Raw genomic sequence first — 72,089 nt, forward strand, 5'->3', positions numbered from 1 at the left:
AAATGGACCAATTCAGCTGGCGGAGCCACACAGAGAATTCACCTGAGGGCAGCCTCATGCCCTGTTTGTGTCTCCATGGAGACAGGCCTCCTGAGTATGTACTTCTGTACAGACTGACAGTGGTCCAGCACGCTCGTCCTGATACTGATTTCCACACAATTTCCCTGACCAGATCAGTGGCAAAAGCTAGCCTGTGGTCAAGCCCTCTGCTGCAAACCAAACTGTTGTAGACAATTGCACGAAACCTTAGTGTATCCAATGCTTACAATAATTTCTTTCCATATTGCTCATTCATCTATTTTTTAAAGTTATTTCCTAGCTGCTACTAGGTGTTTAAGTTTTAAAGACATCAGCCAAGTAACCTAAAAGCTCGATAACATCTTATAGTAGGGTGCTTTGAGATATAAATACATCTACAGTATAGGGCATATCCATTTTGTATCCTGCATGGTTTCAAGCCTGAGGCAGTTGTTCTTAATGACAAGGCCTCTCTGTCATCTCTTCCACTCAGCTCCACTTCTCTTGCTCTCCTGGCCATAGGAACCAGATCAGAGGCTCAAGATGGCCTTTATCTAAGGTCTATTGGACGGTGTCAGCTTACAGGTCCCACTCTGTACACACGGCACATTATAAAAGTTTTGGTGATCAGAGCAGCTGTTGCTGGCACAGCTTTGATTTACCGTGGCTAAGAGGGGCCTTAATGGCTATAGAGGCAGACAGCCCTTAACCCTTTGATGTTCACTGAATAATGTAATATGATCAGGTAGACCCTTGGGAAAGCCGCATGTACATTTATGCACTAGCATAAGCAGTAGTACAGTAGTGCAAACGCTTTAGGAATACAATTACACAGTCTAAAAGCTCCTTAATAAGAGAGTGCCAACCTGTTACTGCCAAACAGTAGACTTAAAACAACATATGGGTTTGACTTGTGCCACTAGTCATGGCTTGTGACACACTTGTAAAGTCTGTACACGAACATATAAACACACACAAAAACACACATCTACACGCAGTTGCTTGCTGACAGGTGGTGCATACTCAAGGAAATACAAGCTTACCCAGCACAAACAGCCCCAGCAGGCTTAGCACTTCAGCAGAGAGCAACTGGAGTAACTATGCAGAAGCTAGCACTATTTAGACCATGCAGCATCCATCTCCAGGGTCAAAGGACATAAATTCTGTTAGCACCTTGACGAAATCAGTATCCTTTTTTTTTTTTTTTTTTTTTTTACAATATGTCCGACATCATAACTGGGCAAACAACATGGACTGTTCTGGCCAAAGGGTCACAAGATGGATTGAAAATCTAATGGCATATAGCACTGTAAAAATTAATAAATTAATAAAACTACATGTGCATACATGCACAATTTCACACTAACCGCACACATACTGAAGAGATATGCCACACACACACACACACACACACACACACACACACACACACACACACACACTTGTATGCACTAATCATTGCCGTAACAACTGAAATTTTCAGCCAAGCTACTGTTTTGAACCCCAACATAAAACTCCAGCCCGGGCCCCATTAACCCATCTAGGAATGATAGCTAAATTGTCCGCAAGCTCTATGAGGCCAGCCAGGATGTAATCAAAAACAGACGGAATAATCAACAAAAATGTTCTCTATTCTAGTAAGGCTGTCTCCCAAAAGCACATGAATTACATTGAAGCAGGCGCTGGGACTGTGAATGATGTTGGGCTACCAGCACCAGCCAAGTCGCTCTCTCTCAAAGCCAAGTGAGAGGATGCCAGGCACTTCCTGCTGTAAACAATCTACCCACAGACGGAGAAAGAGGGGAGGAAACCTCTGAATGACAAACAACAGGAGATGGAGGGAAGACCCAGTTGCTCAATGAAAATTTCTCCAGTGAACAAATGTGCTCAATTTGTCAGACAAGCTACGCTAGTCTGTTTGAGAGCAGTGTGTGTGTGTGTGTGTGCGTGCTTGTATGTGTGTGAGAGAGTGTGTGTCTTCGCCAGAACAAATGGCATCTCTTTCTGTAGATGTACAGAAAGAGAGTGCTCAGGGCTTATAGAGACAGACGTTGGATATACAGCTTGGCTGAGTTCACACTACATAATAAGGGCTCCCTCTCCTTTCTTTATCACTCTCTCCTCCCACACATACTGTAGTCCCCTCTATTCCAACTGCTGGCCTAAGCTGCTGTCTTCTAGCCAGTTTCATTAGCTATACGTGCCAGTACTGACCTCACATGTCGCTGTGAGTAGCTTTCATAGGGCTGACTTTAATCCACATTTGTTAATGTCGTTTCTGACAATCAGGTGAAAAAACTTGTTTACATTTGCACCAATAATGATGCCTAAGGTGCCATATGCAGAAACCTTATGGACAACACTGTTTTGGATACTTTTTGTTTAACATCTGGCCATTGTACTAACAATCCTACGAACAGATCTTGCTGCAATGCTAGAAAAAATATGCCCTCTGACCTTCTTAAAGGGATTCTAGGACTAAACTGAAGCTTTCAAATTACCACAGGAAGAGTACAGTATTGCCAGCCCAAAGTATTTATTCACTTGTGTGTAAATCACTCTCTTTTACAGTCTCTGCGTGTGGGAATGCAGTAAAACGTGAGAGAGGAGCAAGGCAATATGACGGATGCCTGGCTCTTGCAAAATGGCAGAGCTTCTATAAAACCTTTTGAGCAAACAGTTTCAACATGTGGAGATCTCATATGTTTTTGCATATCAATTACTAGGTACACATGTACATGCATTTACCAACCAAAAAGCACCACACACCCACACACAAACAAAGTGTTAGTGTTAGCATGCACGTTCACATCCACTTAGACGCTGGCTCACACACAAGCACATTTTTGCAGACAGATAGACATACCTGTCATTGTAATTCACACGATCATTCCCTTTATATAAAAGAGACAGGGAATTGTCAGAATGGCAGAAGCTGAGGCCTCATATTAGCCCTGCTGTCGGAGTCAGTGAGCAAAGGATGACATTAACATGAGCACCCCTGTCGCTTACAGCTTACCCTGTCTGCATCGAAACGAGTGCCCAGTCTGCACACAGTCAAACGGTTTCCACTAATCTGCAGTTTAATCATTGAGGGACTGCTTTTATTACTTACCTATTTACAAGCTGCTTTCTTTGAGAGTTGATTTTTTTCAATATTATATTGCATTGACAGCGATGTAACCTCTAATTAAGTTATACCACCTTCACTCTGCATGACCAGACTCCTGTCTTCACTCCTTGGTGAATGAGGAAGGGGGGGGGGGGGGGGTAGTGGCTTAACAAGTTTGGCTCACTCTAAAAACAAATGACAGCCTACAAAACAAATGTGGCATTACAACTGAGTATTAAAAGGCTTGACATTTACCAAGGCTCATTTATATGGCTGCCCATACTTAGCTCATTGGCAGCCCCTCATTACACTGGATAGAGCAGGAGTGAGAAGGCTGGAGCTAGGCTGGGTTGGGGCTGGGCAAACACAGTGGGGTGAGACGTTAACGGCCTGCGGGAGGATCGTCCTGTAGATGAGTGAACATCTGGATTAATGGGGTCAGTAAGCACCAAGCTGCTGAGGAAGGAGAATCCCAGCCAAGGCAGCCATTTTATAATTTTACTTTTACTGTGCGTCTCATGGACTGTTTTCCTCTGCTGGTTTTAGAAGGGCACAGTGGAAGAGTCCCGCAGGGGCAGAAGAGATCAAATAAAGGACATTATTGTACCTGCGTACTGTATATAGCACATGAGCAGTGAAATAGCAATACACTTATGGACTCTCTGCAACTTCAAGGGTACAAACCTAGAACAGAAACTACAATGGGTTTTAGGTTAATGTATAATAATATTAAAAGTTAAAAGGCATTGTAATACTGGTATATACTCACACCAGCCACTTGGGTACACCTAGCTGATACTGGATTGGCCCCCCTTTTGCCACGTCATAGATTCAAGGTGCTGGAAACATTCCTTAGAGTTTTGGTCCATATTGACATTGACATACTGAAAGCATCTTACAGTTAAGGCAGTTTTGTCAGCTGCACTCATGGTGCATTCATGATTCCTACACAACCCAAAGGTTGAATTGAATTGAGATCTGGTGACTGTGGAGGCCATTTAAGCAGAGTAAACACATTGTTATGTTCAAGAAATGAGTTTGAGATGATTTTAGCTTTTTGACTTGGTGCATTATCGTGCTGGAACCCAGCCGTTAGAAGATGAGCCATAAAGTGATGGACTTGGTCAGCAACAATACTTCTGGCGTTTAAACTATGCTCATTTGGCAATAAAGGAACCAAATTGTGCCAAAACAATATGCTCTATACCACTACACCACTAGCACCTGCTGCTGAAGCCGATCGGCACGTTCAGATCACCGTGTCTGCAGGGTCATTTGAGTAACTGTTGCCTAACTGTTGCCTTTTTATCAGCTCGAACAAGTCTGGCCATTCTACTCTGACCTCTATCAATATGCATTTTTACCCAGAGAACTTCAGTTCACTAGATATTTTCTATTTATCAGACCATTCTCTGTAAACCCAAGACATGGCTGTGCATAAACATCCCAGTACATCAGCAGTCTTTGAAATCCTCAGATCAGCCTCTTTGGGACCAACAACTATGCAACATTCAAAGTCAATTAAGCATAAAGCACCTATTTTCCCTATTCTGATGCTCTATTTAGGCTTCAGCAGATGCCACGTCTACATGGCTAAAAGCATTAAGGTGTTTCCAGTATCCATTAAGTTTATCTATACATGGCAAAAATAACAGGAACTGAACTAAATTAAATTGGTGATGGTGCAGAGAATAACTCTCTCTACATTAATATTAGTAGTCTCAGGGTTAATCAAGCTTTCAACTTATTTGACTGATAATTTAAATGTTTATATCTTCGTCTTTTGGGAGTTAGCTTTAATGGTTCAATCTGCTACTAGACAAACTTGAGTTCTCTGCACATGCTTTACAATGCAAGTTAAACACATAGGGTGCTGCCCCTTTAAATGGAGCTCGGAGTGCTTGGCAGGCTAATAGATGCACTCTAAAGGTGCTAATGGATGGCAACCTGAAAAATGGTCTTATCTGAAAAGGTCCAGGACAGTTATAAATGAAATAATCGTGCTGGGCACATTAATCCATGTTCATGCCCTAGGGGGAGACCTCAGCTCACTATTTGATCTGTGTGTGAGTGCATGTATACAGTATCTGTATGTGTGTGTGTTTGCAAGTAACAAAGCCCCTTTCATTCATAGTTTTTTCCTTTTTTTCCCTCCTTCAATTATGTTCTGTTAGACCCAACAGCAGAGGTTTTATTATTTTTAGTTACAGTATATTATTCCTTCTGACTTGCTTTTAACCAGGAACTCCATCAGGGGACCTGGGACAGAGGGAGAAGTGAGAAGTTGATACAAAGACAGGAAGACACCCAAGAGAGGGACCGAAAGGAAGAAAAATTAAGTCACAATATGCAAATGGCATAGACTCTGGATGACCTCAGTGCAGGATTTCTGAAGTTGCAGGCAACCTGCAAAGGAGTGGTTTGCTACTGAAGAACCCACCATCATAGATTCTTGGCCTATCAGTGAGATCACATACTGTTAACGGTTTCATGTACTTTTCAATTTTGTGTTTGCAATAACTACCAGGAGTGAACAGCTGATAAAAGATGTCAAAACCACTTTATCAGCAGTTTATTTTATCTCTAAATGCAATACAAACTGTAATTTGTAAAATTAATAATATTATAATATATACAAATATTATCAATTATTTGTCCCTATTTTAATAACATACTGATTCACAAAATTCAGGTGACTCCAGTCTGATAAATAAGTTAATGAACCAAAATTCTTTTACATAGCCTTAGAAAATTGATTTGATGCTCTTCACACAATCATGAATTAAATCAGTTTTTTCCTTTTTGTTCAACCAGCTAAGCAACGTCTTTCTTATACATCTCTTGACATATTACTAATTTCAACGTCTGACTCTGTGAACACTGCAACTCACACAAACCAGTCACAATTTATAGTCAATATTGCCATCTACTGGGCAGAATCAATTGCACCGGCCAAAAGAATTACCGTCATAATTATGCATATACTGTATTTACACTCACCGCCCACTTTTTTAAAGAAGTTCTTAAGTCAAAAGTTGGTCCAACATGTTACTAGCAATGTGTACCTAATAAAGTGGCTAATATATCATTCTTGCCACAGTTTCCATTAAAAAAAAAATCAAATGCTTTTCAAAACTGCAAACAATTGCAATTACAGAGTGTGTAAATAATTAAATAAGCAATGGCTGCTGTGACATACTGTACATTTACAGACAAACACATACATACAAAACTGGGTGTTTTCAAGACCAGACTTGAGATGGAAATGCACCTCAAAAGTAAAAAGATTCTCTTTTTAAGTAGACAGATTGATGTCCGTTCAAAATAAACTGGAAGGTAAAATGATAACTGCTTGTATAGTATGTTTGATCCCAACACCATGATTCCCATTTGAGATATAATTTTGGAACACCTTTGACATACAGCACAGTTTGCTTTGGAGGTAGTTCCTGGCACCAGCTTTAATCACATGAAGTAATCATTATTTTTAAATCACTTGTCATTACATGTGTATTTTCTCATTTGCTAGAACATTGCAGCACGTTCCAGAAATAATAACCATAATCTACTACTGTCTGGATTACTTGAAAAATCCAATCTGACTTTAAGACTTAATAATTTAAGACTTTTTAAAGGACCTGTGGCCACCATGTAAGTGTATCTGGCATTATTATTAATTTCTCAATTCTCACCATCTTGCTACAGGAATGAACAATAGACAGTACATATAGCATGAATGGATAGATGTGGGAATTTAGGGTCTCTACAACTATAGAGCTGAGCAATGTACTTCGGAAACTCCAAAAAAAAAAAGTATGACTGAAAATTAATCTGCACCTACTGTTTATTAATGAGAATGCGTCATATGCCTGCAATGTGTGCTGGTACAAGGCACTGCTGCCATCCAGTGATCACACACTGAAAGCACATTTAAAGTGATGTACAGTATACAGAATACCTGGATGATGTGGGGGGTTTTGCTTGACTTTATAATCACACAAGCAAGTGCAAGCCACCCAATTTTTTATTAAGGCTGATAACATTGACTATTTAAATTTTATTCTTGTATCATTTGCTGCTTTTCATTTGCACTTGATTTTAGGAAATACAATTTTTGACAGCTACATCAAATGCTGACAATTCTTAAAATAACAGCTTTTGAGTGACAATAAAAATGAATTAATCTCAAATGGACAGCCATTCAAAAACTTATAGAGCATTGGCAAAAAAATTGGGCAGAACTTTAACCTATTTCTCACGCTCCCTTTTATTGTTTCTGGAGTGTAAATGTTGTAACAGTTGGTTTTGGAAAGTTACTAAAATTATAGGATGCTGTCCCGATTCCCTGATCCTGTCTGATGAGATAGGTATGGGGGGCAGGTGGCTTTCCAAAGCACAGTCTGACAAGTTGTTCGGATAAAGCCTACTGCAAAACACCTGAGTTACCTCCATTCAACATGTAGAAATAATAGCCTAAGAATTTTTAAATATGGTTTGGATCGCACACTTTTGTAGATTTACTATTTACAATGTTCTCCTTGGCATTACCATCAACATCCACTGGTACCTTAGTAAAAGAGTTAATGCTCTTATAGAGGTTGATCTGTGGCATGCACTGTGGCAAAGGTCATGGGGGATGTAGTTGCTTCCTCTATTTTTATTGAGCTAATAAGGGGAGAGGAGAAGCGTCTGGAAGGATAAGTTGAATATCAAGCAATGTGAAAGGCAAATGGGCGATGCCTGGACATTCAAATGTGTGCTATTCAAATTCTTCTGAGCCAAGCTCACAGACTTAACAGATGTAAATATCTCTAAACACTTTAAGCAAACATTATGTCACTGTGTAGCTCCTCTGGACCTGTCTAAAGACAACTGGGGGTAACAACTTTCATAAAATAAACGGTTGCAATTTTGAGACCACATGCCTGTAGTGTACATTAACACTGGTCCAATGCAATGTGAAAGTTCTTTGTGAAAATTGTAGGGTAATCTTTACATTGAGTCTTACAAGCAGAATGCTTACTCATTTAAAAAAAACTCAGTTAATCAGAGGCAAAGTCTGTTTGAAAAGATACTCAAGGAAAAAACAGAAACAGTAGGGAGCAACGAAAAGCACCTTTGCTCTATGGACATTTTCCAATTAGGCTGTCGCTTACCAGCAGTTCAAAGACGGGATAATCCGGGGGCTGGATGGTATGGTTACTAGTAACATGGACCTAAATGTGAAAGTGAGATCAAATAGGGAGTCAGGTTGGTAAATGAGGATGAGAAATGAGTATATCAGTGTTAGTTACAGGGAAAGAAGAAAAGGTTGAGGGAGAAAGACAAGAGTAGAGTTGAGGCGGTAGATAGAGAAGAGATAGAGAATGCATTAGGCTGAGTGTGTGGTAGACAAGTGTACCAGAGGGAGGACAGGGCATTTGTGGTTGGTGCACTTGTGTGTGACGTCAGTGGCTTGTTGGATTGAGGTGCTGTGTCCTGCTGATTTTAATCCTAAGGAACAGAGAGCAAGTGCATGTACAAACCCTTTGAGGAAAGAGAGAAAGTGACAAGGGAAGGAAGGATACTTAACAATTCATCAAGGGAGACAAGAGGAGCCAATTTATTTGAGGGACAGAAAAAGGGAAAAATCCAGCACTTTAGTTTTGCTTTTCTGTCTCATGTCTGCTTTCCCTCTTTACCCTTTCCCTTGTTTGTCCTAAAGGTATTTACTCATAATCGTAACGTGTGTCCTGTCTAAGCATGCCAACAAACGGAATTAACAGGGCCCTGAAGCTGCAGTTTGGCCTCATCAACTATGAAAACCGCTACCTGACGGCTGAGGCCTTTGGCTTCAAGGTGAATGCGTCAGGCACCAGCATGAAGAAGAAACAGATCTGGACCTTGGAGCAGGATGAGCAAGATGGCCAGGTAGTGTTCCTCCGCAGCCACCTGGGACGCTACCTGGCCTCTGACAAAGATGGGAAGATCACATGTGGAGCAGAGAGGCCTGACCCTGACTGCCATTTCCTTATTGTAGCCCAGTCTGATGGTCGCTGGGCACTGCAATCAGAAACTTACATGCGTTACTTTGGAGGTTCAGCTGACTACCTGTCCTGTTTTTCCCAGGTTATTGGGGAACAAGAGCTGTGGGCTGTCCACTTGGCTTTACACCCTCAGGCCAGCCTGCTTAGTGTGGCACGTAAGCGCTATGCCCATCTCTCTGCTTCAGATGGAGAGATCTCAGTAGACAGCAACATTCCCTGGGGAGTGGATTCCCTGGTCACACTGGTATACCTTGATGGCAAGTACAGCCTGAAGACCTGTGACAACCGTTTCCTAAGCAATGACGGCAAACTGGTGAAAGAGAACACTAACACTACTTGTTTCACACTGGAACTGAAATCTGGCAAGTTGACCTTTAAGGACAGTGATGGGAAATATCTGACCCCAGTGGGTCCCACAGGAACGCTGCGCTCTGGCCGATGCTCCAAGCCTGGAAAAGATGAGCTGTTTGATCTGGAGGAGAGTCATCCACAAGTAGTTTTTCAAGCCGCCAATAAAAGATTTGTCTCGGTCAAGCAAGGTACAGTAATCTGAATATATCTTGAGAAAACTGTCCTTTTTGCTTGTGTGCAGGATTTTTTATTAACTACTGACAATATTTGTTTAATATTTTAAAAATGTTATAGTTTCATAGAGAACATTTATTTTAAAAGTAAGAAAGTATTCAACATGAAGCAATATAACGCTAGAAGAAGAAGTAAAGAGTGCAGACAATTTTCTCTCCAAATCTGAGTTTAATCTAAGAGATTTGCAAAGCTATTTGTAAACTGAACCCGGGCAGCAACACAGACTGTCATATTTTGCTGCTTTATTAGTGTAAGTAGTGAGATTAGTCAAGTCAGTTAAGCCTTAGCCTAAGAAGAACATGTGGCTTTGACATATAGAAATATGGTACATTCCAGGGAAGCTATACCACGGCTGGTAGTTGTAGGCATAACACGCAACTATGCAGACTTGAGATCACCTGGATTTTTCTAGTTGAATGTGAATGTGTAACATTTTACATTACCAGCTAATGAGAGGCAGGCCTGCTTATCTTGTCTGGATTCAGAGTGGTTGACAGCTATACTGTAAAGATAATTGTGGTAATGGGCTTTGTCATTTCCACTGTGTGTCCACTGAAGATTACACACTCTGCAAATGACTCCTATGCCCCACGGTTGTCAAGTAACATCAATGCATTTAAGACTTTGGAGGTACTCATTCTTTGCCAACATCGATCAGGTAAAGGTCTTTAAACTATTTTACTACAATAACACCAATAAGGAGCTACAGTCTCACATTAATGGACATTTTAGTTACAAGGTTTTTCTTTCCTTTATGATGTGATCTTCTTTCATACACAATAATGCAATTAAATAATGCCGGAGGACTGGAGAGCGAATTGTGTTTTACCATAGCATTTTTTTTTTACCAAAGCTTTAAATTTTAATATAGACAACTAACACTTCTGACAAATGTTGAAGGGCATATTTACAATTATAGTTGTAAAGTAACTTCATGGTGCACATCTAAAAGTAGAATATATAAAATAATTTATACATTACTCATCATTAGCCTTATGCACAATTGAAATCTGCATAGAAAATGTCCCTTTATTTCAACAACCTGGCAACCCATCTTCATAATATAGTGCAAAAAAATTAATTTGTAACTGCAGTGTCTGGCCTTGTGGCAGTTCAATGTTTTTTCAAGGAACAAGGCACTGAAAGCTGCTTAGTGAGCCCTGTGGTGCAGATTTGCATTTCACCACTCAGGGAATGACAGCAAGCAAACGAACAGGGAGGGTGGAGGGGTGACTGTCGAGGATTAGGGTTGTAACAGGCTTAAGAGAAAGGTTGAAGGATATTACTGTGGCATCTATGTTGAACTACAACATGCATCTAAGTGCGTCTGTGTATTCTACACCACCTTCCTCACTCTACCAAACATACTGAATGGATTAAGACTATAGTGACAAATTGACTCCAAGTGAACTCTCTGCCCAGTCAGGTTAAGAGAACATGGCCCAATTTTTAGCAAATTCTAGATGTTACTCCGAATTGTTTTTAGCTTTGCTAGAACAGTTTCATTTGAATGCAAGGAGACCACAAGCTAATCACATGAAAGAGAAAAGGTTCACAATCTGAGGTGGGGGAGCAGCAAACTAGAAAGCGGATTTAAAGATATTTATTTGTTTTTTTTTCCTTTACCAAAAACATGTAAGATGTAAATAAATTCCAATCATGACATGTAAGACATGTAAAATCATGACTAAATAAGGATAAAGAAGCATTTAATGAGTCACTGTAGCACACTGTATTAGGTGGTGCAACAAAAGAAGAGCCATTGATGCAATTAAATGTGCGATCACTATTCTGCACAAAATCTCCTGAGCATTGCCTGAGAGAGTAAAAAGCATCTAAGAGGATGCAACGTTTTAATCCTTAAAGGATGCCTTCACTGATTGTGAACTTGCTTCTTTTGGTTCCAGTTTGGGTAGCACACGTACATAAATCAACTTGCCTATATCTAAATATCTCTATACTTCTAGCCGATAAATGTCTCCAGATGACATCACTTGAAAGGAACCTGCAGTTCAGATTATGTTATCTCATTGCTCTTACTATGGAGTTTGTAATCATGGGCAATCTGCTTTTCCAGAGCTCCTCCCAATGACATTATATGATCTCGTGATGAATGATGAAAAACTCCTCTGGGTGATGTTATCTGGAGGAGATGTAGTAGAGGAATATTTTAATATAGTGACGTCAGAGGTAGGTTTAAAAGCATTGATGCACATTTACACCCAAAGCTTAAGCCATCCAGAGCAAGTTTAAAATCGGTGAAGTCGCCCTTTAATTTCCTCTGAACAACGGTGCAATTAGAAAGGCTATCTTCTCTTATTACCAGGGGTGAGTATTTCAGCAAATCAGGATGCGGAAACAGACATGGAGACCTTTCAGATGGAGATTGACAAGGAAAGCAAAAAGTCTATGTTCAGGACGAATGGTGGATCCTACTGGACTCTGGTGACTCATGGAGAGATCCAGTCCACTGCCACAGAAGTGTAAGTAACACCTAATGTTTTAAAAATAACTGCTGTCTTGCTGTCTTGTGCGTGTTCACATAAATCTAACCTGAACCCCTCCACCTCTGAACCAGAGAGGTCAACACAATGTTTGATATCGAATGGAGAGAACACAGGGTGGCGCTCAAAGCAAGCAATGGAAAGTATGTGTGTACAAAGAAGAACGGGCAGCTCTCAGCGGTCAGCGATACAGTGGGTAAGTGCTTCCATGAAAGCCAAGCTCTGTGTGTGTGTGTGTGTGTGTGTGTGTGTATCGCCTTTGTTGACCCATGCAAAACATCTGACTCCATTTATCCCCCCATGGCAGGTGATGATGAATTATTTTTGATGAAACTCATCAACCGCCCTATGCTGATCCTTCGTGGAGAGAATGGCTTTGTCTGTCACCACAAGAACTCCAACACTCTGGATGCAAACCGTTCTGTCTATGACATTTTCTCATTGATCTTCAATGATGGTGCCTACATTATAAAAAGTCAGTGTTTTAATGAGCGCATCATGCACATTTGAAATCTGCATATACATTTTCAATCAATCTGTGCTCATATATCAGTACTCAAATGTCTCATATGTAATCCACTCTCATTTTACTGCAGGTGTAATTGGAAAGTTTTGGTACATCTCTATCAATGGTCTAGTGTGCTCTGATGGAGAAAAGCCAGAAGACTTTTTCCTTGAGTTCCTGGAACATGGACGCATTGCCATCAAGGGCTCCAATGGCAAGTACCTTCGTGGTGACCAGGGAGGCACACTTATGGGTGACGGCACATCCGTCGATGCATCTTCTCTTTGGGAGTACTGATACCATCAACTGGGTCCTTAGAGAGACCTAAAGATGTGAGTGTAGCAACAGCTTCTATCAGCTCATATGAAGTGAACTGACTGGGAACATGTTCCTGCCTGTTTTTCTACTAGCTGCCCAGTGCCCAATCTAATGTTTGTTTTGTTTTGTTTTTTTAATTGGGAAGAAGTGGACACTTTAATCAGATGATATATACGTTGGTTTTCTTGTAAATGCTAAATGTTTTATCTTTCAAACGACAATGCCTGCATCAAGCAACATCCTGTCTGAAAACGCTGTATGTTATGATATGGAATAAGAAGACCGTACCACTTCTTTCAGACACACTTTGTTCCATACAGGTACAGCGAAAACGACACTGTTCAGTTACTGAACAGATTCAAACTCAGTTTGTTGCAGACCATAAAAAATTCCTGCTTACTCTCTTCATTAAGTATCTTAATGAATGTCAGCAATAGGAATTGTTACTCCGGTTGCTGCTAAATTTCCCAGGCTAAAGATATGAAATACTTCAAAAAGTGTTTCTGTCTATCAAAACTGAAACAAATCTGGCACAGGGCGTGTCAGTCCTAATGCAAAATGAACAAAGACAGATCACTGTAGATGGGATAAGAAAAAAAAAGAGGAATCACATTTATATAGACAACATTAACTTTTTTTGGTGCAGGCGACAAGTCGTCAATGTTAAAATATTTTACCTGACTGTCTTCTGAAAAGAGAATGGCTGGTACAGACGGTAAAATTTCCACTGAAACCAGTAGCAACTAAACTTGATGGCAGTGGTGTAAGAAGTACTCAGATCATTTACCTAAGTAAAAGTATCATAACCACAGTGTAGGAATAGTAAAGTAAGTCCTGCATTCAAAACGTTAATTAAAAATACAAAAGGCAAAGAAAAATTAATACAGTAACAAAAGTAAAAATACTCCTTCTGCAAAATGATTAATTCAAACCAAAGAAGATGATATTACTGGAGTACAATTATTAATGCATTAATGTGTTGCAGCTTTAAACAATAAAGCTGATTTTCACAAACTTATGTTCTAACAATCAAGCATTGAATATAAGGACTCTAATTTTTATTTCTTTGCGTGATTTTTAGAAGCTGTAAATTTCACAATGAGGGTCAATAACTTTTTATATTGTGTTTGTATTATTAATCTGAGTGTGAAATGTGATTAGTAACTTTATAGTTCTGAAATAAATGTAGTGGATTAAAAGTACAATATTAGCTTCTGAAATGTAGTCAAAGTATAAAGTACCAAAAAATGGAAATATTCAGGTTAAATAGAAATGCTTCAGAATTATACTTAAGTATGGTACTTAAGTAAATGTCCTTAGTTACTATACACCACTGGTGGATGGGAGCAAATACACTGTACTCTATTAGGCACATCTGTAATGCAAAATGATGTACAGTACATACAAAAACGACTTATGTGATTATCGCTGGAAACACATAGCAATACAGAATTCAGACATGTACAACTGACATGTACAATTTCTATCATGTACAACTTAATAGAAATGTTATATATCCATATCGGTAACAAGCACAAAACCAAAGGGGAGCACACTGGAAACACTTTATGGACAATACATCGTTTTCAATTTACCAGGTGTGAACTCAGAAAACGCTTCTCTGGTGTTCTGCCTAGAGGCCTTAAACCATACTGCACTATATATCCCTTTATATCATGTTCAGAGTTGGATGGAAAGACTAGAAAATGAGGGAATTTGATAACAGTTTTTATTTTTTTATTTTATTTTTTTGATTAAGTAAAATAACTTAAAATACCACTAAAACATTGACACCCTATAAAATGTGATGCAAAACCTAATGTGTTTACACAAATAGTGCTTGTTGTTCACATGTGAAGCTAAACTCAGATGAGAAGATGCAATGAATTTCATTTGTGAAATGAGTGCTGTGTGTACACACTATGCCCAGTGTTTCAAACCCAGCAATATATCAGCAAACTGCACCTTGAGACAGTTTTAAAGGTGTTGGAAAACATGTTTCACTTTGGACAGAACTGGGCTATCAGCCTATACCCTCTGTCTCCACTCTTTGTGCACAGCTCACTGAAACTGATATGAATCTTCTCATCTAACTCGGGATAAGACAGCAGACAGCTGTATTTCATAAATTGCTGGGGTCCAACCTACCCATTCTAAAATGTGATCAGTAGCCTCTAGTTGGCCCTGAGCCAACAGAGCCTGTTTTATGGGTAACACGTTTATACTTTTATTCAACTCAGTCTCTCACATGACTCACTGAATTGATTACATATTCCTGACGCCAATCAACTCGCTGCAGCCACAAGTTGCCCAGATTTTATGGAACAGATGTTAGTGTGCACTACAAAGAGCAACCTGAACCTGTACACATATATTCTGTAGATTTCTTCATCTGTTGTTTTCCAAGAAGCAATGAAACCAGCAATAGTTTAAGTATAATCTCTAACTCATCGATTTTGTGATGTGTGCAATTTGAAATTGTTAGAGAAACATTTTAGAAACCAAGGTCTAAAAGGCTTGGTCAGCTAGGAATTTTGTATCAGCTCTGTAGAGAGCCTCAAGCCATATTTTAGAATGTATTTAAGACATAGCGTTGTTTCTTGTTTAACTACGTTTGTTTTCTGACAAAATTTTGACAATGCAAAACAATAAAAACTTGAAAAAAAATGTTGGTGGCTTTGGGACTAGAATTGTTTGCCATGCAATGAAAATAAGAGTGACATTTGTTGTTTAACCAACAACCATACAGTTATTACATAGAACTGTTTATTGGAACCCTGCTGAAGCTTAAACTGCTTCACAAGATAAAACTACTTTGTTTAAAATAAAGTGATATTATTGTGACTAAGGCAACATTCATTTATAATGGATGCGGAAGTTGCCTAAATTTGATCTTTTTTTCCCCCTAAAGTGACTGATCTATTTTTTTCATGTATGTGTGGACAAATCAAATCAGATTTCTTTTAAATTAGGTCTAGGACCAATATCATACAGTACGTGCTCTAACATCTGATACATTTCCCATCTCAGTCAGATCGGAATTCATGTGGGTTGTTTTTAGCTCTGTGCGCATGTGAATATTGTCTGTCTACATCAGTAAGTATCTGCATCTCACAATCTGTTAAAAATGAAAACATAAGACCAAGAGCAGAGAAAGAGGCAAACAGAGAGACAAGGAAGTTTCAGATTTGCTGGATATTTATAAAGAAGCTTCTGTTCACACCAAACCGAAAGGAACATATTGTGTTCAAGCAGTGTGAGAGGATTTTGTTGTTATCGTCCACACATGGTTAACATATTAGTTACATGCTCTTATTTGAGCTGGATACATGTCACTTACAAACATGACAGGAAATAATATCACAATCTGTACGATTTAGTAATCAATTCTAAAATGTATCTCTTTGTGTGTTTGTCGAAATTGTCCACCTATATAATGAGGTGGGGCAGCATGTGTTTTTCCAATCGAGAAACCACAGGTCACTGTCAATGTCTAAGTGAGTAGAAACATCAGAAATTCTAATAATGCAAAAGTGCTCTAAGCTAAGTTGAGGTAATCAGTGAATTGACATATTACAAGGGCAAAGAAAACAGTCTTAGTGCGATTGCCTAAATTGCGGTGAGAGCATGAAGCATATGATTTATCCTTTAAGCTTTCACAGCAGTGACAATGGGGAGAAAATGAGGCAGACATGACATTAGATCTGTGAAGTGAGCAATGATAAGAGTTCAGCTTTGCTCAAGTCCACACATAAAACAATCATAAATGCCACTATTTTCATGGTTTTCCATCTCATTGTACCCTCGACTGGTGCATCATTAACTATTTATAAGCTAAGCTCCCAGTAATCACATCACTGTATCAGGTGAAAAAAGATTTTAATTCACATTTTCTTTTCGCAATTTCCTGCAAATTATGATGGCATTTGCGCTGTAAGACAGAATGCACAACACTAGCACCCTGGAACGGACATAGCTAAATAGAATTTCCCCATCATTCCTTTTATTCATTTGTATAATAAATAATTTAGGATTTAATAATATGACACGAAAAATAAAATATAAAAAAATGCAAGCCATATTAGAGAAACCAGTGCCATTAACAACTGATACCGATATTCAATCTGTGCATTTACTCCAGGATCCTACAATAATGCGGTTTCACCAAGAGACATTTCCAATAGCCTGAAGTCCCTTTAATTTTGAGAATTGACCAAATGACTAGTTAGAAAAACTTTAATTTACTTCTGCCTTGTCAACAGAAGAATTCAAACACAATGGTGCCAATTTATTTTTATTTTTTTTTTGTCCTTTCGGCTTATCCCGTGAGTTCAGGGTCGCCACAGGATCGTTGTCCGCCTGTTGATTTGGCACAGTTTTTTACACCGGAAGCCCTTCCTGATGCAACCCTCCCCAATTTCTACTGGGCTTGGACCGGACTAGCCTAAAATACCTAAATGTATGCGTAGCAGCTATGAAGCTGGTAGACTTCAATGTTTTTCACCCAGAACACACACTCCCACCTTCTGCACTCATTCATCCATAAAAGGCAGAGACGATTCTGATCAGTGTTGTATAACTAAGAGGATTTTCTTATACACCTCACTGGGTGGCAGTGTGTACCTACAGCTCCTGCTCTATTAGAGTAATAGTAAATGCTAAGCGGCTGTGCTAATGCCAGACCCCACTGCAATCATGACAAGCACCTGTTAGTGATCCATCACAATGCGGCCAACCTCCTTTAAACAACCCCAAGTCAGTCACTAGCAGAACACAAAAAAAAATGTCCTTGAGAGGAAAACAAACCATGATTTCACAGTGGGTAAAGGAAGTCATTCAGGTTCTTTTTCATTTCAGCTGTATCTTATTAAATCGCACACACAAACTTTGTTCAAGCTCAGCACATTTTGCTGCGACACTTCTGGTTTAATACTTTAATTATACTGGCGAAACGTTTCTTTCAGAATCACAGTTCAATAATACCCTGCTCACTAGCCCCAATCATTACACACAATTCACTGAACTGGGGATGTTTTAACAGATTAACTTCCTTTTAAATGGGACTCAGTCTCTTCTCTTGTTGAAGCATACTGGCTGATCATTGCCTGCTACAAGAATGAGAGTGCCAAAATCTGCAAACAAAGTTGAACTCTCAAAGAAATTGATCGCAATCGGATTTTAGGCAACCAACTTTTCAGACGCAAGTTTTCTTCATCGGTGCACTGTACTGCAGCAACGTCTAAAATCACCTACTGAACAGTCAATGCTGTTCTGAACCAACAAAACTGCAGTAAAATAATTATTTGTGCTAGACTGTCAGATGCATGACATGTATTTTTTTTTCTTTCAGCATATCTGCCAGTGGGGTAATGTCAAACACACAGAGAAATCCATCCATCCATTATCTTTACCCAGTTATCCTGTTTAGGGTCTCTGGAGGCTGGAGCCTATCCAGATCATTTACAAGTAGCTAGTCGATCTCATGGCCATCACAGAGACAGACAGACAACCCTTCACACTCAGAAGCAATTTATACTAACATGCATGTCTTTGGACTGTGGGAGGAAACCAGAGGAAACCCACTCAAGCACTGGGAGAATATGCAAACTCCATGACAGGTAGATTCAAACCAGGGACCTTCTAGCTGTGAGGTGGCAGCGCTAACCACTTCACCGTAGTGCTGCCACACAGAGGTTGAAATCCATCTCTTATTTATTTTCGACTGAAAGTAGACTGCTTGTTTTAAACAGGTGGACACAGACACACTAAGTTTCCATGCAAATCACATTTGGATAAAGTTCACTCAGCTCCTTGCATCAGACATGGAAATCTAGTGACAGGCTCAATAAACAAATACATTCATGACACACATGGGGTAGGTCTACACAAGGGTCAGTGTGAATATGGAACTGGATAGTTATGTGTTTTTAAGTCTGAATATGTGACATTTTCTCAGTGAAAAGGGGTAAAATTCAAAGCACCAGAACCACAACAATCAATAAATCTGGACATTTGTATTCTGCAGCATCCTCAGCACCTGGCTGCAAAACAACATTTTCAAGATCCTGTGATGAGCAAAAGCTAGTTTTACACCACATTATTCACCAAAAAGCCCCATCTTCTACACATCACTGGCCTGTTAAAGACACAATACAATGCAAGGGCTTTGACAGTGAACCTTGAGAGAAAGAATATCATAGCATTTTAAGGAAGGTCCTGAAAAGTGATGGTCCACTGAGATTGCACAACACACTACATATACATATTATTGGATACATAATACATTCATGGGTTTTGTTTTGCAAACTTTCAGCGACAGAGAAAGAAAGACGTTCTGTGCCACAAAACAATCATTATCCATAAGGCTAAACCCATCAAACATTAAAACACAATCTGCAGCAACCAAAATATCACCAGGTAAAAAAGGTGTGTTTTGTTTGCAACACTTTTGTAACTAAATCTGTTTGAGCACTAAACATACAGAAGAATCTAGAAATCATGAATAAACAAAACCCATCAGGGTGACTGACTGAAGCTTGCCCAATGAGAACCTGGCAACCCAGAGACTTTGTGCTAACAACAAAAGGTTCACATAGACTCAGTGACCAAATAACACACAACACAGGAAACTGGTGAGGAGAAAGAGGTGGTTCTGTTATCTCAACTAAGGAGCAATTCAGTTTTGTTCTCTCCCACCTTTTGTCGTTTAGCACAGTCCTCTCACATCTTCATACTGTCGTCTACCCTTTGGATATAACGTAGCTGGGTCCATTTCACCTGCAGTCATCTAATGAGTCTGCAAAACACGATAGATTTAGTGATTTACCAAATGCACAAGAACATAATTTACTTCGATTCTGTCTTGCCTGCAATGCCTCAGTGATCCAAGGTCAACTGTGGGCATCGCTGTAACACAACATGTCTACAGAAGCAAAGAACAACCCGGGCAAGACAAGCCACAAACATGTCCACTATCTCAAAGAACTGTATGCACTGTATGGATCTTGAAGTGAAACAAGTCTGCAAAATAAAATTCAAACCAGTCTATGTTGGTGCATAAAACGATCATTTCCCGAACTTTAACAACTCTGGTCATGGCATTTCATGTCTACTTTCCTCATAAGATTCTAATAAAAGAATGTGTAAAGTAACACAGGTTTACAAGTCCAGTGAATTTTTGCAAAAAAATATATACACATTTAATAAAGTCTCTGTTGGTTAATACGTTGAAATTATGTGTTTTAATCTCATTACATTATTTCAAACTCTTCATCCTATATTAGTACTGATAAAACTGTTCCGATAGAAGGCCACACACTAAATAATCATGATGGATGCTCCCAAAGACACAATCTGCACTTCAGAGAAGTCACCTGCTTCACCACATTGATGTATTTAGTCTCCATGAAGTTGTGAGCAGTTGTCACTTGTTGTCTATCACATATGGGTTTGTCTACATGCTCTAACCTGAATATAGAAATATAATTAATGCTACTTCAATGCACAGTTTATTTACTGCAATGTACCTATCTGATGTCTATACATGGCAGAGCAGATGCATCTGTGGCGACAGAGTTCAACTTACCGGAACGTTCCACTGAAGAAGAATTTGGCTTCAAATTCAACAGTTGACAAATCCATCTCTCCCTATTAATGATGTCTGATGTCAATGTCTAAAAATGGCCACAATCAGGTTCAAAATATGCCCAAATAGAGGTATTACTTATAATTAGCTACACTGATCTAATTATGGATCCTCAGTCACAACTTGGGATCAACGTGTTTGCAAAATAGATTGAAATGTCATAATTTTTATGGATTGAAAACTTTTGGAATGGCTGTTCGGGATATTGCAATCTTATCTGTGAGCTGTGTATCTATAACAGTTTTAGGAAAAGACAAAGGAAAATAAGACTTCATTAATGATGCAAAATACAACAACATATTGCATCAGCTAATTGTGTAGATGCATCTGCTGGCAACAATGATTATGAGTCCTATTGAGATGGGAAGTCTGTCAGTGCATTAAGGTGCTCAAACACATCAACTACTGGCAGATCTATCAGCTTAATCCCACACTCAGTTGAACATCAGAGAGTGTTAGACTGTAGTAGTTCTAGCTGCACCTAATAAACAGGCAACTGAGTGTAGCCTATGTCCAGGTGCAGTTTTGGCCTCCCCAGACTGTATAACATCTGAAGTGCAATCAAGTGAAAATATAAAACCATGTGCATGGATCTTTCATGTGAAATCCATCGTCTAATTTGAATAATCTAAATTAGAGCTGCAACTAATTATTAGTTCACCCTCAGAACAATAATTTGCAACTATTTTCATAAATAATTACTACTGCTCAAAATATGTTTTGTTTTTCTATTCTATAACTTTTGAAACCAAATATCTTTTTTGTTTTGGACTGTTGGGCAAACAAAACGACATTGTATCAACTAAATGATTTTATATCTGTTTTTTAACCAGTTGTGACAACAGTTTACGTCTTTATTTTTATTCCATGTGTCTTGACTTGGGCAGAAGGTGCTTAATAGCATATTTTTTACAAATATGTCTTTCAGATATCCCTGCACAATGGAACCTTGACAATACAGCTACAGCTGTATTTTCTGATGAATGCAGAGGATGAAGAAAGCTTGGTACAGTCGACAAAATAACTCTGCAGACGATTTACTGCCAGTCTAGACAACACCGCACATAAAACTACACCAGAATGGCTTCACAATAACCTGAAGTAGAGACCATGTCAGAGAACAGACCTCAGTCCAATTGGGAATTTGTGGCAGGACTTGAAAATTGCTTTTCCCACACAGTCTCCATGCAGTTCGACAGAGCTGGGCCATTTTTAAAAGGCAGAATGGGGTAAAATGTTATGTCCCAACGTGCAAGGCTGGCAGAGCTATCAACACAGACTCCAGGCTGCAACTGATGTCAAAGGCATTGACTTGGATGGAGTGGGTCCACATAATATTAGGGCTGCTTTTGTTTTACATGTGTGCTCAATTAGGCTACAGATATAATACAACAGTGACTAAAACAAAACAAATGAACGTTAATCACTGAGTTCACATGCAAAATGTACCTACCTTTAATGCTACTGTTAGCATGTTCATAAATGTCCATCACATGCTGCTGGATCACAACACACAAACAGTTCATTCTTTACTTTTCCACTTTACTTAGCCGCCCCACCTACTGGCCGCCGCCAGTATGACTTGTAAAAAGTGGCTATTTGCCCTTTTTATATATTTATCTGGTCTGAGCAGCTGTCGTTTACTAATGAGAAGAGCCGTTTATCTAAGCCGTATTTTGACACTGTAGCAGCTACTGTCGTTACTGTAAAACATACTGTATGTGGCAATAAAGTTACAGTACAGTCAAGTCAGCATCACATAGGCTCTCTATACAATGACTGGATGTGGCCTTTTTTGCACATAAAATTAATTTAAACACCTTTACAATACGGGAACACAAGATTTATTTTGGAAGAGAGCACCGGAAGTTGACTGTTTGCTTTTCTACTGCGACTTGACTCTTGATGCAAGAGCGCTACAGCTGCCGTCAGCCACAAAGAGCACTGTGCAGCCAAAACTGGCGCAGAGAAACGCTCTTGTCTTTCCATCTAAAGTAAACTGAAACTAATCAATCAAATGCGTTTTTGTCAGTTTACATGCTAAACTCTACATTTTTTTGAGGGGGGGGGAGCGTTGCAGCCATGGAGAACCTGCACTTTACAAACAAAGATCCCGCTGGAGAGCTTTTACGCATCGCACACCTTGGAGCGTCGAGGCAGATTGCAGTGTAAAAAAAAATAATACAAATTTGACAAAATATAATAATTGCACTCCTCGTCTGCACCGTGTATAATGAGGTACGGAATGGTGGTTGTTTCTGCGGGGTTTATGGGTTTGCTCAGTTTTAGCCTCCTCGCTGTTGCAATCGGAACTGATTACTGGTATATAATCGATGTAAATAAACCCAACTACACAGGTTCAGACGACCTGAGTTCACATTCCGGACTGTGGAGGATTAATGAAGGTAGGCTATGTCAGATGAATGTGCACAATGATCTGTAGTTGTATGTCTTTATTCAGATGGCATTGTTTATGTAATCTCAATATGCTCTGTGAGCTGTATAATGAAACCAGATGCAGCCCTCATTTATTCAGAATAACTCTTATGTGCTTCTGTCTAAGGTAATTTAGAGAAGACTTTACCATGTTGCATCATCTCAAGTGCGTAAAACGCACTGACGGTTCGATGAGGTTCATTAGTTGGAATTAACTTGCAACATTTGTAATGAGGCTGACTATGCAAATAACAGTAGCCAATGCATCATTTCTGATCTCCACCACACAAAAATAAAAATTACCAACTGTGGGGGACTTAATAATGTTGTAGATACAGGCTTTAACATTGTTCATGCATCGTCAGTCTGACGCGATACTTTAGGTTTGCTGTTCAGATTTGCCTTGATTGTTTTCATTCATCAATCCACTGTTGATAACTCAGGTGCAATAGCTGCTAATCAGAGTTCCAGATATGTTTCACTGATAGATGAGGTGACATTCAAGTGACTTTTTTTTATCTTTGAGAAATAAATGACACAGAAGGTATTAATTCCCCCATATGTTCAAATTTGACTTCTCAATCTATAACCTATATCTTTTTAAAAAATTCTTTTAGAGTAATTACTTTAGCAGTTTTAACTCATCGCACCTGTATCAGCCTCTGCAAGCAGCTGCAAGGCAACACGCAGGACGCTGGAAATAGTCGAGCTGCAGTATTATCTGCTATTAGGCTGCACCGCATGAGACCTCTGGGGGTGTCCAATTTCTTGCCGGTGGCTTCCAAAGTTCACACTTTAAAAACCAAATAATGAGAATAAATAATGTTTGAACCTCTTCATGCAGTGCTCACCTGTGACACTGGCAAAAGTACAACCACAAATTTGCAGCTACAAAACTGTTAACACATCCAGGGCTGAGGTGAAACGTGTCATACAAAGATGCCTTTAATTGGCTTCAAGTGAATCATTCATGTTATACTTCTACTACTCTGAGACAAAAATATCAAATTATTAAGTATCCAGGAGCAATTTTGCAGTGCCCTGCAGCTCTGTCCACAAGTCCTGTCACATGTAACCTTTTCCCTTGACATTTTCAGGAGCAAACAGGAGTTCAGTCATCCCTTCTTTTACAGCAAATATGTCCAGCCTGTCAAAGGTAGAACGACACCTTCTTGGTGAGTGGTTTTGTTTATCATGGAAGATAACCACAAAAATTCATAGCGCACAAATAAAGCCTAACAATAGTAACTGGGTGCCTGCTGAAAAACATTGGGTTTATAAGCAATGCTGTCAGACAATCACATCTAAAAGGAAACACACTGAGCGAAACATGGACATTTGGCAAAAGACAGCATTTGATTTACAAGCACGTTTACTCATTTTTTTTTGGAGGGGAGAGTGTCCTTTAAGATCACCACTGTTTGCAATGTGAGACAATAAATTGTCCACTGTGACAGAACTCAAGCAAAACCTCAACGTTGTGTATGGTGATTTTCACCAAATCCAACTAACTTGTATTTCAGGCATTAACAAAATCACAGCATAGTCCTTTGAAACCTTTAAGCCCAGTTATCATGTTTGGGATCTTATGTGAATATGTGTGTTTGCAGGTTTGCACAGGGTGGTCGTCATCTTGTTGCCCCTCAGTCTGGTTCTGCTGGTGTTTGGCTGGATCTTTGGACTTGTCAGTTCATTGGCCTGCAGTCCCAACCTGCTGGCTGGATCTGCAACCTACTTTCTCTTCTGCAGTAAGTCTCCACACAGTTGTTATTGTTTTTAGTTTTCATTCTCTGACCCATAGCAACAGCATGTGCTTTCCATGTAGGGTGGCCTGAATGGAATCCTCTGCTCAGTGTGAACAATGTATAAATGCAAAAAAAAAAAAGCTTTTGGGCTGCATGTCACATGCATGCAGGTGCCATTGTTGTTTGGTTATACTGTCCAACACTGCTCTCATACACTCCTTACTGAAGGCAACTTGTAAAACCTAACTCCAGTCTTGGTGATGCACTTGAAAAGGATGTTTGCCAACGAGAAATTTGTGTTTATGAGAATTTGTGTTATGCAAATTGTATTTTACATGTAACCAAGAAGACTGCTAATAGTCAAATCTGCAGCTACCTATTAATGTCTTAATTGCAGACAGTACAAATCCAGTTTGATGTAATTAATTTAGGTAATGATCATTTCTCTCATGCTGTTAGTAGAGTGGGAAGAGATAAGGATTTTAGAGTGAAAAAACAATAAGTGGCAAAACACTTGTAAACTTGTATGAGAGGACTGTTCAGCTTTTGTGCCTTCATTCAATTTGTTTGTCATATTTTAGGAATAGACACTGCATGGGCAAATTAAGATATCCAGATGCAATTATTGTAATCCAGTGAAACCTGGTCATGCTGCTCTGAGTAGGACTCCCATGTGCTAAATCACAGTAGTAATAAACCTCCTCCTTGCAAACACTGCCATGCTCTGGAACAGTGTGAATAAAAATACTCAGTTGCAATCATTTACTGAGGGCATTTCTTTATCTTAGCACTTGCCAGTCAGATTTGCATAAAATAAATCATAATTGCAAGTTGACTCCTGATGAGACTCGACATGTTTTACACACCAAACCACCAAGCATTCACAGTATGGAAATAGAAATGATTAACAGTATTGATCACAGCATGTGGAGTGATTGGAGAAGAGCTTGTACTTGATTGAAAGATCGAGTCTCCTTGGAAATATAGTGGCCTTTTTATTGTTGCTCTCTGTCACTATAAACTACCAAGGACATTTAATTTCCTTTTTGTACAAAGTGAGTGTAATCGAAAGGACAGCCTTTCAGATAAACTGTGGCCTATTTTATACAAGACTGGTGCCCTGATGATCCTGGATTGTCAAATCATAAATAAAATCTCTCTAAAATGTAATCTCGCAATGATGCCTTTGCAATTATTCACACACTTTTCTATCTCTTGATACAAAACAGTATTGAAAACATTTACCAACAGAACATGGGCTCAAAAAAAGAATAACACTAACAAATCCTCTGTAAGCAGAAATGTCCTAGTTTTGGTCTCACGGGTTAGGAGACCTGATCGGCTGGCTTCTTAAAGACACACCTTCATCAGCAGCACCTGCAAAAGGTTCAGCTGTTGGGTTCTAATGTTAATACAATGTCCATGCAAAATGGATCTGTGAACTCCAAGAGTAATAAGTTTGAAAGACTGAGGGTGAAGCCATGAATCTGTCTCAGACGTGGAGGGTCGTATTATTCCCCTCCCAGTTTCTGCTGACAGGCCCATCCTCCTGATGTGTCTCACGGTGGAGAAGGAGTGTCCTGTCACGTCTGTACATCACAAGACCTGCAAGCACTGTGCTTATGCATTTTCTAATAAGCAATTATAGATAAACAAAAGGGGAGTGAAACTAATTTAAATGTTTTGTTATTTATTTTTTCCAATTCTAGTATTACTACATTAGCAACCTGATTGTGACAAATGATATATGTCCATGTCCAAAGTCTAGATTTGGGTTAGGCATTAGTAGATCTTTGAAATCCTAATCTGCACTCCCATATCGCAAATGTAAAAGCCACTGACAAGCTACTTCTAATGTCCTTATCCTTTCTTTTTTTTTAAAAAAAAATAGTTGGCATATCAATAATTGATGATAAGGTACAGATCATATTATCAGGTTGAATCTTTCTTTAATGAAAAATGTACAAGGAGCAGAATATTGGACATTTAATCAGAACCTCTTTCTAGATAAGGAATTTCTGACAAAGACTGCCATATTTATCAAGTATAAGATTTTTTTTTACATAGCATTGCCACAGTGAACTATTTGAAAGTTTGTGAAGCATTTAAATGCAGCTTAAGAAGAAATTTATTCCACCTGGAGAAATACATTTGTGAAATTAGGAGAACAACCACTGATTGTGCGCTATGAATTTTTGTGATTATTATTATTCTTCTGAGAATTGAGAGAGTTTGAGTTGACATTTGAGGCAGATGTTTTGTGACTTGTCTTTCTCTACATGTTGTACCATATACATAGATATATACAGTTTTTTAACTACACATCTGCGTGCACATCATGACTACATTGCCTATTCTGTGTTCCCTGGGAGTGTTAGTTGTGTGCGTCTCCCAATAGCTATGCATAGGCAAGATGCAATTCATAACATCGCCAGTGGGTGGCAGTAAAGTCAACAATTTTGAAATAACAACATCAACAACATTAGAAAGTCTCTGATCTGTTCTGACTGACATACCATCTATTACAGACATATCAACATTAACACATCAACTTTAATTTCCTCAAGTTGTTACCATGGTTTCTGTTTATGTATGTACCAGAGGAAGATGTTTCAGCCAGGGATAATTAGATAATTATTAATTTTTTTGTACTATAGAACATGTCCTTCAGATAAGCACAAAGTACACAACCAAGTATGTGACCAATGATGCCATGGTGCAGCCTTTTTCTAAGAAAGCACGTTAGTAAAGAGCACGTACAGTGATCAGCCACAACATTAATACCATTTGGTGGTCTTTAATATTGTGGTGGCCAGGGGTTTAGCATGAGAAAAATTGAATGCTGGCCATGGCTAACACACAGTGTTTATGGCCATTTTGACCCCTGTCCACCATAAAGTTAAAACCACCATATGGTATTAATGTTGTGGCCATTCAGTGTATTCTGTATGATTACTTCTTCCTCAGGTTTGATGCAATGAATAGAGAGTGGGTTGAATAAGCTATCACTCTTTATATTATTATCAAATTATTAATTGGCAATAATTCTCAGTGACCATCGTAGATGTTTAGCAAATCCACAGTTTAGAATGGGTTTAACCGCACAAACCTCCCCAAAAGTGCAGTAAGCATTCACCTCAGTACCCAAGAACTATAGTACTCTGCATACAGGAAGGGTTTTGTTCATAAGCACTTTAGCAAAGGTCACATACATCAGTGTAGACTGCAATGAATACTGCAATTTAAGAAATTTAAGATATGAAAATTATTTGCTGGCTTCTGTGAAAAGGCGATCTGCTGAACCTGCTGTTCCTTTTTATTTGTCTGTACATATATTGGTAACTGCTCAGTATTTAAGATGTTTTGAGCTTGACATTCAATTTTACACAGTATGTAGTTCTTGTCAGCTCACCTCTGTGGTAATTGTTTAGCTAGACAGTTTCCTCTGTTGTTTTCATAGCACAAGAAATCAAAAACACCACACAGTAGAAGCTTCATACTTGCACTACAAGCTCCTCCTGTAGAGTCAACGACCAATTTGAATTTGAAATCTCCTTACTGGAATCATTTGCACATGAATTAAATAAATACCATCATTATAAGGCAATTGTAAAAGGAATATTTCTCACTTAAAGCCTTATTAGCTTTATTGCCTAATTCTAAAAGCTGGAAGCTTTTGTTTTTCCAATGATGCTGTGTGTCTGTTTCTGTCCACCTCCAGGTCTTTTCACACTGTCGGGGGTCAGCATCTACATCAAATACTCAAACCAGGCCATGGAGGAGTTCCAGCGAATTGTGTCCCCAGAAAACCTTGCCTATGTAGATGTGTCATTCGGGTGGTCCTTAGCCATAGCCTGGCTCTCCTACAGTTTGGAGGTGGTCACTGGTCTGCTGCTCATGCTAGCTGCCAGAATAACTCAAATAAAGGGACATTATGACTCTGGTGTAGCCATTGCTATGTTATAGATTGTGAAACTAAAGCCACACAGGTTGGAGGCTGTTTTGTTGGTTTTTAATGTGTTTTGTTTACTTATTAATTTTTTTGTGCTCGAAAAAAGAAAAAAAACACCCAGGCAAGTATTATAGCCTAAAATGCAGGTCAAGGACCAAGATAACACAATGTAATGCAATCAAGCTTGCTTTATGTAACTGTAACCATAGACACAGAGGTACTGTTGAACATCTCTTTCTTCATTGTTTATCTGGCTTGTTGTCTGCAAACTCTCAGTATCATTTCCAGTTCATTGTCCCAGTTTACAATGAGGTTTATAATTGTGTTTAAACAATCAGAAAAAATAGGGAGGTAACAGAGGTAACAGTATTTCGGACAGTATTGTCTTTTGATGCATGCCGGTATATTTAAAAACAGTCACGTTAGGTATTCAGTATTTTATTCAAGTGAAAACCTTGTCGACTGCGCAGCAGAAGATCGGGCAATGGAGCCACCAATACTCTAGCGGAGTCTCAGAAGTGACACGATGTCTAGTGTCTCATAAAACTTTTGAAAAGTAGTTAGCATTTGGCAGATGTAGATAATGTTGGCTGCTGAATACTGTGACTTTTAAAGAATCATCTTAAATGTTACCCTGTGCTTCCCGCTTGCAAACGTCTGCGCCCACCCTGCTGGTAAAAGCATTAATCACAGGGCTTAAGATAATTGCACTCTTAGGGCTCCTACTAGCTGCTGAACAGTGCAGAATATACATGTGATGCTGCCCGCTTTGCAGTAGTTACCAGCTAGATATTATAATATTTTGTCTGTGTTGTCCAAAATAAGAATTCTCCTTTCTGCATAGTTGGAAGCAAAAAGATGATTTTAAAAATATAACATTAAGCACTAATGCTACAAAATTCTTTGTATTGCACTAATGTTTTCTTATACTTGCATACGTTTTTTTGTCTTAAATGTGGGAAAAAAAAGGCAGTGAAATGTCAATGCATCTTTGATTTCAGGCATTGATCAAATACCTTTAAATGTCACTCTCTGACTCCAAATTCAAATTGTGTGACTAAATGCGATAATCTAAAACATCGAGAAGCTATGCTCACTCATTATTCATTCTGCCTCCTACCATTCAATATACAGATGGGCGACAAAAAAAGGAAAACATAAATGAATGGAGAAATAACAAATGCAGATGCTTCCACACAGGTGCACTGCATGGTACATTTGGGCAATTAACATACAACCATCATCATGGCATGTGTAAAAACGCAAAGCAGGCCCATGGTGATTCTGATATTGGATAAAGATGAAGAAAGTGCACATATTAAAGCGGCTTCAGACACTGAGACTACTCAACTGGCTGGTGTTTCTGTAGTAACAGTGACTGAAGCAAGATTTGTATTTCCATCTACAGTATAGTAAATAAGGTCAACAATTGTGGTTGACAGCCTGCATTTAAAGAATGTGATGCTTGTGCATTAGTGCAATATGTAAAAAAAAAATAGGTGACTGAGAATGTCAGTGCAGGACAAGATTAGATAGTGTCAGCAAGACCAGTCTGCCGACAGTAATAAAGAGGGATAATACAGTAGGGCTGCAGTGCATAAATCTATCATTACAAAAATGAATGCACATTTTGTGATGCAAAAATCATGAGCACTAGTTGAAAAAAGTGATATGGTTAGCTGAGTCATCCTTCACCGTCATCGCAACAAGTGGAAAAGTGCATATATAGCGTACCACAAGGGAACAGTACAGGCCTGAATACTTGACCCCAGCTGTGAGGAGGTCCAGTGGCTCTGTTATGCTGTGGGGGGGCCTTTTCAGGACATAGTTTGCTTCCACTTATCCCTTTAGAGCAAAGAGTCCCTGCACATCAGTACAAAGTTGTTCTGAGTGTTCCTGTAAAACATTTTTACCTGGATGGGAGTGGTCTCTTTCAGGCTGACATTGTCTCCATCCATACTGCATAGTGCAATGAACGGTTTGATGAGCATGGAAATTATGTGAGCGTTATGCTATAGCCTTTGCAAGCACATGATCTCAGACGGTTGGGCCACGCTCAACGCTTTCAACCATTAAAATAGTAAGTAAAAACAGGGAAAACAACCGCAAAACTAAAATAAAATACTTCACATAGGCTACGTTTGTGTAAGGGGGGATGTTTAACATCCATTAAAAGGGTATTGTTTTTCTTTTTGAACTGTTTATGATACAACAGGGGCAGAAGTGGCTAAGTTGGAAGAGTGGCCACCCATTGACCATATGTTAAAGTGTGACCTGCTTGCCTCTGAAAATAAATGAAGCACACCAGGGGTCAGGCCAAATGAAAAGCAGTTAAGCAGTTGCAACAGACAGTGTCAGAAGTGGCCAAACAATATTTTGTAATAGTTCTCTAGAAGAGTTACGCACATTCCAACTACAGTAGAAGTTTTGTCAGTTGTGAAATTTATGACAGTGAAAGTGGAATCATATTAATCAGAAAAAGGATGAAGAAGAAGGTGGCAAAACAGTGTAAGAAAAATAAAATAAATAAAGCAGTATGCTTAAAGGGGAAATGCATTTAAATTAGTGTAAGGTATGAAATGTAGAAAAAAAAAACGGAATAGTTCAAACTCCCCAAGGTTTTCATTGGTCATCCTCCCACACTGGCAGCCTTTGGTTATACCATCCATGAAAAGGTTTAAGAGTTGCAGACTGGAACCTGATGCACTTTTGACTAATGGTGTCATACAGTAGCTGTAATTTTTGACCCCAAGATGTAGAACTGCATTAAACACACTTCTGAATCACACTGCTCAGCACTGTGATAGGAAAAGCAGCGAAAAATCCTTTACTAAGGGTGCTCATGGCTGAGGTAGATGATTATATAAGGTGTGCTTATGTTTGCCTGGATGTTTCTCAGCTCGTGAATCAAAATCCAAACCATGAAACATCGTGTCTGCTCAGCGGTGTGTTTGGTTGCAGTAAGCCTCTCTCAGATGGTACAGAAAACAGAAGGCTATAAAAGAAGGACCCAAGCACAGTGGCTCAGTATTGCAGCCCTCCTTTTTATATATTAGGCCTGCTGAAATCCCATTAAACTTTTATGGAACATAATAATTCAATCCTCTCTGGCAGAAGAACACCAGAGTTGGTGCTAAGCCATTACTCCAGTTTGTGTCCTTGGCCTTGACAGAGTGCAGTAATTTTGACTTGGACAACCTCTAGGCTCTCAGTTTTAGGAATTTATTGAAGAAACACAACCTATTTTTATCAGAATTACTTTTCTCGGTCAAAATCTGTCCCCAGGCAGCAGTTTTTTCCCAACACTTCCAAACATGTAATCAATCAAAGCATTTTTAAATCAATCCCCATGTTTCATAAAACTGCCATTTTTAGTGAAAATATGTTTTTGTCATCAGTCTTGGTCTTTTGATCATATCCACTGCTGATTCAGTTTTAGGCGTTTAGTTGTACTCTGTTTACCAACAGCCTGTGGGCAATAAACTGCAGCCATTTCTCCAGCCGACATTTGTTGCCATCTTGGAGGGGGAGGGTAATATATTTTCTCACATTCAGTGCAGGAGCTCATGGATTTAATTGGCCTACATGTGTGCATACTGTATGTCAAATGATCCCATACCAAGTAGGTTTCTAAAATGATTATCACGATGAAAATACTGGTGTAACTTGTAAAAAATGCGGATTCATCTATTGATTTACAGGAGTGTTACTTAATCATCGCCATCACGGAAACTTCTTTCAGTTCTGTCATCATAATGAAAGAGCCACTTAGTCAAGCGTGCAGAAAAGTACATATGTCACTGCCTCAAGGGCAACAATCTTTCTCACTGAATGGAAGACAGATTCCCACATTGTTTCAGATGGTTTTGCCCTTGAGAACCATGTTATAACACAGATGAATAAAAGTACATTTACAACAGCAAAGTGATGGGTGCATTTATTTAGCAAATAAGTTTTAGTTTCAATGACGTGTTCAGGTTTGTGTAATCAGGGTTTTCGGAACAAAGCTGACTTTGTGTTTTACCAGCTACTGTAAACTGGGTTTTCACATTTACAAATGCATGTGGGAAGAAGCTTCTATGGTCTATAGACTAAAACTGAGCTTTTTGAACCAGATGACTAGACGCTATTACTGGTGAAGAACAAAGGCACAGTTTTGGAATCTCTACCTTCTCAGATACAGACTCTTCAGAGACCTTCAAGCATAAAGACATTTTTGCATGTGTGACCTTGAATTAAAGGGATACAGCCCGGAATTCTTACATTAAAAGATCTCAACAGATAAAAGTCTGTGTAGTGATGTTGGTGAAAGTTGCCAGTCATCCAGTCATCATTGGAACCTTCCAGTCAAGAAGAAAAAAGTCCAGTTGACATGAATTAACTTTGGGACTTTAGTGAAAATGTAAATATATAACAAACCCCAGAAAAGGGGTTTACAGGGTAACCTTCAAGTCATAGATGTGCTTTAGATGTGTTTATAGCCTTCAAATGTGTATGTAGTATAATCTCATTGTAAATTAGGCTACAGTGATTCACAAGGCAGATTCGGCTCATTTTCTTATGCCCTCTCTTTTCAGGGCAGCAGGATTACAAAGGTCCAGATGTTTAATTCTCCAACACATCGATGTCCATATTCAGATTCATGCAATCTCTCTTACTTGTTGTGGTAGCTGCCTAAACCTTTTTGAACACTTCACTATGTCATCTTGCTTCATTCTAGGCCCACATTAAAGGGGATCAAGGTGCCAGTGTCTCAGGATTGAGTGGCCTAATAAACTGAGAAGGGACTGGAGAAACGTGAAAAAGCTCTGTGTACTCTTACCTGGGAACCACTTGAAAAGCTAAACAGACCTGCCCCCTTGATCAGTGAGCATAAATGGTGATGGAATTGTTCTAGAAACTGAAGATGCCATGGGTTTAGTTTTCATTTGTGTCCTCTGATGGAAGTATGCTATTGAAATTGCAAAAATTTCAGCATAAATTATGCAACACTGAGATACTCATAGGCAGGGTGGAAAAGCTCAGAAGGGTGGAGAGGGGAGAATGTGGATGTGATTCTCAGTGTCACAAGTATAAGGACTTGCCACTTAAAAAGGAAAATGTGAGTGATAAAAATTTCATAACATCTGGCAGATTTCAACCACGTACCATACCATATAAAATTCACATTTCTTTAATAGGTCTATAACTCAGTAACTTAAAAAAGTCTCTCAATAGAATAAAATGATGAGATTAAACTTTTTGCATAATATCCTTATCTTACTGTCGCCATGCAACTTGCAGTTCATGCTTTGACTTTATTGTTTAATGATTTGGTTACTTAAAAAAATAATACCTGATACTGGCAGCACAGTGGCTTGTATGGGTTTCCTTCCAATAGTCAAAAGATGTAGGAACTGTGCATAGGGATTGGTTCCAGCAAACTGAAATGTTTGTGAACCTTTCAGAGTTTTTTTTAATTTGTGCATGCACATGGCCTCAACTATAATCAGATTTTCATGTTCCAAAACTGGATGAATAGAAGCCAATTAACCAAACATGACAGAAACATTACACTTCACTTATTTATTTATCGCAAAAAATGTTCCAATGTTAAATCAATCATGCACGGAGACCATTCACAATCACTGTTACTGGAATGGTCAACCAAGAAAGATTACGCCAAGAGCGAAGGTGTGTAATAGTCTAAAAGGTCACATGGAACCCCAGGGCAATGTCTGTCAAACTAAAATCCTCTATTACAGCAGTGAATATCAGTATTTACTGTATGTGTTCATCATGAGGGAAACACTGCACAAAGGTGTGCATGGCAGAGCTGCTGTCAGTCTATAGTTTGCTTAAGTCTACTTGGATACAGATGGAGACAGAAGCCTTTTTGAAGAATCCTCTGTAGATGGATGAGACTAAAGCAGAAAATTTTATTATTTAATGAGAAGCGCACGTTTTGGTGACAAGCATTGCCCCTCAACATAAGAACTCCCATCTGTGAAACAAGGTAGTGGCAGTTTTATGATTTGCGTCTACTTCGCCGACTCTGGACCAAAATAACTTGCCATTATTAATTAAGCTTTTAATTTTGAGTATACAAGCAATTTACAGAATAAAGGAAAATGTCAAGTTGAACTGAGGCTCAAGAGAAAGTGGATCATGGAGCATGATGACAACCCTTCCACCACAGAATGATGAAAGCAGAAAAAGGTCATGTTTTGAAATGGTCAAAGTCTTTAACCTCACCAGAACCCCAAGAATTCACAGACTTTCAGGAGCCATTGTACAGTATGGGTGGGTGGGAAATGATTGTTATGAGAACCATTTAGAAACCTGAATGACTCGCATCGTGACTTGCAATTTCCCAGAAAAAAAGACTTGTTAGACCAAGAATCACTTGGACGGGAAACCTGACAAAAGAAGTACAACAAAACCTTTTTGTATGCATCTGAGCTTTTTCAGCTGAGAGGAAAGTAAAATTAAACAGCATGCCATGGTGGTTTGGTAGTTTGTAAAGAGAAATCGAATTATGTCTTTACATAAACAACATATGGCAAAATGTTGAAAAGGTGTTATTTCAGACAGGCAGATTAACTCAGAAGTGGGGAGGGAGAATATAATGAATAGGATGGATCAAACATTTTTCTTTTGAATAGACTAGGCCCCTCCCAGATGATAAAAGCTGCACAATGCTGTGCTCAGCCACAACACAAGAGAAAGGAAAGTGGAGAGAGGGCAGGTAGATCACCATCCAAATGGGTTTATTTTTTCCCCGCCTTTGCTACCCTTTCCCTTTCATGTTTCCTGGTTTACTGGGTTCATTTCAGTGGACATAGACAAATTGCTGCAGTCACAGCTAAATATTTTCTTATCTCCACAGTGCAGATTCCTTCATACTGCCACTAAATTGCCAGCAACAACAGTCCATGTGAGGCTAATAAGGTTGAATTAGGGCAACAAATAATGCAAACAGAGTATGAAATAAAATGTTCAAGCAAAACAGGCTACACGTCCCCTGCTGCTTGGAAATATCCAGGGTGGGTGTAACAGCTGTAATGGCGTCATGTCTTCCAGAGACAGTGTAACCAGATACACCACATCCCACATGGCCTCTAATTTGATTCAAGACACCACCTGAATTTTCATGACATTTTCTGCCTACGTAAACATAAACCTACAAAGCCAAAGTTATTGTTTTTATTTATTTTTTTCTTTCCCTCTCTTTAAATCAAGAGTGCAAGAAGATTCTCGGAGGCACCTTGAATAGACAGTAATTTGTGTAATTAGTGCCGTGATCAGACTACAGTGCTTTACAAGCAGATACTGTAAAAGGCAAAAAGCTAAAAAAGTTTTGCAAATTTGAAAAGAAACTTCCACACATTTCTCGCTGAAGATTTCTGGTACATACTGGGATTTCGTAGCTTTACAACATTTTAGCCACTTGAGCAAAACAGCAAAGTAATCACAGAAGTCAAACAAACAGTTGTGTGTGTTTTGCCTTTTACGAATTGGCATATAGTATATAATATACAGTGGATTATTTGAAGGATTTTCATGTGAAATAGTGGTCTGATGTGTCTTGAGTGACTAAAGGAAAGGGGTGAAGTCGTGGGGGACCTTTAAAACAAAACAGAGAGCTGAAAGAGGCCTTCAGAGTCCGGCTCAAAGCGGTTTAAACAAACTTAAAAAGCAGGAACTTCCTTAGTCTTAGTCTCATGTTAATGTATTGATTACAGCTGTTTTAAAAAACGCCTACGCTACTGTAATTTGTTCAGTCTCATTTGTCTGTTGAAGGAGTCAACTGGCAAAATACCAATGTCATGAGTAGTCACGAAGGTTGCAAAATTTCATGAGAATTCATTTAAGAGCAATGGAAATATTTTGCTCAGAATCAAACTTCTGGGCAAATAAACCCCCACTGCCTCAGCCTTGCTGTTAGCTTGGCTTAAAAATAAATGTAAGTATTTTAACATTATGCAGCAGAGCACATAAAGAAAATGTAAACCTATTAACAAACACCACAGGGAGAAATACTCAAATGGTTTCTCTGTGATAAACAGGAACTTTAACCCAAGAGTTTTTACAAAGTCATTAAATATGCAATGATCCTGTAGGTGGTCACGCAATATAGGCAACTGTTACCCTGATCTGTCCTCTGAATTCATTATGGTGCTGAGGTATCCCATCATCCACTAGGTGTCAGCATTGTCCAGTTCTCCACACTGCCACTCTTACAGTTTTTAAGGGTGTAAAATAAATGTCTGTTCGACCTTATGCATGGTCATCATTGATTCACTCATGTACTGAAGTGCATTCATGTAACTACTTTTGGGTGATAGTGTTCATCCACGGAACAGTAAAAATACAGATTGTTACAGCTTTTGTTTTATGTAGTTGGCATGTGAAGTTTTTCTTCCTTAAATAGAAAATATATAAATGTTTAGCATTATAAATATAAACAGTAACACTGGAAGCATTGTTTTGTTATGTAATAAGAATCCTTTCGAGAGAATTTTAACAGGAAATGTTCCACGTGAGGCCAGTGCAGTTACTCAGTGTACAGTATTGTTAACACATCTATTGTTGCCAGCTATTATCTTTGTTTGTCTTTGTGCCAATAACTGGTACGGCTTACCAGCATGAGATGACACACATGCGTCATGTAAGTAAATCCAAAGGGCACCGTGCTTCCAGTAGGGCCGGGTAGGGTGTTGGCACGGTTTCCTGTTATTCTTTTGCATTACAGTAAATTTCTGTAACCTGCAGAAGCCTCCATTTAAGCCTATGCAGTCTTATCTTTGCATGAATAATGACAACTTTCCCACAGGTTATATATGCATTCAGAGTTATGGCAGCCAGGGTCCCTAATGCATTATTATGTTCAATTGTCTTCCACCTGATTTGAATTTTCTCTCTGCACATGCTTCCTGATGTTTGTTTTTTTTTGGCTTGCACTCAAATGACCCTGCAGCCATTTACTCTTCCTGTTATGTTTAGGAGTTACCATCAAATGTGTCACTTTTAAACAGGGATCTGTTGTGTGCAAAGCTCAAACTTGTCTTGATCTCTGTCTGCAGAAGCTGTTGGACAATGTCAACGCTCATGTTTTGTAGGAGAAAAATTCCTTTGTTTAGTGTTTAGAAGGCCAGTTTGACCCATTTTTGATCTCTTCATGTGGAGGCAGAACAAAGGCCCACATTCTAGTCTTTTTGTAGAGTGTGAGCAGATGAACATTCTTTCAAAGCTTCTCTGAATCTTGCACTTACAGTACATGGTAAACAAACAAACAATCCCTCTGTGTTTCCAAGGAATCTGCCCATTTCCATCACACAGCTAACATCTGCTAACTGCTATGTCGGCTAAGACCTTATTGTGGATCTAGCCCCATGAGTTTGGCTTAGGCGAGATTTGTTCATTCCCTTAGACTTTGCAATGCTGCCGCAATGAATTGTGTAGTAGCATGATCGCTATCTGCCGAATACCAATTTAATCCACTTGGGCTATGCCTCACACTAGCAGGACAAGTTTCCTCCCTTTGTGGTTTAACAAAGAGGTCATAAACAACATAAATCCTGTTGTAGTGCCAGTTCCTAGGAGATGAAGTAAAACCCAAGCCAAGATGGGAAGGGTTAAAATGAACTCATTGTTGGTGTTCCTGCCAACCCTTGTACCCTCCACACACATGCCACCTCCATTCACCCACCATTGTGCTTTCTCTGTCTCCACTATGTTACAATGAAAACAGACAGCATGGATTTGGATCAGGTCAGGTGGCCACAGGCTTGATTGATATTCACTTCATGCTGCAGCCAGATGTTTAAGTAAAGGATAACAAATGCCAAAACATTTTTTCCACATACTTTTCCAGTTTTTCCTCAGTTTTTCTCAGATCTATTGCGTCTCCCTTTTCTAAGAAACAGACTATGCCTGAGTAGAATTTTACAATTTTCTTGGGACTAAAACTTTATAATACAGGCAGCTGCTTTAAATGAGGGGCCTCCATAGCCTCCATCTGAAAGCATTCAAAGGATTTCAGATTAAAGTTTATTGGGTAAAGGTTACCTCAGGCTACACCCACAGAGTAACTAGAGGCTCTTGATGCCATTCCAGATCATATATCATGAAATACGTTCATGTTTAACTTGCTGCTACAATAATTCCATTAGGGTGGGAACTTGTTATCTGCTGATACTGCAGGTTAAACAGTAGGCCTGTTGATCTAGTCTGGTTACTAGGAAAGAGGAAACTGTTGAACTAATCATTTATCTTGTGTCACTGACAAAATTCCATGTTGCAGTTCCTGATAATGCAGGTGACAAAGATTCATTTGAAATTCAGAATGTTAAAGGAGTTATGTAAACGGCAGTCACAACTTTAAATTAAACAGAAGTGTCTTTGACGAAACATCCCTTTTAAGGTCAATTCCACAATGAAGGACTTTTTTCTGAAGCAATCTTAAATATACTGTGATGGCCCCTGCCTGGTGTGGGGTGGCTGGCCAGTGGGTGTTTGACACCATGTGCACATACATCCACACATATGCTACTGACATGACTGACTAACATATCCCATGATTTGATTTATATTTATTTTAATAAACTCTATTATGATTAGTGCCCTTTTCCTGCTTTTGTCATGGCCTCTGAGTCGGGTTACGACAATTGCTTTTTGACCATATATTGACCAAAGCAATTACTTTTAGTCTAATTTATTTCAATAGAAATACCAAACTTTATCCATCCACAGTTTTTCAGGTAGGAGTTTGATGCTTTTTGGTAAAGGAATGTGATTTAATTTATTAGTTACTTTAAAAAATATGATTTTATGTAAAACAATTGTATAAAAAACAGTATGACCTATGAATCCTATCTACAACATTTATCCACTCTGCTACTCTCAGCTGTCTCTCTCCTTGCTCCGCTATTATTTTCTAAAATCTGCTACACATCTATTCAGGTTATTCCAAAAATACAATAAACGCTGCAACGAGTACTAATCAATAAGAAATAAATAAATTATTTTACTAATTGATATGAAGAGTAAATCTCTCTCAAAAACTCTTTGTTTTTTAAATAATTGGGAACAAGCAGTTCAACTTCCATAAGTTAACACCCAAGTTATTGCAGAATGAATTTTTGTTTTTGTTCAGGTCTTAATGTAATTAAGCCCGTACTGCCCCAGGGACACAGAATACTTTCCATCCTGACTCCTGCTTAAACTGTTTTCCTTTGGAATAATTGGCCTGACGGCTTTGTTCCTGGCCTTTATCTTCTTTTAGTTTTTTTTTTCCCTTCTGGACCTGCTTGCTTGTTCTCAAGCATGCCTCTTTTTTTATTTAAGAGACTTTATTGCTATTTTCAGCTCTAGAGGAAGAAGAAAAAACTGTGGCAAAATGAAAGAGAGAGAGCAAGGATGTGTGTGTCAGTAAGTTGATTAAAAATGGAAACGTCTCTCCCTGGCATCCCAGCTGTCATCTGATCTACTTGCACAGCCGTCTGCACACACTATGTCATTAACTCAGACTGGAGGAACTTTTGCATTTCTCATAGTGGACACCAGGCTGGGCAAATGGGCTCTACCTAGTCATTGTGGAACAACAGATCAACCTGATCTCCAGGCACAGTAAAACTTTAAAATGTGCTCAGAAAATGAAGCCTAAATTATCGGATAATTGATTTTCCATCTACTGACCTACATCTCACATCTGACTTCATGGTTCTTTCTGCAGGCTAGCTATGGCATGAATCTCCAGTATTATTGAAAAACTGCTCTGAGGTTAATTTATCCAAGCTGTGGGTTTTCACTTCACCATGGCAAACTTCAACTGTTGTCTTCCAATTTTGTGTGTATACTTGTGTGCATGCAATATCAGTTGGTTCTTTGTAGACATGTATCTGCATGATCATATTTGTGATTATTTGACTGGAAATGCTTGAGTGACTAAGTATGGTGGTGGGTGGGTGGGGGGGGACAGTGCATTGCTGTCGATCTGCTCCACTCAGGGTCAGTTGCTGTGGTCTTGAAACCCTGCCTGCCTGACCATCAAGCCTATTTGCTCAGCAAATAAGTGCATTGTATGCCATGTCACCTGGTTGTCATAGTAATGGTTACAGTGTGAACAGCCTTTCCTGTAAAGAGTGGAATAACAGATCCATATCCTGCATCACAAAAAGCCCTGGAGGGTTTTCTGAGAATATTAGTCTCTTTGCATGTGTTTGTGTTTAGTCAGTTTTGCTTCTTTTTGTTTCTTTTTTAGAGTTCCACAGTTTGTCTACCTGTCTGTCTCATGTTTTCTATTTGTGTCTTTCAATTTGACCTTTTTCTTGCTTCCCCTCAAGATGATGAACATAAACGTTCCTTTTCTATGGTGATTGTAACACTGTTTGTAACCCCATAGGTGTTCATAATTGGCATTTGATTCCTTATTCAGGGCTTCACTCCAACAAATGATGTGTATACCATACAGCTCACTAACATACCTTTGTGGCTCAAATGCAAAAAAAAAAAAAAGAAGAAGTTAAAAGGAGCTGACAAAGTTTTCTCATATTGTAAGACTAGACATGACTTTGAAAGCTGATGCTGGCCTACCAAGGAAGCAGCTGCATGTCACAAAATTAGTTATCCTACTATGAAGTAAGGCTTTTTCAGCTCAAGCAAATGAACTACAAAGGAACTGATAAAAGCAGTGGCTTCTTAGTAATAACATCCTCCCTCTTGATTACAAAGAAAACTGAAGTAAGCTTCACTGACCATGCAGGTTCCACAGAATGTGTGCGTTATCATTTTAAGCCATATCTAGTATGTGCATGCAAAGACGTTTCTCTCATTCATATGGATATACTGTAACTTTTTAGTTGAAAGTTGAAGTTGAAAGCAGGAATGCAGTAAAATATACTCACACTTTTCATATTTGTAAGACATGCTCTGTTTAGATAGGATCTGTATTTTTTAGTCTACAAATACTTATTAGACATCAGTGAATTTAAAGTGCTTAAACAAAAAAATATCTTTTGAGGTTTTTTCTTCAAAGCATTTAGCATTTGTCCAGAATGTTTAAAAGTGCAAACACTAAGCATTTGCTTAGCTGCCCATCTTGCTTTAAAGGACAATCTTGTCACGTTTTCAGCCTCCACACCTGGAGGTGAGAGCCATACGGGGGCCGGTGTGGAGATGGGGGGTCTGGTAACCCACAGGCAGGCAATTAACCCACCACATGTGGATCAGAACCAGGCCAGACGTCAGCCAACCCAGAGGCAGGGACAGGACCGGGATCAAAACCAGGCCGGACGTCGGCTGATTCGGAGGCAGAAACAGGACCAAGAACAGGATCAGAACCAGGCTGGGCATCGGAAGACCCGGAGGCAGCCTTCTTCACGGGTCTCTAGCTGGAGCCTTCTCCCTTCACCCATGTCCAGCTAGATCCTCTACCAGCTGCCCCATACATGGACTTACTCAAGTCTTTTACCTGCCATGAGCCTTTTTCTTTGTACCCTCCTGTTAGGAGCGATTTCTTTTTATCATTGACTTTTTACCTTTTGTTAGTTCAGTCCCTCTCACAGTGTCCTCACCTCCTCACTCTCCTTTGCCCTAATTGTGACAAACCTGCTCCTGGGCTGGTCAACAGGCAGATAATTGACCAAGGCCTCTGTGCATTATACCTATTGCTGTAACTATGGCCTCCTGCATATGAACACCTTCATCCTTTGCATCCCGTTAAGTTAAGTTGACTTTGTGTGGAGGCTGAAAACGTGAAAGGTTGTCCTTTCAAGCGAGATGTGCAGCTAAGCGAATGCTTAGTGTTTGCACTTTTAAACATTCTGGACAAATGCTAAATGGCAGCCGACCCAGAGGCAGGCACAGGATCAGAATCAGGCCTGGCCTCGGCGGACCCTGAGACAGGAACTAAGACTGAAAGAGCAGCAGCTGACCTCAGCATCAGGACAGGAACTGGAAGAGCAGGAACTGAACGAACAGGAACTGGACCAACAGGAACAGGATCTCCAGAGGCTGCGTCGACCCGTTCCGGAAGCTGAACCGAAGTCAAAGCATCGACCTAGACGAATCTTTCAGTACCGCTGGCGGCGTCGACACGCCCGGGACCAGGAGCTGAGGCGGTGGCGCCAACCCGCCAGGGAGCAGGAGCTGAGGTGGTGCCTTCAACCTGCCTGGAAACAGGAGCATGAACAGAATCGGATGCGGTGCCAACCCAATCAAAGACAGGAACAGGATCAGAAGTGGAGGCTACGACGACCCGCTCAGAGACAGGAACAGGATCAGAACTGGCAGCGTCCCGCTTGGAGACATTGGTCAGCCCAGAGACAGGAACAGGACAAACAGGAACTAGAGCCGGATGAGCGGCAGCTGACCCAGGCATCAGGACAGGACCTGGATGAACAGGGACAGGACAAACAGGGACAGGACTAGAGCTGGAGGCGGCGTTGACCCGCTCAAGGACAGGAACAGGAACAGAACCTTGGCCAGGTGAGGTGTCAACTGAGCCAGAGGCAGGACCCGGAGCAAGATGAGCATCAAGGCCAGGCACAGGGCTGACAACAGCCGACCTGGAGAGTAGAGCAGGAACAGGAAGGACGTTGTCTGACCTGGAACCGGGTGCCGAAGCAGGATCAGAGTGAGGACTGTAAGCAGGCTCAGGGGTGTCAGCCAAACTAGGAGCGATCTGGACCTCATAATCTCCTCCAATTGCTGTGCTGCTGAAGAGCAAGCCTTAGGATCCCTGGAGATGGCCATGGTCTCATGAAGATGTACAAGCAGCTGATGGATGAGCAGGTATTGATCTTGTGGGTTAGCGTCCGGAGCTGGTATAACTTGAGAGTCAGATCTTTGGATGGTACTGGAGAGAGGTGAGCATTATGCTAAGCATTTTATACGCACGGTGGTTTCAGCTGCCTGTGGCCCAGTGGCTGTCTGGTCTGTTACAATCAAGACCGAGTCAGGCAGAGCATCAACCGGACACGAAGCTAGCCCAGAAACAGGAGCTGACTTCTCAGCCGTCAGAGGAGTGGGTTCTACTGGAGCCAAAACGGGAACAGGTGGGCAGCTGGCTGGCTTGGAGACAGGGAGTACTGTGGTAGACTCAGGGGTAGGGTCAGGTGGGAAAGCAGCGTCAGACGGCTCAGAAATGCGCTCAGGAATAGGGGCAGACTGAGGTTTATCAAAGACGAGCAATTTGGTCTGAGGTTTGGATCTCTGGGGTTTTCTAAAAAACAACCTTGAAAGTCTGTCTGTTCCCCAAACTGAAGCCAAAACTCGATTTCTACTGACAGGCCCATGGTTCCCCCCTATCACACATCTCAGGGTCCAATATTTGGCCAGATCTTACTGTCACAAATAGGGCCAAGGCGAACCCAAGTGACAAGGAGACTGTGAGAGGGAGTGAACTAACAAAAGCGTTTATTGGTAAAAATTCAATGATAAACAGAAATTGCTCCTAACAGGAGAGTACAAATAAAGGCAGGTAAAAGACTAAACACTCAACTGAATCAAATCAACTGAACACTAGAGAAAATTAACTTAAAGAAAACAAAACGCCAAACAGATCAAATGTCGACAACCGGACTGATACACAGTAAACCAAAATAAACACTAGCGAAACGGCTCAGGACAAAAATAAGACACGGATGTGAAACACAAACTACTAAGCCAGAATGAACACATGGGAAAAGACTAACAAAGAAGGAAACTAACAAACAGAAACACACCAAACCTCAGACCAAAAGTTGCTTGGGACTACAGTCCAATTCACGGGAGCCAGGATTACGCGGGTCAGGAAAATCAAGAGTTCGGTGTGTTGGCAAGGAGAGAGAGAAGAGGATCTGGCAAGGAACTGAAGGGAAAGCTTGACCTAAATTGTGAGGGGAACAGGTGCAAACAATGAGATATGACGAACAGTAAAGCTTAAGGAAAGGACTAGGAACAGGAAGCGGGGCTACAAAATAAAAGTCCAAAGGGAGGAAGTGTAACTGAGGGCCAGATCGTGACAAGGTTAGCTGTGCAAGATAAAGTTAGTGTTGCGATGTGCCTCATTTAAAAGGGAAACAGTTTCACTTTATTGGAAAACCTAAATTAAGCAGTAAGATAGCAGGCTAGCCCACTAATTTCACTTTGTGATACAGAGCCCAAGGCTTCTGTGGCCGGTCTTTGGCTGAAGCAGGCAATGCAGCATCTGCAGTTGGTTTGGTACATCTATATTTGAAACGGGTTTTTAATTTATAACTTTTTTTTTAGTTAACACAAAATAAGTTTTCCCTTGTTACGCTTGTCTTAACTCGTCAACTGTGACTGTGTTCTGTTTTCGGCACAATGTGGGAAATGCAGTCAGAGATACTTTTGATTACAACACAGTTCTGCAGTTTAGTTTTTATGCCATATGAATCATCATCCATTCTTTAGTGTACCAAATTTCGCAAACCATTTGTCAACTTTAATCATTTTTGGGAAAATCTTCCAACATAAGAGCATGAGACAGCAAACACTTTTATTGAGTCTAGTGCTAACCCGTAAGGGGTTGTTTTGTGGGAAAGCAGCTTATCTACATTCAAAGATAAATATGTGCTTTGTTTGTCCCTTTGGCAAAATCAAGAATATTTTTAATGGTGTGTTTGAAATGATATATTAAGAAAAGTTCAGTGTCTACAGATCCTGACCCTTAAAACTGAATTCAAGACCAAACACCTCAGTCTTCATAAATCATAAGACAAATTGGTGCCAGGGGAACAGTCGTGCAAAAAAAAATATTTCTTTTTCTGAACATGGGCCATTTTTCCATATATGTGATTTGCTAATGTATAATTGAAATTTGTTTATGCTAGAACAAAAAAAAAAAAAAAAAAAAAAGCTGGCTGATCTCAGAGCCCCATTTGTTAAACATTTACATGTTGTTCTCAATGTTTACACACTACAGCTCGCGAGCAGCTGCTTTGTCCCTGAGCCACTGGACAGTAAAACTGACCAGTACACGAGTTTAACCGTCAATACAAGTCAGCACGTTAGAAGATTATTATATTTTCATTCAGTTTATCTATTTCTGTTCTAACTATTCGAATCTGAGGAGTGTGTTTGAGACATAGGGTATAAATTTCAAATGTGTCATTTGAATGCTCTAATTTTATTTGAAGGAAAAACCGTTAAACCATATTTATGGTGGAAAAGTTCCAAGCATCAAAGCTATAAATCATAGGTAATCCTGTATATATCAGCATACATGTGATGTGCAGTTGAGTGCAATGAGACATTTCCTTGTGTCATATCTAAATTACTGGAATAAATGGAGATTTGAATTGCACCCATGATATTTGCCATCCAAATGAGGCTTTTCATTTGATTTCCAGGAAGGCTAAATCAGCGAAGGCTTCATCCGGAAATAATTTTAGGCTGCTAACAACAACAACAAAAAAGGAAAAACAAAGGAAAACTGCATTAAACAGCAGTGTTTTACTTACCAATTTATTTTCCACCAAACTCAGTACTTTTTAGTTGGACCACTGAGTGTAGGAACTAGCAATGAATTAGCCACAGTAACTAGACCAGTATACCCACGCTAGTTTACTAGCAAATTCCTCTCAGCGCTACCCAGCAACGTTTATTCCTCTATATTCCCTCTCTAATTTACGTGTTTCTATTGATATACTTATTTTTCTTTGCTGTTTTGGGGAATAATATTTTTGCATTTTGAACTTTTAGATTTGATCTTTAGTTTGTAGTAACAGACAACATGAATGAAACATTGTGAAACATTGCGCAGCTCCTTTACAACTCAGTTTACTAACTGACATTACTCACAATGCAGAAGAATTCTGTAGTGTGTCTAATGAGAATGTTTTATTTTTTATTGTAACACAACCAGAAATGATAATAACATGTTTTGTTTAGGGAGATAATCTTTACAGATGAAAAGCAGTTTTATGACTTTTAAAGCTTAACTACAATCACCAGAGCTAAAAAGCTACTGTTAGGCCATTAACAAACTACACCAACATCACATGACTTCACCAATTTCACCACTAATGGCTATCTGGTTACCTTTTTTTCGTTTTTGTCATGGCCTCTGAGCTGCACAACACAGAAAGGCCACAGCCGGCTAGTGGATTCCAAACCAGGGACCTTCAAGCTGTGAGGGGGCAGCACTAACCACTCCACCATTGTATTGCCTTAAACTATCTCCGAATGGCTACTTAGTATAAAACTACAAGAGCACATGGCTAATTTGCATTCACGTAACTTTCAGCACTAATTTAGTAACAACTGAATGTACCTACCAATACAAAGTGCACACCTACTAAAATACATTCATTTGCTATTAACAGTCTATTTCGTAAGCAATTGAATCCACATTTCAACAATGTTATGCAAATGACATGCTACCATAGGTCAGCATTAACTACCTTGTTGAAGCCAGTTCCTGTTTTTTACCCATCTTTGTTGACCTTTCACTTGATCCCTGGTCTCACTTGATATCTAATGCAGTAAGCTTTTCAACCTTCTATCAGCAGGTTCTGCAGGAGCTGGACCACTGACTCCAGATAGACTAGCCTACAGATAGCAACACTGGCCACACAACACCAGAAACTCGCTCAGGTTCTCCTAGGAACATCCTGCCTCAGTTACTCAGAGACCCCCATTTTCTTGTTATTTACAATTTGTTTTCATTGATTGATTTTCCCATTTCTGTTATTAAAAATCCCAACTTTGTCATTTCAACACAGCATGAACTTTTCTTAGGACCTCTTTAATTTGGTGCTAACTCAAACATGCACCCCTGCAGATTCAGGCCTGTGGATAACACTAATCAAATGACAAATTATTGTTTGCAATAAATATGTACCGAGTTGACTTTCTCAGAAAGGTCTATAATGTGCTGCAGCTGCTTTTGTATATCATCTTCTTTTACGGTGACTGACCTCACTCCCATAGCTAATGGAAAATCTTAGAACTTGAAATCACATCTGCCTTAAACAACTATTCAATTGTGGCTGATTTCTGTGCATAATGTGGGAAAAGGAGTCGATGTTACTTTTGATTGCAGGACACGTCTGCTGTTTGTATGCTAAATTAGTCATCTTCTATTCTCTAGTTTCCCCAATTTCACAAGGCCCTTTTCCTGGTTTAATCATTTTTTGGGAAACGTATGAGAGAGCAAAATGTTTCTAATGCTAACATGTGAAGGGTGTTTTGTGGGAAAGCAGCTTATCTACATTCAAAGATAAATATCTACATTTTTGCTCCTGCATGGGAAACTAAAATCTGTCATAGCACTTCAATATAATGAGTAACATTTGGCAGAAAGAAGAGTAATCGAATGGTTTTTGCAGTGTTTGAAAATATCCAGTAAGAAAACTTCAGTGATACAAAAGCTGAAGCCAAACAATAAATTCAAAAACCAAACACCTCAGACTTCATAAATCAAAAGATACATTGGGCCAGTCATGCAAATAATTTGTTTTGTTTCTGCACGTGTGCCATTTTTCCAGATATTTCATTTGCACATGTATAATGCTGAGACAAAAAGAGCTGTCTGATCTCAGAGCCCCATTTGTTAAACATTTACATGTTTACACACTACAGCTAGTGAGCAGCTGCTTTGTCCCTGAGCCACTGGACAGTGGACATTAAAGTCTGTTAAAGTCGTACTTTAAAGTACCAGTCAATACAAGTCAGCACGTTAGAAAATGATTAGATTTTCATTCAGTTCCTCTATTTCTGTTCTAACTATTCGAATCTGGTGACTGTGTCTATGACGAAGGGTATAATTTACAAATGTATCATTTAAATGTTGAAACTTTAAAAGAACCATACCTGAGGTATGGTAGGAAAGTTTCAAGCATCAAAGCTTTGAATGATAGGAAATGCTGTATACATGTGCATACACGTGATGTGCAGTGGAGTGTAATGAGGCATTGACTTGTGTCATATCTAAATTACTGGAATAAATGGAGATTTGAATTGCACCCATGCAACCATATTTGGCATCCAAATGAGACTCTCATTTGATTTCCAGGAAGGCTAAATCAAGGAAGGCATCATCCTGAAGTAATTTTAAGCCACTCAAAATGCTCTAGAAAAATATTTTTTATAACATTTCATAACATTTCATAACCAACCTTTTTTCATTTTGTGAGGGCCACATGGGTTTGTTATGTTGTCTGTAGTTTATGGGAATCTTGTGCTTTCTGGTTATCTGATGTGTTAAGAAAAAAATCTTAGTTTTGCAATAGACTTCCAGGAAACATGGAGATAGCTTCTTTGACACAGCTCACCTGAGTCAGATTAGCATAAACATATGAGGTTAGCATCTTTGATGTCCAAAGCCTCAAGAGTTTCGCTCTCACCTCCCACAATTTGCAGAGCAAGTGCGGCTTTATCTTGCTGTATCTCTCTCTCTCTCTCTCTCTCTCGCCATCGCTTTTGTATATATTTTTTTCAGGTTCCCTGCTCTCTCACCACACACACACACACCGGATGAAGAAGTAGTAGATTTGAGAAAAAATATACCAAACAAATTGAAGTGATTCATTTTCATCTTTTATATGAAATAAATTAAATCCCCATTCTAGTCCTGAATAACAACTCTTACTGTTCTATGAGGCTTGTACTTACAAACATGAATATCAGCTCTTTTATTGTTTTTTTATGATTAAAATCATTATCTGTATGTAAGACAAGCATGTAAAATTAAATTAGAAATGATGTCACAAAATATTTGATGATCGGAATGAATGTTTACATTATGTGTCACTGTTTGATGCTCAATTACAATTTAGTCAGTAATGGAGAGAAACTATTCTTAATCACAAAATTGAAAAAATTAGTCAATCTGTGAGGAGGCTACTTGTCACATTGGTGGGTTTCTGTGTTCATTAGACCTCTAAATACGGTACCACCTCATTGAAATCTTGAGATATTTACAGGAATCGTAAATACTCATATTCACTTTGCCCACCTAACAACAAAGCAGTGGAATCATTTAGTCTGACTGGATAGTGTCTTTTCTTTTATCTGACTAAATGCAACAAAAATGTGTGGTTTAAAGACTTGCAGTTTAGAGGAAATGGAATTATGTGCTAGGGGTGGGTTAACATCAGTTCAGCTGAAACACAGGGGTCTCAGTGGTGTCACTTCCTATCACTGCTGTGAGTAAAAGGAGGGGGAGAGTGTTTCGACTCTCTCAACATGATGTCATACACACCATGAGAGAGAGAGATAGAAACATAGGGGAAGTTTCTCTGTGCTTTGAAAAGTATTGTTTTATTAAAATCCAGAGCTTTGAAGACTCAAATTCACTTAATTTTTCAACTTGACTGGGTTGTAGCTGCTGTTGTGGATCACGCACACAAATTCCATATGAATGATTCAGATGTTGGACGAAGCTACATGTTCTGACTGCTGGATCTTTACAAACATGTCTTTGTTGGGTTGAGCAATTCACCCTTTTAAATAGATTTTTGTAAGTTTCACAACGTACCTAAATAATGCACAGCCAGTAACCCAGCGTGTCTGTTATAGGAAGTGAGCCTTTTTTTGTTTTTTTTAAAGTGATGTAAGCGGTTTGGTATGTGAAGTTGTGTCTGTGTTACTTCCAATCACAAATGTGTCAATAGCCTGCATGTGTTTTAGAGTAATTGTGTGGGGGCACCGGTGGGTGCTGTCCTTCCCACACAGACATGGTGTAAGTTTTGAGAAGGTGAACAGGTAAAAATAATGAGACCAAGAGAAAGCGAGAGAGAGAAAGAGAGAGACTCTACGAGTGTGATTGTTTGCAAAAAATGTGGTTACATTTGCTCAAGGCACTCAGATTGTGACCAACATCTTAAGGGTTTCCTGATACATCACAGGATGAGTCACACTTCTCAGAGGCCACAATCAATTCCTTGAATTGTTACTAAGAGAGCAACTCCCCTCCCCTCCCCTTCTTCCATTGTCTCCGCCCCTTCGACTATATACCGTAGTTGTTTTCTCATTCACATGAATTGTGTCAGGCAAGCTGTTCTGATAGTGACTGACCCCTTCACAAAGAAAGGTTTCACTGATGTTTTCTGCCATTTCTAAATCACACATCCACTCACTCATCTTGACATCTGTCTAATACCTGTAAATAGTGTATGTGTGTACTTCTTTGTAACTTGTATAATATACTTTCCCACTGATTCACCATAAAGTACCAATTCTCATTAAACACAAAATGAGAATATGAATGCTACTTTTATTATCCAAGAAGCCAGAATGATTTTAAAATATGTGATTTTGAGGTCTAACATTAAGCCCTTGATGTCAGATAACAGTGAGACTATCACATAAAGAGATGCAGTTCCTCTGAAATGCATGACTTGCCATATTGTTTCTTAGGAAATCATAAAAGAGCCACACAATTCATCTTGCTAAATTCACTCTTTTTCATCAGAACAGATGTGATGAAGACCAGGTTATCTTTTAATGCATGTGTATTTTTCTTGTCAATTACTGCCCCGACAACACAGTATGACCATTGCGGAATATCGCAGCAGTCTTTCATCATATCAACTGGAAAATTGATCTACTTCCCTTCTGTGCTCATGGTGTCAAAATGTTCCAAAACTGCACAGTGAATCTCACAATCCCAGCATATGATCATTAATAGTGAAATTCACAGTAAATAAAGAATTCACAGCTGTCCCTCCTGCAGCTGTTTTTCTTAGTGATCCATGCACGACTGGTCGACAACGTATTGCATCAACAGTTTTTATGTTTTTTTTACATGTGCACCTGTGCAATTAGGCACACTTACTATTTAATGCTCAAAACACAGACCTATTTCAACACTTCCTCTGGTATGTAAATTGGGCAAGTGCATTTCGAGTTAGAGGCATTTTGCAAGTGTGTACAGTACATTGTAGCATCTTTCTGCCAGTGTCTACAGCAAATACTGTATGTAGCAATTTTTTTTATTCCTGTTTTGACCAATGTGGCAATTATTACATTATTAATTCCAGTATTTCTCTGGTTGCACTTCCCACAAGGATTGTAATTTAGGTAAATTTAGCTTAGGTTAATTTAGGTTATAATCTTTGAGTATAGATTAGATATGATGTCTCCAGGCAGGAGGTGTGTCCGTGTGTGTGTGCATAGATTATGGGAATGGTGATCCACCACAGTTTACAGTCACTGTGTGTATTTTGTGACTCAACATACAGCAGCAGAGTCTAATAATCAGCATTATTCATTTTTCAAAGATTTTAGGAGATATCTCAATGCCCTACTTAAGACTATGATAAGTAATCACTTCACCAATTACAGACACAGCACCATTGGGAGTTTTTCTAACAGTGTCCTCAGGGAGCTATTCATTAAGTTTACCTCACTCGGGCCATGTTGGTGTCGTGTGGAAGTTAATTCACAAGCTGATGGATGTTCTTGTGGTAAATGCACAACAAAAAGTGGTTTTGTTTGTCTAAGACACAGGGAGCCCACTTTATTCAAGTGACACGCTGGTAAACCAGCTACACAACCACAAACACCACAATGCAATCCAGCAGCAAGAGAAGGAAATCTATTACAGTTTGATGATAATTACCTGAGCTAAAGCAGCATGGCGTGAGTGCAGAAAATAATCCTCGCAAGATTATTAAATACAAGGATCAGAGGGAGGCAGAGGCAATGTGTTAAAGTTTCTCTCCACTAAGAATCTCTATATGTTATACAAATGAGTCAGTCCAGTCAAAATGAGGCGTGTGTGTGTCTGCCTGCGTGTATCCTGTCCTCTACTGACCTGTGAGCTCATTTGTCTCAGCTGGATGTTTACTTAACATCACAGGCATGGAAATGGCATTCAGCCAAGTGTAAAAATTCAACACATATTGCCGAAGTCCAGTCTGTACTTTTTACAAAAATGTTCCTGGTTTGTTACTAGGCAACATTTTGGCCACATCTTCATACATAGTTGTTTCCAGTGCTGTGAGTCAGAATGCTGTAGTTTTCCAAGAGGAATCACATGTTCATTCCTGATGCTTTGTTTTAGAAATGCATATTACACTGTTTATGTTCTGTTGCTCTGCAAGGGATCAGCATCAAATTATATATGTTGACATGCTTCAGTACTATAAGTTTGTATGAGGCCCACTTTCTCCTTTGAACCAGACCAAATTGGGAGCTTAGGTACAAGAAGGCCCAGTTATTTCAAAGAAATCACATACTCATGCAGTTGTTATGAATCTTTTAGCGGCACAGTCATGCTGGTATCTGCCAAGTTCAACAACTAGGGAAGACATGAGGCCATTTTAAAAATGTAGTTAAGCCTAGTTGATATCTACAGGTTTTTTGTTTGTTTGCTCGTTTTCCTCTGGAAGATCATGCACTGGGTAAGCTTCGAAGGGTTGATGCTGTTCCTGACAGGACGGCATTAAAACATGCCCTGCATCATTACACCTCCACACTGAACCTCCACTGACACTTAGCATAACCCACAGTGCCACAGCCCGTGTCATGTCTATGTCAGTGTGTGTGAATTAACATTTTGAAAAAAGGTGGCAACTAGGACGATCATGTCGCAGCACGGCTTTATTTTCTAGCTTTTAGAGAGCTGCCCTTTCCTTTCCACTTAAACAATTGCGCATATAATTGTGCCCCTATAGGCTTCATTACCAGGCATGCACACCTTCCTTTTTCCCTCATCACACTTTCTATAACTGTTGCAGACTTGGTGTTTGGAGTGGATGGAGCACAATGCTTAATTAACCCTAGCCACTGCAGTGCACAAATCCCAATTACTTGACCCAGCACCGATCAAGCATGTCCTTTTGAAGATTGATTGGGAAGTAAATCTCTTCCCCCTGCCTACATGTGTAACACTTAAATAGATTGTAGCACAGAATATGGACTGTACATGGTATTGTTTTTATATTTCATATAAACTGAAAATAGAGCCTAAACTGGTATTTAACTTTTATATGCTATAAATCTTATCTCCAGCTGCACTTTTATGATGTCATCCTGTCAAACATTACATGGTAATGCACTAATAGCTGTGGTCATCTATACAGTAGTAAGGTTTTCCAATGAAGGAAAGACCAAAAGCAAAAAAGAGGTTTTGTTTCCTCTTCAGGGCAGTGAACCCGTAATTGTTGCCTTTATTATGCTGGAACTGGCATTTGAGGTTGAGGTTTGTTGTGTTGTGAGGGCTAGCGTGCAGCAGGACATACTTTGGAGTTGGTGTGTGGGCTGTGCGAGGCCTGCTGGGGCAGAAAGCACATGCAGCGTGCATTATCAGAATGTTCCCTGCTGGCTGTGCCTTGTGGTTTCCTGTGACGTTAGAGAGCTCATTGACTTCTCCATGGCAGCCGCTTGTTTTTACTGGGATACTTTCATGTTCTGACAGGAATTTTCTACTAAAAACAGAATCAAGGAGTCTGTCTACACTGCTCCCCACCCCTTCCCCATCACCACCCGCCTCGCCCAGTGTTGGATTTTCGAAAAAGGATTAGAAATACAACACCAGTGCATTTTTCTGGTGTGTTGCTTTTCATATGAAACCACAGGGATTTTTTCAGCTGATGAATGTGGTGTACACTGAGCTGAATTACAGTGAGGGACTGCTTGTTTTTGGAATTGTTTGTAGTTTTTGCAATGTAGCTCTTTGTGAAAAATAAGTAAGTAATTTTCACAATCATTCCCAGATATTTTCTGCAGAAATCCCACAGGTTTGCACTTGTGTTTTCAAATCTTGGTTTGCATGGAATTTTCAGTACAATAGTACAAGAGACGACCTGTTGTTAGACTAAGATTAGTCAATGGCAGCACAGTTTAACACCTAGCAGACCAAAACATCAAATCCGACAGGGAGCAGGCACCTGAAGACACTGGACAAATCAAAATGTTGAGCCTTTTTCAAACTCAATTATAATACACGGATGTTGAGCCATTTTTTAACATTATACTTGATCTGACGTGGCTGCCACAGCTGGCATAGATTTAATAATAGGTCCTCTGTGACGCATAACATCCTCTGTTATTTTGGGACATTGAGTTCCTCTGTGTTTTAAAAAAAATATTGTATGTATAATTTATTTTTTATTTAATCATAAAAACAACTCTGAGTTAAAATGTTTCTTACTCACAGTTGATATTGAATACAATACACAGTAATCAAAATATAAATGCATGAATTTGGACATTAAGTATATATATTCAGACTACATATATATATATATATATATATATATATATATATATATATATATATATATATATATATATATAAAACTCAGAGTTATATATATATATATATATATATATATATATATATATATATATATATGTGTGTGTGTGTGTGTGTGTGTGTGTGTGTGTGTGTGTGTAATCTATACAATATTTTATTGCATTTATATAAGTAACTTACTTTGAATAAATAGTATTTTTACAATGTGGTATTGCTGCTGCTTCTTCCATCGCATCTGTCAAATAAAGACAACACCACACTCTCACATGCTGTATGAAATTCTGATGACGAACCAAATTCATTGATGTGCGCATATGGCTACATTTCTTGACATGGGACATATGGATTTTGTTGTTCATTTGTTTTTTAGACTTTGATCCAGTAAGTGGATACACACTTCGCTGATGCGTCATGCCGGCTTTTCTTCAGGGTATGCAAGTTCATGTCACCTGCTGAACTCTGTTACAGGAAAGACCTGTTTACGCCACCTGACTATAGTCTGGTTTCAGCTTTTTGTTCTCTTTATGTAATAGAGTTGCCTAATGTGCACATTTGTGCACGTAGAGTGTAAACACAATGTAGAAATCATGTACACACAAATTGACGAGTTCTCTCTTTATTTCTGTCCCTCTTTTACGCACACACACACACATAGTGTACACCCTAGTGGCTTCATGTATTGAATGTCTAAACTGGCCGTCACATTATCAGACAGTTTCCAGTAAAGCTCTGTGGCTGCTTTGAGCCACACATGATCCAAAATGTGGCTTTGGATCTTCTTTTTTCTTTCAAGTGAATTCCAGCTTTTGCTCTCACTGTATGCTCCAAACTGCTCAAATAAATGTTGATTTGTGGAACGCATAAACAACACGCACACACACAATGCTTGGAGCAGAAAAAATGCTTTGAACTAGCATTCTGCACTGAATTAATGCCATTTTCCCAGACAAAAAATTCAGTTCTTCACTTTGAGGTTTACTAAGTGTAGCCCACACTAAATCCAGTTTCTCTGCTACTTGTGAAGAACTGTGACCAAAAAAGTTGAACTACATATGGTTGGGCCGGAGCTGAAAACTACAAAATGGGGATGTTGAGTTACAATTAGGTTGTTAGACCTATGCAGCTCTTCCTTCTTTCTTTGAGACTGGCTACTAGCATCACACACCCAAATCGTTTAGTTATTGTCTGTGTACCAAAATTTGATACATAAAAATATTTGTTTTTTCTGGTTCTGCCTGGTAATGTTGACTGGCACGGAAGTGCAGTGATAATTGGTAGAGTGCTCCTTTAAACTGATTTAATCTTAAGATTAGGTTTTTGCATGACAGCGAAACATCAGATTGCTAGTAAAGCAGAAGGGATAATGAGATTTTATACAGGCATGATAAGAGTGAATGAGCTTGACAGTGCTTTTATATTTAACTTTACTTATGTACTATACATTTCATGTAACTGTTTCACTTTAACTTACACATCTACTTAATGTCAATGTTTTATTGATCATGCAACTTTACTGTAAGCAAGAGAGAATGATGCTGTATAAAAAGTTTCATTCAGATAGGAACTGGAACAAACTGTCTAATGCAGTGTAAACTGTCACAGTACCGTTGGTAGCTTTATGATGTGCCATATACAGAGATAGTGGTGGTACAGAAAGCCAAGACAATGCAGGTGTTCCACTGAATCACTGAAGTGTTGTTTTAGTATGGCAATGAAGTTATCAGGCAGTTGTAATTACCTGCAATTGAAATAATGCCTCCCTCCTTTTTACCAACACTGACAAACTTCTAAAACCCAGAAAATCAACGGCTCAATCCTCGGCCAGTTCTTTTATGATAAAGTTGCTTATACCAGGAACAGCACGACAGCTTCCTGCACAAAAGCATCTGGCACCCTCTCATTCTTAAACAGCCACTGTGTGATTTCACTACAATGAGCGTCAGTGCTCCCCACCTGCTCCCCACCAGACTGCTTAAATATGTTCTTCTTTGAACAAGACATCCTAAATATTGGTATCGAACTTTTACTTAACATTAAGAATCTAGTTTTTTGTAACTGTGGACCAATTATAAAGCTTTCGTTCATTAGCAAAATACTGGAAGAGGTTTAGTTTGAACCATTTTCTTTCAAGCAATATATATCAATGTCCTTTATGTCAATAGCAAAATACAGAATATAAACTTTGTTTGCAGTGTGTTTAATGTACTAACCGTGCATTTGAATGACTCATGGACTGACAGACACAAGAGTCTTTAATGGCTTCACAAAAGTAAAAAACTGTATTTCAGGCACTAATCAACACAACATATCTGTACATCACATGCTGAAAGTGACCAAGAACAAAGTGTACTATTATCTGTTCATTTATTACATACCATAACGGCTTCTATAAAAAGTCAAACAGAGGAAATTTCTGAGGAACTGCTGGTCACACCCCCATGTGATGATCCTGTGTCTGACAGCTGTTACTTTCTGCTTGATACACTTCACCGCAGCCAAACAAACAGCTGTCGCTGGTATGATTCTCCTCCAGGGAGGTGTGGGTGGTGTACAAAAGCAGTTATTGCCTTATTGGATGCTGTAAGATCTAAGAATGTATCTTTGTTTAAGTTAATACTCAAGACAAATTACAGGAAATCCCTAGGATATTGATGGAAGTATTTGACTGCTTCTGGGGAAAACTATTTGGCTGCACCTGTAAAACAATTAAGGCTTCACAAGAAGCAAACTCCCTCCGCTTTGGTCTATTTGATATGCAAACCTGTTTTCTGTCATGGGCTTTGTCATCTTGGGAACTCACTGAATAACGAGAACAAAACCAAAACTTCAATTCTCCCTTTCAATCTCGAAGAAGTACTGTTATTAAGTCAAAATCCATGTGTGAGTAACATGAGCAGCATGTACACTGACCTATTTCGGCAAATTGTAGACTGATTTTGCACATAGTACAACTTGTACAGTTGTCTTATTTGGTTCCCATGGTGATGACAACCGGTTTTCTGTAATGAATAGGGTGAGTGAAAGTATTCCGCATTTAACAGTTACATCACAACTGAGAAGAAGCTTCCTGACGTAACAGAGCCACAACTTGTTCCATTAAAGACTTTATATTTTTTTCATAAAACAAACTGTCCAACTTCTTTTGTTGCCAGTACAGTCATGAGCCCTAAACCTCATGTGTGTTAAGAAAATAACCTTAAATACAAAAGGCACACACTGTACTGTCGCTTATTAGTTTGCATGTATGATAAGCAAAGATGTCAAACAAACGTTCATTATGTGAAGTGTTTCCCACTCAGATAAGATGATCAGGAAGTGAGTCAGGGTATCACCACAGCGGTACACAGCAACAAGCTTGTTGTACATGTCGCCAAATTTTTTCCACTGTTTGATTGCTGATAAAAAATGTTCACGGTGCTTGTAATAGTCTGTAATGCGAGGATGCCCTGTGTTTTCCCACGTTGTAACTAATGAAGGCCGTGTTTGTACAGTGTATTGATGTATCTGCTCAGTAACTAGCTAAAAAAATACGTCAGACTGCTAATACAGCACACCAGCCTACATATTGCAACAGTGAGTCAGAGGGTGTTTCCCGGCAGCACAAGAGGACTGTTAAGGGATTTCTCTTCAGCTGACATTGTTTACATTCAATACCTGCTTGACAGTTACAATCACTCCAAGCGCTGCTTTCTGGAAATGCAGGCAGTTAAAAGAAAAGAGAAGAAATCTATAAATGATTTATCTGAACCAAGCAGGTTTTCAGTAACTTCACAACTATTTTGAAAGCAAAACCGCACTAGCACAAGATGTTTTTAATAACCCGCCTGGTCAAACACACCACTCTCTTTCCATTTATTTTGCACTTGTGTGAACTAGCATCATTGCATAATCATGCATTGAATCTTACTGTCGCCAGCAAACTATTGTTAGCTCACTGTGTAGGTGTGGAACCACGCTGTGACATAGGCTAATTGTAGCTGCAGTGTGACTCAAAGTAGCATTTTTACTACAAAAAAGACAAATTGACTAAAATTGATCGCATTACCTAGGAAATTTTAGCAAGTGGCCTGTTGATACTTGTATGGCTGGTTTCCAGTAAAACTGTGGGCAGATTTTTGCTCTACAATAGGACTTATAGTAGGAGTAACAGTGATGACTCAAAAGATTTCTACATGATTCCATTCTCAACTGACAATATAGCTAAAAGCACCAAATTAACACCTCTGGAAAAATTATTTTTAGCTGCTTGTTGCTGGAGGAGTGTTACCTCCAAATGTTTTCAGTGGGATTAAGTCAGGATATGCTCACCAGCCACTTTAATAGGTACACCTGTTCAATTGCTCTTTAGTGCTAATATCTATTCAGCAGACTGAACTCATCGTATTAACGTACGCAGACATCATCAGGATCTGCTGAGCGCAAGCATCAGAATGGTGAAGAGATTTAACTGACTTTGAGTGTGACATGGTTGTGGCATTTCAGAAACTGCTGATCTACTAGGACGTTCGCGTGTTCAAGCATCTCTAGGTTTTACAGAGAGTGGTCTGATTAAGAGAAAATATCAACTGGGTGGCAAATATCCAGGCGAAAATGCATTTGATGATGACAGAGGTCAGATGTGAATGGCCAGCCAGATTCAAGCTGAACGAAAGGAAACAGTAGCCAGTTGTTATAACCAAGGTATGCAGAAGAGCATTTCTGAATGCATAACACGTTAAATCTTGCAGCAGATGAGCTAAAGCAGCAAAGGACCACACCAGGTGCCACTCAGCTAAGAACAGGAAACCAAGGCTACAATTTGCAAGGACTCACCAAAGTTAGACAACCGAACATTTAGAAGATTGGAAAAATGTAGCCAGGATTAGAAGAGCCTCAATGTTTGCTGCAACATTCGGATGGTAAGGTGCTTATTTGGCCTAAACAACACGAAAACCTCAGGTTGGTGCTGGTGGTGTAATGATGTGGGGAATAGTTTTCTTCACACAGTTTGCCCCCCTTAGTATCCTTTGATCATCATGGACCAAAATCTCTAAGAAATGTTTCAAGCACCTTGTTAAAGCTATGCTTTTGACTCAAAGGTAGAAGTGCGTTTTTCTAGAATTGTAATCAAAACAGAGGAGTAGTGGATTACTGACAGTAAATCTGGAGGCCCGGAGGAGGAACAGGAGAAACATGCCCGGAGTCTCTAAGGATGGAACTTGCAGGCTGTGGTGACTCACAGATTCTCTTTGGCTGCCTCTCGTATCTGGCATCTGGAGCTCACTGACAATAATTCCATGGCAACCAGCAGTTGTGGAACTGTAAACAGACTGAGAGATTGGAAAGGCGAGCGGGAATCTGGCTTTTGCTGTTTCTCCACCACACGCTCAAGTGCTTCAATAGTGCCGTCAGCTTACTCAGACGCACGTGCTGAGATCAGAGGGAGAAAATGAGGAGAAATGGGCGAAGGCACAGACAGACCGTGTAATGAAGGCCCTCCCCTTTGCACAGCATGAGTTTCTGCAGCAGTAAGAAGTCAGCAAAATTATTTTTAGAGATGTAAGAGTTATTTTTGTAATTGTAATATTTCCTCCATTGTGCCTTTTTATTAGATATTGTAAAGCACTATAACCTTGTGCTTTTAAATGGGCTCTATAAATACATTTGGCCTGATTTTAAAAAGTGTACATTGTGCACTTGTTCAAGTTCTTGCCTGCCAAAGATGTTTTCAACTTGTGTACAATCAGTCTAAGAATTACAGTAAAGTCAGTAGTGAGTAGTAAGTAGGAAACCTAATAAACCTGAAACATAAAAAAACTGTCCTACTTTGCCTATGATGCCACCACCTGTGCTGTTACTCACAGTAAGTGCTCTGTAACCTTCCTCATTCTTGTACTATAGAAAAAGATGAAAGAATCACCAGTCAACATTCAGTATCAGTAGTTCCCTGAGGAACAATGATGTTAAACTAGTAGTTCCCCTCTTCCAGGAACGGTGAACCCATTTACGACCCAGTCTGAGTCAAGAGGCAGCATCTCAGCTCAAGTCTTAGTGGCTCTTAGTGGGGGTGAGAAACCATGGGGCTTGAATTCAGTGTGCACAAACATTTTATTACTAACAAGATCATTTCTGCTCATGAATAGAAGATAAAATTAGCTCTATAGTCAACTTTGTCAGACTTGTTGCTGCATTCACTGACACAACTGAATACCATTTAGCCCTCTCGGTTTGAGGCTCCTGACATTGTGCATTTCTTTTTACATGTCACATTGTCCTGATTTACTGGGACATAGCCACTGTTGTGTTATTGGTAGCACCTTTGCTTTTCTGAAGCTGCCAACTCAAACAACGAGCTATTTAAACTTGTCTGTCACCGAAACTAAAACTCAGTAGCTTTGTAAAGAGCAACCAAGTTAAATCCCCGACACGTCGACAATCATCCAACACATGTGTTTTTACTTACTATAGCTCATATTAGACCATTTCTCAGGACTAAAGACTGGGATTGATTTACGTATTTGTGATGTTTATATAGTTAATGTTGTTGCACACATTAATAACTGACAATTTAAAGAGATTATGTGATGGTAAATAAAACCAAAAAAAAACAAAAAAAGAGCTTTTGGGTGGATTAAGGTCATGGTGGGGGCTCTGCTGTGTTGTCAGAGTAATGAACTCTTATCTCTATGAAATTTTAAGCTATTCAAATAAAAATTCCATCTGGAAAATGAGCAGTGTTAAAACTGCTCCCAGTCTGATCTTATACCAGACTGTGACATTGGACAAGACAGGATAGAATAAGGCCTCCCTTGTACAGACAGAGTTTACATTGCAGCCTACTACTACCAACTATGCAGTAAAGTTTTAAAACAAGCAATCATCTTTTCTTTCAGTTACTTGGCTGAAGAAGTAGGAAACAGCGAGCTAAGCTAGCTGCCTCCAGCTATGCTTTTTTTAATGTACAAATTCTACATAAGCATCCACTAACTTTGGCCCACATAAGAGCTTCTGTACTTTTGCATGGGATCATTTCTCTAATTTTGTTTTTCAGATCCTTTATAACTCAAACCTGATGAGAGGTGCTACATGCAAAAAGGGGAAAGAGAAGGAGAGAGATACTACAAACAGACATCTGTGTAAATTGTATGATCTTATATTTAGAATCAAATGTAGCTGGAACTATTTTGAATAAAAAAGTATTATCTGATTATGCAAACCCAGTGCACATGACTGCTGGTGATCACCACTGTTTTGCTTGAGTTATTTTTACCAAGGCTTTCTTGTGAATTTTTACTAAAGTCCAGCCCAGCATTCCCGTGAAGCCCAAAGTTTCCTGAACATTTATGCCATACTGTAAATAGCAGAGAAATATGCATATCTATGTTAGTGGAGTATTCTCACATCACAGGTTTAAGACCGGAAGGCCTCACTGACATTTTGACGATGTGTGAACAGAATGAAATATAAATTACTACACACTTTTGCAAGATGAAAGGTCAATGTCAATGATACTAGTTTCATGAAGCCTCATAAATAACAACCAGATGTTTTTTTTCTTGCCAACATTGATGAATTATAGACTTGCAAAATAACTTTTTGTAAAGACTACACCAAATTCCTTTTAATTCCATTACATCAGACATTATGTTGACAAATGTAACGTTTCTTCTCGCTACTGTTCTTCTTTTTTCTGGGAGTATATACTTTAACTACAGGTCACATCAAGCTGGAGATACTAGACTCTGGAGGAAAATCCCACGTTCCACTTGTAATCATATGATGTGAATGGAATTTCCCAGTCTAAAGGTTGTATTTATCATTAAATATAACAATAAATTAGGCAACTCATGGTGAGATAATTAATGCATTGGTCGGGTTAAATTTATTTTTAAAATAATAGGAACTGTCTCAAGTTTGGCCAGAACAGTTTGAAAGACAAAACTAATGGAAACAATACATGTAATTTTCACATTTGAAATACTTTTGTATTTGCCACATTTCCATTTTATAAAGTTACCAAAGTGACAAGATCAGTCCTGATCTGTCAGTTTAAGCTACACTGTGTATGTAAAGTACACTGTTTGTAATATAAATAGTTCTTTCTATAGAAGATGGGAAAAAATAACAATATGCTTAAGTTGCGATAAGTTCTGTGTTTTGTGTCACTTGGGTGCCTGTTTGAGTACAACTAAAGAAGACATATGGGCACTTCCTCAGAAAACCCTGATGTGGGAGCTGTAATGGTTTCAGATTAGCTTAGACTAGCGACTGGCTGGGGGTGTAGCTGTGATGACAAATTTATTGCTCATGTAAGCAGAGCAGCAGAGACTTATGCCCTTGTTCTCTAGAATCACATGACCAAAGACTACCAAAGAATTTCTCCCGAGAGGCAGCCTGAACTAGCGGGCTTTTTATAGTCCTCCACTGAAGGTCAGATAGGTTTCAGCTGTCAATCAGGCCGCAAAGGTGTGGTTTGTCATGCTTTATTGCCTTTAGCCAGGGTTACTGGGACTTTTAATTAAACATTTGTCAAAGTAACAAGTGCCGACATGTTCCAAACCATTCGATTTGCTTTATTTGGTTTAGCAAAATTACCCTTCTCACACACACACACACAGATAAAGCTGCAGAGAAAAGACTATGTTCATGCACATTTATTTTTGCTTCCCTAAACATCTTTCCTTTGTCTATTCTGTATACATGGAGTCACGGGTTACAGGGCAGTTAAGCTGATGTGATGTTTTTTTCAATGCTGAACAGTTTTCAGCTTATATGGTATTTTCCCACGTAAAGTTTGTATTTTAAAGCCCAGTTACCTCACCTCCTTAACATGAATTTGGCCAGAAAGATGATTCAGTGTTTCTCAAATCCTGTGATTGTTCACTTCTAAGTAGTTTTTTCTTTTAAATTCCTTTTGTGTTACTAGGAAAGCCTTTGCAAGACAGGACAACCGCATTCTCTGAGACATTAATTACATTTATGAAGAGGCATCTGAAAGGGTCCTTTAAAAGACTGTGTATTTCACATCAACACATTACTGGCAGAAAAAAAAAACATCTTTGTTCTGAAACACTCACAGCGCACAAAACACCTCAGAGACCCTTTATCTCTCTCAAACCTCGGCACTGAGCTTCATTGGGTCAGAGAAAACTGTAAAGTGCTGTAGAAGCAGGTAGAGCAGGAGCTTCTTCCCGTAATTATGTTGAGATATGGAGGTTATTACAGGTTCCCGTTCATCCATCATTTTAGCAGTTTGCAGTAAATGTGCAAGTGTTCCTGGCTACACTCACTCTCAATACTACTGTATGTGCACACTGTAAGCATGAGTGATGTCTGGTTTCATAGGGTTCACAGGAAGGAAACTTCATTTGGGAATGAAACGGATAAACATGCAGCTGTAGACTTTTACTTCCTTCTCGTTTGGTGGCATGCCAGCGTCCCCACTGTTGTACATGTAAAACATACAATAATTGAGACTTTTTAAAATTTATTTCATTCTTTTCATGGGATGAATGTGTAGAAATGTGTCTGGAGCATTGCATGAATGTGGAAATACTTGTACATGGGTAGTGAACAATGTAGTAAAAGAGATTCTTCTTGTCTAGCCAAACATCATAAAAAGACCATACACCGTATGCTACACTGTGACAATACTCCAGAGTCCATCAGTCTGCTGAGAGGACAAAACTGACAATACTCTAATAGCAAAAATCCATATAGACTTATGAGGTAATGCTGAGTACAAGTGCAGTTAAGTATCTGACATCACAAACAGAAGAAATGTATAATGGTTTGCAGCGACATATGAAGAATGTCTACAAAATAATGTTTAGATGCAGTTCTCTTAAAATTAAAAACGGCAATTTTTAACATTCTTTAAATCAGAAGATAAAGTTGGGAGGGTTTAAGTTATAAAACTGATGCCTTAATGAAAAACACTCATACTGCATCTCTCTCACACACATGCAGATAAAGCCAGGAAGCTTTTACAAAGGAAAGGAAGCCATGGAGCACAGGATGTGTGCTTCTAAAAATACTAATAATAAGAGTAATTCACACTGGAGAAGAAAGGTGATGTAATTCATGGTGGAGGTGGATGGAAAGTTGAGTCTTTGTCCGCTTGAACTTTGTTTTAAATGTGGCTTTGTGGGAGACTATAGATTGAAATCAGCCTGTTATCTCAGAGCCCAGTCTGCAGGTGAGCAGACATGTACCGGTTACCTTTGGGAACACGTTGTTCCGGAAAGCTGGCAGTGCACAGCATGATTACCAGATAAGGCGCATGTGCAACAGTAAACACTTGTCGTTGAATTGTGCTCTTGACATATTTTACCTGAGTATTTGTGTAGAGGGCGGGGCACATTTCTGAAAATGTACAGGTATGAACCATTCATGCTATAATCAGTGTGCTGCATCATTTGTGCATGTGAGAGCGTGTTACCTACAAAGAACCAAATGAGTCACTCCCGAGTAAAGGAGTGCAGCTTCTCTAGAAGGATGAACACTTCTCTTGTATTTTGTCTGAAGCAGCTGCTTAACTTCTTTGTTAAAGGAAAAATGATCAGCTTTTCACATAAAAACAGAGATATTCTCTAAAGAAAGTCTTCTAAGGAAACTAATCTTTGAAGGAGGCCTGAAATCTTTTGAGGTATGACAACCAACTGATAACATATTTCAAATTTCAGCATCATCTGGAGATGGCATTTGGAAATCATGAAAATGCATTTCATGAAAACCTGTGGTCTGACCTCTGTTGCAAGTTAGAGTGTGCGCACATAATGTGCAACATGTCGTCACTGTTAGTAACTACAAAAGCTGCTAGGAAGGAAAAAAAAAAACACTTTTAGTTTACATTGTTTGAGGAAATAAAGTTTAGCAATCACCTAGAAAATCAGACAATGAAACTGTATTTTTTTATAAAAATAGTGCTCTTTATTATAAATTAATGAAATGTTCATACAAATATAAATAGGTGCAAAGTTATCAGTCCACTTGCTTCGTCAAACTTCTCACATATCTTCAAGCATTTACAGCAAGTGGTCTCGCTGGCAAAAGTACGTCTTTATAAAAGACAGTACAGAAAAAAAACAAAAAACATTTCATCTTCACTCCTGTAAACATTATTTTAAGGAAAATACAATTTTTGGCTCTTCTCCTTCCTAGGAAAAGGGATATTTCAAATTGAATACATTCACTTGCGAGCAGTCACAACCCTGTCTGAACACTGCCACTATCTTTTGGTCTGTATTCCCTCACCACTGAAGCCATACAATCTGTAGACTTTAAGTATTTGCTTTTTAGCTCAGGAGTTCTGTTTTTTTCTCAAGTAAGATCCCGTAGGTTTCAGTCATGCTGGAATTCCAACACACTGTTAGCTAAGGCAGGCAAGTTTGGCATGAAACCTTCTTTTACACAAAACATTAGCCACATATTCCCACATGTTTTCTGGCCTTGAAAATCATTTCAAGGCTTAGATTGTTTTTGTTGGTTTTGTTTTAAGTTCAGCTCTTTGTCCCATCAGTGTCCACTCAAAGTTTCGATTGTGGATTTGCAGCTAACACTTGTTCAGAGATCGTGGGATGCTGGATGGACATGTCCAATAAGTGTAAGATTAGCATCCAATGTCAGCAAAAAAACAAACAAACAAACACACACACAAAAAAAAAGGTCTCATCATAAATGTCCAAATTTAATAGATGGATGAATAACTGAGGGTGACGTGCGTGAGCTTGACTGTCTCAAAGCACACTGGTTAACAGCAGCAGCAGCATCAGAGGGGAACGTGTGTGTCATCACACTGAAGACAGCTGACAGTCTCGCTTCGGTTGAACTTCATCAGTGAGACAGTGAAAGATGGTGTTAACTCTTTTTAATGCCACCAGATTACAGCAGTGCTCTCTGTCTCTTGGCCTTCTTTGCAGTTTAGTCCTTAATTCAGTATCTCTGCCTGAAATGTGGACCTTTGGAGAGGCCACTGTGTGAGACCTACGCTCATCTTGTCAGTACAAAACTGCTCCTCTTCACAAGCTCTGTCCCAGACTCCTTTCCCTTGCTTCGTCATTTCTCCCCAGACACTGTGCATGTCTTTCAGGTGTAGCTAAACTGAAACCATGCAGTTTCATTGTTTAGTCTCTGCCCCTTCAAGAGCATCAGCTCAACACCTCTAGATGGGAGCATCATACTCCTGGAGAAACTCCTTGAGAGGGTGAGGAAGTTGGTCCCGTTTAGAAGAAATGTCCATATGTCCATTCACTGTTTTCCTGCACAGATGCTGCAACGTGGACAAGCTACAAGAGAGAGGTTTAATGAGCTCCAGAGGGATCTTCTCCCCTCCAGAGTAAATGTAGTACATATTCCCACTGCGAGTGTTCCCTTTGCTCTGAGGCATATAGTAATGGACAAGCTTGAGGACACAGTCAAAGTGGGGAACAGACTGAACATTCTTAGGTTCTGTTTGAAGGTAAAAAGAAGTGGTATCACACTGGATGCGCAAGTTCTTTGTGCCAGACGCCGTCTTGACGCTGAGCGTGAACAGGTGTCTGTTGTCAGAGCTGTCCCGGATGAGGAAGGTGCCAGTGGCCTCGGCTGCCAGCATGGCGTTGGCCTCCTTTCCTGTGATGGGACCCCAGTAGAATCCACTCTCCTGGAGCTTGTGGAGTGTGGCCAGGACCATCTGGTACTGCGTCTTGGAGGAGAAAGTCTTGTAACGGTGAGGCAGCCGCATGCTGGAGTCCAAGAGGCTGCTGCTCATTGCGGAGTCAAACTTGCTGTGAGTTACCATGGCGCTGTGCCCAATCTCTAGGTAGCCTGGGGAGCACCGGGGCGCCACACAGACAAGAGCGGAGAAGAGGCGGAGTCAAACAAAGGTTCAGAGGGTTGTCTGGGAGGGCACGAAGAGGTCAGCTCTCAGACTGCTGCTTAAACACAGGAAGAGAAAAAAAAATGAGTCGTGTGGAAAAGAGGGCACTAAATCTGTTTTAAAGTTAAGCTATGTCCACGATCTGTTCTCTTCACATCTAGACGCTCTGCCCCTGCAGCTCTGTTTAAAACTACTTTTCCAGATGTGAACACTAAGCCTTTTAACATCTCTGGTGATGACTGGGGATTTTTTTTTCTTTCCTACAGAAGAAAAACTAACTTTTTCTCTGTTTGCGAGGAGCTGCGGTTTCACCACAGTGTTTAACTAAAAAGCTTCCAATTAAGTTCTTGCCATTTCGGGGAAACTTAGTGTGCGTGCGTGTGTAATCTACCCTCGGGAATGAGGCACCACGGTCAGTTCCAGTAAAGAAGCGTAATCCTGGTTGCGTAATTTGCATGCCGTGACCGGCTTGACTACACCAGGTCCCTCACTAAAGACACGTTTTAATCCTGGCTGTACATAGATCTGAATAAATAGGTTAAATAAGTGAAAAAGCAAAGATGCTCACCTTCAACGTCTCTTCAAACTCGGTCTTTTAGAGTAAATCCAAGCGCTGGATAGAAGGCCGGTTGGTGCCAATGTGGACTTTTTATCTTATTTTTTTTTTAAAAGCGTTAAGTTCTTTGGCACCAAGCTTCGGAGTTGTAACCGAGTCTCTAGAGCGTGTCTGTGCGTACGTCGTGCACTGCTGAGCTGAATGCAATCGGCTGGAGGTGGAGAGGAGTCCTCATATGTTCTATTAAGACTCCGCCCATCTGTTCCTGTAAATCCTCTCTCTGGCACATTGACAGGAAGCGTGTATTTATTTTTTTAAAGGATTCCTCCTCCTCCTCCCTTCCCTCCCTCCCACCCCTGTTCTTCCAAAAAGTTAAGGAGTTCCAAGCAAAAGGAATCTCTCACTGTAGTGTCTTACAAATGACACTAAAAATAATAGATTTCCCAAACAATTGTGAATGATTATGTGTTCTTTGCTTGAAGTTCCGCTTTGGCGATAAGCGTGAGGTAATGATTCGGTTTTAGCTGGCGCCCTTTGTGTAATCAGTTTCTGAGAATTTCACAGAAACAGCCTGAAGCCTCACAAACGTCCATAGAGGGCGCTGGTTGTGGAAGAACTTGAAAACTTTATTTCCAAATAGTGGCCGCTGGTATCCAAGGGCAACATGCTGTTTATGCACCCATTGTTGTTACGTTTTATATCCGGTTACAGTTTAGAATCATACTTTATGATTGTTTCACAGTTTATTATATTTAGTATCACGCTAGAATTCATAAGTGAGCTTTACAAATTTACTTCAACATGTGATTTAATATTAAAATGTGCTCTTTAATATTGTACTTATTGCACTCTGCCCCAAAAGTGTCAGTATTATAATTGTTTATTATGGTATTTGACAATTATAACACATATTATTTAACTTGATAATTAAGCATGGCTTTGCTTACCATTTATTAAATGCTAGTTTTTATAAATGGTCAACAAGGTGGTTAAAGTAAATACATTATTATTCATTTATTAGAAAAGAAAGACATTTTATTTTAAAAAAAAGTAGTAATTGACTATTTTGCACCAGAATATTTGTGTTTATTTAAGATTGTTTGATTCACACAGACAGATTTGATCTTTAGAGCTCCCCACCAACTGTACTGACCCTAACTCTTCTCCTGCTTACTGTAAGTCTTTCTTTATCATCACCTTATAGTAATTTGGATGTCATCAATAGGCGGACGAAAGGAAGTGTGAGCTCAGATCCTCATGTAAAAACAGACTAATTTGGTTTGGTAACATGCGTGTGACTGATGGAGTGCTCATTCATTCTGCATCAGCTTCTTCCTTGCTGACTCAGGTGTGATCGCCACCGTTTACAGGCGGGGAAGTTAGTGTTGATTATCTCCAGGCTATAGTGTCATGTCAGGCTTTGCCTTCTATCAACCAACTCACTGGCTTTACTCAACAGTACAAGCCAGTGCGTTTCACAATGGCACGGCCTGTAAGTGGAAATGTGAAAATCAGAAAAGAAGTGACTTCTCAGCACAGACTGGTTCACCCCTTTAAAAAGATGCACACTGTGTGCTCTGGTGTTAGTTTTACCAAACCTCAGCTGCGAGCTGGACACATGGAGGAGCGTGTGGGCAAAAGATTGACGTCACAGAGACTGATGGGTTTTTGTAAAAGCCAGCTGTGTTCACGAAGGTGACTCAGGTGTTGTCTGATTCACATCACCAACAGGACAGCTGGGAAGGGAAATCACTAGCATAGCTTCTTAACACTGGACTTGTTTCCAGAAAATCTATTGTGTCATTGTGAGGCATGTACCTAATATGAAAGCTCTCCCGTGGGGTCCTCATGGAAGTCATTGGAGCAGTAAGTTGACTCAAACCAGGAGAAGGAGAAATACCCTCACACTTTGTTTAGCACGCCACGTTTCCATGGAAACCTCTGCACAGAGTATTGCTAAATGCTGACTTGGCTTTTTAGTGAGTATACTATAATTTCCCAAGTAAGTTACACTTTCAGTACAGTAGAATAAAAAGAGCTTTAAAGGGATGTGACGAGGAAGACTCCAAAAGAGTCATAAAGTACCCAAGATGTCACAACTTTCTTAATAATTTTGTGTTTATTCAGAAACGGCCTTACAATAATACAGAAGCTCAAACTTAACCAGAAATCATTCAGAAGTCAAATGGTGATTCGGTTTATGCGAACCAAGTGACCTGGAGCCGCTACGAGTGAGCTGTGGGACTTGGGCCAAACATCTGAGGCTCAGGTTGTGAAGCTTGGCAGCAACGTTTTCTGGCATGGAAGGCGACGCATGTGCATGCATTTCTGTGTCTTTGGCTTCCAGCACATTTGCTGAATCTAAATAGTAAACCAAAAACACTCCTTTGTACCTGGTTTTTGTGTCTTCAGCTATAGATTCTGGCTCAACTAAGTGCATTTTGACATGCAGAAATGATACATTTCTCCTTAGTTTAGCAGATGAGACAAGGATGTGCATGATAGCGCATGTGTCCACACTAGTGTTTAGTGGAAAACGCCGCTGTTTAGGTTTTCCCACACTGACTCAGAAATTTACTCTAGCCCATGGTTCCCGTAAACCCATTGGATATGAGGGGGGGAAAGCTTTGCAGACCTCTCGACTGGAAAGGAGTGAGAATAAATGTTATTCGACAAAATATTTTCGAGCTGCTTTTTCTAGCAGAAATTCACGGAGCATGGAGATCTTTTAAAAGCTTTTGGTACATTTTGCCACTTTGATGAATTATTTGTAAGGTTGGGACTTGCAAAGGCGCCAGTCATTGTTTGCACAGCTGAATACAGTGAGCCCTGCATTCAGGTCGAGTCAACAACATCAGCACATTTTAGTGGGTTGAAATTAGAATGGAATCATTTTCTACATGAAAAACCTTCAAGTGATACTATCCAAAACTACCATAAAGAAAGGGCTGTAAGAGGAAACAGTGCTCTAGCTGTGAGATGATCATCTGAGATAAAAAGGGAGGTTCCTGGCATATCAGCCAACTTAATTCCTGTTAACTCTGCATTATTATCATGTACTGTTATTGCACTTCCTTCCTCTACCTGCATGTCTACTTTGTTTTAATGTCAGTAGTAGTCTGTCATCAGACCTCACAGTTTACAGCTGTGTGACTACAATCATCGAGTAATAATTTCCTGGTAACACACTCACTCACTCTCTGACTGCTGCGTGGCTGTCAGTGTCGTTCTTTGTGCGTTTCAGTGAATTATGGTAAGTGTCATGTGTGACCACCACAGTTGAGAATGAGCAACAAGCCACAAAATCGTAAGACGCAATGTCTTTTTCTGAATCTCTTTGTTCATGAACGTATGCTCTTTTTTTTTCCCTTCTCATATTTGTGTATGTTGCGTTCACACGTTTTACAGTAGTCTGTGTCATGTGATTCGTTGCCAGGAATTCTCTTGTGAACACTGTGAGCGTCACGCATGCCTGTTTTAACACTGATTGCACAACTGTACTACAGAGCATTACTGTAAATGTACAGGGAAGAAAACTTTGCTGTTTTTTTTTGGTCACTTTTTTCTCTTAGCCCCTTAGTAAGATGTGGCATGTGGGAGCAGTGCATTCAAGTGTGCAAGGTCTGCACAGTGGGTGAGACTTAAAGTAACAACAAAA

The 72,089-nt window shown here is 39.4% G+C and overlaps 4 protein-coding genes across 6 annotated transcripts; 3 read left to right on the forward strand and 1 right to left on the reverse strand.

Annotated features, from left to right (window-relative positions):
• The first annotated feature begins 8,637 nt into the window (after positions 1-8,637).
• On the forward strand, positions 8,638-15,704 carry fscn2a (fascin actin-bundling protein 2a, retinal). 2 transcript variants are annotated; one of them, XM_067478482.1, is made up of 5 exons: positions 8,638-9,695; positions 12,068-12,224; positions 12,320-12,441; positions 12,553-12,720; positions 12,842-15,704. In XM_067478482.1, exons 1-5 carry the CDS (start codon positions 8,873-8,875, stop codon positions 13,045-13,047), a joined length of 1,476 nt encoding a protein of 491 aa, XP_067334583.1. In that variant the 5' UTR covers positions 8,638-8,872; the 3' UTR covers positions 13,048-15,704. The 2 variants fall into 2 exon arrangements, with proteins under 2 accessions (XP_067334583.1, XP_067334581.1); XM_067478480.1 differs by having other exon boundaries at positions 12,320-12,720.
• A 6,915-nt stretch (positions 15,705-22,619) lies between these two features.
• LOC137100446 (transmembrane protein 235-like) lies at positions 22,620-32,770 on the forward strand. The gene is made up of 4 exons (XM_067478284.1): positions 22,620-23,118; positions 24,247-24,324; positions 24,760-24,897; positions 28,616-32,770. The coding sequence occupies exons 1-4, from the start codon at positions 22,947-22,949 to the stop codon at positions 28,858-28,860; spliced, it is 633 nt and encodes a 210-aa protein (XP_067334385.1). The 5' UTR covers positions 22,620-22,946; the 3' UTR covers positions 28,861-32,770.
• A 9,234-nt stretch (positions 32,771-42,004) lies between these two features.
• Positions 42,005-43,258, forward strand: LOC137100089 (transcription factor SPT20 homolog). Its single transcript, XM_067477720.1, has 2 exons — positions 42,005-42,211; positions 42,674-43,258. Exons 1-2 carry the CDS (start codon positions 42,005-42,007, stop codon positions 43,256-43,258), a joined length of 792 nt encoding a protein of 263 aa, XP_067333821.1.
• Positions 43,259-65,925: 22,667 nt separating this feature from the next.
• On the reverse strand, positions 65,926-68,650 carry socs3a (suppressor of cytokine signaling 3a). Of its 2 annotated transcripts, none has more exons than XM_067477803.1 (2): positions 68,444-68,650; positions 65,926-67,930 (listed from the first exon to the last, which is right to left on the reverse strand). In XM_067477803.1, exon 2 carries the CDS (start codon positions 67,795-67,797, stop codon positions 67,180-67,182), a length of 618 nt encoding a protein of 205 aa, XP_067333904.1. In that variant the 5' UTR covers positions 67,798-67,930; positions 68,444-68,650; the 3' UTR covers positions 65,926-67,179. The 2 variants fall into 2 exon arrangements, with proteins under 2 accessions (XP_067333904.1, XP_067333905.1); XM_067477804.1 differs by having other exon boundaries at positions 65,926-67,933.
• Positions 68,651-72,089: the final 3,439 nt, after the last annotated feature.

Source organism: Channa argus, chromosome 15, assembly GCF_033026475.1.
Source record: "Channa argus isolate prfri chromosome 15, Channa argus male v1.0, whole genome shotgun sequence".
Classification (NCBI taxonomy): domain Eukaryota; kingdom Metazoa; phylum Chordata; class Actinopteri; order Anabantiformes; family Channidae; genus Channa; species Channa argus.

What these genes read in the sequence shown, in the direction of transcription:
- socs3a (XM_067477803.1), bottom strand. Translation starts at nt 67,797, where the DNA reads ATGGTAACTCACAGCAAGTTTGACTCCGCAATGAGCAGCAGCCTCTTG.
- LOC137100089 (XM_067477720.1), top strand. Translation starts at nt 42,005, where the DNA reads ATGGGGGGTCTGGTAACCCACAGGCAGGCAATTAACCCACCACATGTG. An exon ending in GGAGGCAGCCTTCTTCACGG is followed by an intron (nt 42,212 to 42,673) that starts GTCTCTAGCTGG and finishes GCTAAATGGCAG; the next exon opens with CCGACCCAGAGGCAGGCACA.
- fscn2a (XM_067478480.1), top strand. Translation starts at nt 8,873, where the DNA reads ATGCCAACAAACGGAATTAACAGGGCCCTGAAGCTGCAGTTTGGCCTC. An exon ending in CAGTCCACTGCCACAGAAGT is followed by an intron (nt 12,225 to 12,319) that starts GTAAGTAACACC and finishes CCTCTGAACCAG; the next exon opens with AGAGGTCAACACAATGTTTG. An exon ending in TGGTGCCTACATTATAAAAA is followed by an intron (nt 12,721 to 12,841) that starts GTCAGTGTTTTA and finishes ATTTTACTGCAG; the next exon opens with GTGTAATTGGAAAGTTTTGG.
- LOC137100446 (XM_067478284.1), top strand. Translation starts at nt 22,947, where the DNA reads ATGAGGTACGGAATGGTGGTTGTTTCTGCGGGGTTTATGGGTTTGCTC. An exon ending in ACTGTGGAGGATTAATGAAG is followed by an intron (nt 23,119 to 24,246) that starts GTAGGCTATGTC and finishes TGACATTTTCAG; the next exon opens with GAGCAAACAGGAGTTCAGTC. An exon ending in GGTAGAACGACACCTTCTTG is followed by an intron (nt 24,325 to 24,759) that starts GTGAGTGGTTTT and finishes GTGTGTTTGCAG; the next exon opens with GTTTGCACAGGGTGGTCGTC.